This window comes from Aulonocara sp. 'chitande type north' Nkhata Bay, linkage group LG3 (genome assembly GCF_057382095.1).
Source record: "Aulonocara sp. 'chitande type north' Nkhata Bay isolate Kocher_YH1m ecotype deep benthic linkage group LG3, A_spYH_male_GT1.1, whole genome shotgun sequence".
Lineage (NCBI taxonomy): Eukaryota > Metazoa > Chordata > Actinopteri > Cichliformes > Cichlidae > Aulonocara > Aulonocara sp. 'chitande type north' Nkhata Bay.
This window is the reverse complement of record NC_141346.1, coordinates 35,235,152-35,296,099: the sequence shown is the minus strand read 5'-3', so window position 1 is coordinate 35,296,099 and position 60,948 is coordinate 35,235,152. Positions and strand designations below refer to the sequence as shown.

At 41.6% G+C, this 60,948-nt stretch overlaps 2 protein-coding genes across 2 annotated transcripts in view; both read left to right on the top strand.

The window, feature by feature from the left end:
- Positions 1–2,108: 2,108 nt before the first annotated feature.
- LOC147335342 (uncharacterized) lies at positions 2,109–48,416 on the top strand. The gene is made up of 4 exons (XM_086286055.1): positions 2,109–2,122; positions 2,475–2,540; positions 6,793–8,051; positions 48,378–48,416. The coding sequence occupies exons 2-4, from the start codon at positions 2,495–2,497 to the stop codon at positions 48,414–48,416; spliced, it is 1,344 nt and encodes a 447-aa protein (XP_086142181.1). The 5' UTR covers positions 2,109–2,122; positions 2,475–2,494.
- Positions 48,417–59,856: 11,440 nt separating this feature from the next.
- Positions 59,857–60,948, top strand: part of LOC147335341 (zinc finger MYM-type protein 1-like) — a 1,299-nt gene continuing 207 nt past the window's right edge. Inside the window, exon 1 of the mRNA XM_086286054.1 lies at positions 59,857–60,948. This exon is cut by the window's right edge and continues 207 nt beyond it. Within this exon, the coding sequence (XP_086142180.1) occupies positions 59,857–60,948 (1,092 nt within the window).

Sequence of the window (60,948 nt, the reverse complement as noted above, 5' to 3'; positions counted from 1 at the left end):
TAATCAGTTTTAGCTCCTTTGGTGTTGATGAAATTAACAACAGGTGCACCAGAAGTGAAAGCAAATACTTACACTGGTAAGAGATAATTAATAATGGAAGATTAGCAGTCACCTGAACAAAAATGGTTGCAATTAATTTATTTGTTTTATATAAACACAAAGCTATTTCATTACTTAAAAAAACACATGCAACTGCATTTTATTTCCTCCTGAAGGGGAAACCCAAGCAAACCCCACCCTCTACAGATACATATTTAAACAGCAAGATAATGTAAGCGAAAGTCACATGCCACAAGACACACTGTGATTGTCAAGCTCTGATCTTCATTTATTCACTTCAAACAACACATTTGGTAAGTTATTTTAACCCCAAACCTTTTCAGACATCACAGCATTCTGAAAATGAATATTTTAGCTAAAGTATACTTTAAAAATAGAAAAAACAAACAAACAGAATGTGTTACAATTAATTAAATTTTTGAAAGTTATTTTATCTGCAAAGTTATTTTATATTAAAGTTATTTTGTTAAAAAAAAAAAAAACACTTCCAGCTGCATTTTATTTCCTCCTGAAGGGGAAACCAGGGCAATCCCCATCTTCCACAGACAGATATTGAAACAGCAAGAGAAAGTAAGCGAAAGTTACAAACAACAAGACACACTGTGATTGTCACGCTCTGCTCTGCATTCATTCATTTCAAACAACACGTCTGGTATGTTATTTTAACCTAAACCTTTGCAGACATCACAACATTCTGAAAACAAATAGTTTAGATCAGCGGTTTCCAACCCCCGGGCCTCGGACCGGTACCGGTCCGTGAGTCGTTTGGTACCGGGCCGCGAGAGTTGAGGCTCAGGTGTGAAATGTATAGTTTTCAGGGTTTTTATCGGTTTTCAGCTTTATTTTGATATCATTTTTATCGTTAACTCGGTTTTCCTGGGTCTTTTCACGTGTGTTATATAATAAATAAATAAAAATAAATAAATAAAAATAAATAATAAATCTTCTTTTTTTCGGTACCGGTACTAGTTTTATTTTGTTGTATTTATCCGCGACACCTTAAAGGCCGGTCCGTGAAAATAATGTCGGGCATAAACCGATCCGTGGCGCAAAAAAGGTTGGAGACCACTGGTTTAGATAGACTATGCTTTAAAAAAGAACAAAACTTGAATGTGTTGCAATTTATTTTTTTAAGTTTTTTTATAAAAATGCAAAGCAATTTTGTTACTAAAAATACACACTCAGCTGCATTCTATTTCCTCCTGAAGGGGAAACCAGCAATCCGCCCTCTATATACACATATTGTGACAAATGTGACTAAGCTGAAGTCACGAGATACACCGTGATTGTAACGCTTTGCTCTTCACTTCAAACACCATGTCTGGTAAGTACTTTTAACATTAACACTTTGTGGGCATCACAACATCTGCATTTTGAAAACTAATATTTTAGATAAAGTATGCTTTCAAAATACACTTGGATGATGCTTTAAGCCTACTGTGTGTAAGTCGGTAATGGCAAATGTGAAACCTTACACCAAGCCAAGCATGCAGCCTTGTTGGAGAAAATTCAATTGCTTGTGGTATTTGTGAGGCAAGAGTCATTGGGATAATTTATTAACTGGATTACACTACATAAGTTATTTGACTAATATGTGGCCTCTACAGAATAAAAAATGCCAATGACAAATTTAACATTTACATTTCAATGTTAAATCAAATTTAACAAAACACTGTTTTGACCTCAGAGTGTTTGATCATGCTTTGTTCAGCAAACACCCCAAGAAACATAAAGACAGACTTTGACTTTATTGGTTAGTATGTGGATGAGCTCTATGGCTGAATAGAAACCAGCTGGTCTTGAAGCCTTTTTCTTGGTATTTGTATATTAATTAGATGTTGCTATTTGTGTCTTTTAGAACCGATGAATCCAGGTGGTGTCTCTATGCATTTATGGATCAACTTAACAGGCCCTGCCGTTGAGCCTTTGAAAGAAGCATTCTTTGGGCCAAATATTACAGTTTTGCAGGAAAACATGAAAAAAAAGACAGGAGCAAAAGCTGAGACAACAGAAGCAGAAGACAAAACACAGAAAGAGGTTGGAAGAATCAAACCTGAGAAAGGTATTCTAAATAAATAAACAAATACAGCATTTTGGTGACAGTGTATTAATTTGTCTATTGTCCAGTGTATTAAAAAAACATTGCCTATTTCCTTTTGGTGTAGTAAATGGTAAATGGTAAATGGACTAGTTCTTATATAGCGCTTTTCCACTCTTCTGAGCACTCAAAGCGCTTTACACAACTTGTGCATTCACCCATTCACACCCATTCGCACAAGCACAATTTAGCTTGTGCTTGTGCTTTAGTAAAGCAATTTAGCTGAACTGAAATTAGTAGTCTTTTTTGTGTGGCAATATAAAAAAAACAGCCCTAACCAAATACGCTAATCTATTTGTTATTCTTCCTTATTTAGCTCTTCTGGAGTCACCAAAAATGATCTGCATGGCAGGAGCAGCTGGAGGTCAAAAGTACATCAGAGGTAACAGCATACTGACATGTTGACATGAGTTGACATGAGTTTTAGTCAGTAGGATTTTCAGATGACAGGAATCTCTATCCTGATAAAATAAATTGTTGTTCTAAGCCTACTATTAAAAAAAGAAACTGACACTGTCAAATCTAGTAAGTTACTTGAAAAAAGGTAAACTTGATCCAAATGGAAAGTAAATAGAAACAAATGCTTTTAATTTACTTGATTTTGTTGTATACAATGGTCCCTCACAATTGGAATGTGGCAAACTTGCAATATAACAGTAATACAACAGCACCAAAAATATACAGCTGGGTCTCCAATACAAAAACACAATCAGCTGTGTCTTAGAGGCAAATCAAAACTGACTAAACACATAAGTTGCTGGACCAAAATGTTTTTTTGGCTGAATGAGTTCAGTGTCTCAGAGTCCAGTGAAGTCACTATGTCACTGCTGAGACACGACTGAAGATGAATATAGATTTATCCAGTGAGTGCAGACATAAGGTAATGGCTTAAGCGGAAGTTACCTTAGCACACTGATGCAGTCCAAGTAGGTGTGCCTTTGTTCTGTACTCCACCCACTAAAGAGAAACGCCTTAGTTACCAAACTGTGCCTGAAGTTAGTGTTAAGGCACTACTGTATTTATACCTCACTGCAGCAGATTGAGGAAGTTCAGTTCAGTTTTATTTATATAGCACCATGTCACAACAACAGTCACCTCAAGATGCTTTGGTAAGCCATCTGCCACAACCAGTTGGTCGGAGTTAATATTATGTGATTAAATGGAGAGTGGTGTATAAACACATAGTCGTTTTAAACTATGAATGGTCTATCACAAACAGCGTGAAACTAGATAGCTAGAGAAAACTAAAATGAACAACAAGGGTGTAACATCAAGCACCTAGGCATGCAGACTGTGTTTACAAACATTTGTGAAAGAATGGGTCACTCTCAGGACCTCAGTGAATTCCAGTGTGGAACCGTGACAGGATCATGAAATTTCCTCACTACTAAGCAGCCAGTCAGCCAAAAACTGGTAGGCCACTTAAAATCACAGAGTGGGGTCGGATGCTGATTCACATAGTGTGCAGAGGTCACCAATTTTCTGCAGAGTCAATCGCTACAGGCCTCCAAACTTCATGTGGCCTTCAGATTAGCTTAGAAGTAGCACGTAAAGAGGTTCATTGAATGGGTTTCCCTGGCCAAGCAGCTACATTTAAACCTTAGATCACAAACCGTAATGCAAAGCATCAGATTCATGGGTGCACATTTTGGACAATTTAATGCTACTGACTTTGGTTGATAGCAAACAAATACAATTTGAAAATATTTTGGTTAACATTATTTACACATTTGTATTCTGTCACGGACAGCTATGGCAGACCGTGGCATTACATATATATACACATATACACACATATATGTATATATATATATATATATATATATATATATATATATATCATCGGGAATAACATCGGAGATCTCTGTCCAGAAGAGCGCAGTCCTGGGAACAGCTAAGATACTGCGCAGGACCCTCAAGCTCCCAGGCCTCTGGTAGAGGACCCGAGCTTGAAGGATAAACCGCCCGCAGGGGCGTGCTGGGGGTGTTATATATATATATATATATATATATATATATATATATATATATATATATATATACACACACACACACACACATATAAGTATATATATACATATGTATATATGTATACATACATATATATATATATATATATATATATATATATATATATATATATATATATATATATATATATATATATATATATATATATATATATATATATATATATATATATATATATATATATATATATATACAACACCCAGCACGCCCCTGCGGGCGGTTTATCCTTCAAGCTCGGGTCCTCTACCAGAGGCCTGGGAGCTTGAGGGTCCTGCGCAGTATCTTAGCTGTTCCCAGGACTGCGCTCTTCTGGACAGAGATCTCCGATGTTATTCCCGGGATCTGCTGGAGCCACTCGCCTAGCTTGGGAGTCACCGCACCTAGTGCTCCGATTACCACGGGGACCACCGTTACCTTCACCCTCCACATCCTCTCGAGCTCTTCTCTGAGCCCTTGGTATTTCTCCAGCTTCTCGTGTTCCTTCTTCCTGATATTGCTGTCATTGGGAACCGCTACATCGATCACTACGGCCGTCTTCTTCTGTTTGTCTACCACCACTATGTCCGGTTGGTTACCCACCACCATTTTGTCCGTCTGTATCTGGAAGTCCCACAGGATCTTAGCTCGGTCATTCTCCACCACCCTTGGGGGCATCTCCCATTTTGACCTCGGGACTTCTAGGTTATACTCGGCACAGATGTTCCTGTACACTATGCCGGCCACTTGGTTATGGCGTTCCATGTATGCCTTGCCTGCTAGCATCTTGCACCCTGCTGTTATGTGTGTGTGTATATATATATATATATATATATATATATATATATATATATATATATATATATATATATATACACACACACACACACACATATAAGTATATATATACATATGTATATATGTATACATACATATATATATATATATGTATATATGTATACATACATACATATATGTATATATGTATACATACATACATATATGTATATATATATATATATATATATATATATATATATATATATATATATATATATATATATATATATATATATATATATATATTAGGGGTGCAACGATACACAAAATTCACGGTTCGGTTCGATACTTTGGTGTCACGGTTCGATATTTTTTCGATACAAAATAAAATGTTCATGCCTTTTTAATTTGTCATTTATTAAAATTAGAAATATATATTTTAACTCAAAAGTACAGTTTTTAAATTTAACCCTAACCCTTGTGCGTGTTTTTTATTTTGACAGCGAATGCGCACCTGCGGACCACTTATGTGCAGCCCTGGTTATTTAGCTCGTCATATTGCAGCCACAGAAATTCTTTTGTCCATGAAGCCATAAAGCTGCACTTTCTTTTTGCCTTATAGTCTGATTTGTCATAACTTCTCCGTTTTGTGGTAAGCTTTTCTTTGGCTGTCACTTCTTCACCCTGACCTGTCTTATTTGGCTCAGCAGAACTAAAATATATATCCTGCTGCTTTTACACACGCACTCACATAAGCTCAGCGATTCTCTGTGCGATCAACCTCTCACATGTTTAAGCTTGCTGCGGGAGATTTCACTTGTCATGTTTGCATAGTAAGCTAACGATTAATAAGACGATGTCAGAGGAATTGGTGCACAAATTATCATCACTCACAGATCAGTGCTGATGCTCTCTATACACAGTTCGCATGATTGCAAAGTGAAAGCAAAAAACAAGCGCAAATTCAAACGCGATTTCAATATGTCACATATTGACAGTGGCTCATCGATGCCAATGACATAATTACCCAGCTACATTTCCGAAAGAATGCAAAAGCATTGACATATATTTTTCCTTCCTACGATAGCCGGACGGGCAGGGCAGAGATAGATTTTGGTAGCCCGATGGGAAAAATCGCTAGCCCCGGGACGTCGGGCTACACAGCGTCTCCCACTGTCGCCCTTCTCACTGTTGGAACTGGGTCGCTGTGTCACGCTGGCCGGGGTCCCTTTTTTTTCACCTGGCCGTCTAGCATTCCTCTTCCAGTCTGGGGCCTCTCTCCTCCAGTGCTCAGCTAGCCTGCTTTTAAAAGGTCTTTACACCGCTGATAGACCACCTCTGGACACACCCATGCCTCAGCAGGTGATCCCTATCAGCTAATTTGTCCCATGTGCAGCCAGTCCACAATGGATTAAAACCATGCCAAATAAAACACTAAAAACCATGCAATAAAAACAGAATAAAACCATGCAAATAAAACTACCCTCATAAATAAACACTAAAAATCAGAATAAAACCAATACACAAGATAAATACAAATTTCCACTGTGACATTAACAAAGTATTTAAAAGCAAATTTATATATTTAATGATCAAGATTGTAGCTATCTTTACAACGAAAAATGATACAGAAAAAGCACAGGGACATACAGAACATATAAATATATTTTTTATTATGCAAACATAATAATATAAGAATAAACGTTTATATTGGTATATATAAGTTACATACTACCCTTCAGTTATCCTTCAATACTACCTTACTAATGCTTAATACATTCGTCAGACTCAGTACCAGAACAGCATTAAACAAACATTATTCATTTTCTGTCTTTATTTCCTTACAGTGCAAAAATTGTACAGGATTGTCCTGCTGGGAGCCACTAAAGCTGGGAAAAACAGTCTAGCAAACACCATATTTGGAGAAGAACTGTTCAAGGTTGACAATACGGAATGTCAAACTGAGTCCAAATCTCTCCATGGAAGACGGATAACCTTGGTCAACACTCCTGATTTACATGCCCCATGTGGTTCAGAGGAGAAGCGTAAGCTTGAAATATTGAAGTCTGTCAGTGAATGCATTCCAGGGCCTCATGCTTTTCTCATTGTGCTCAAAGTGGAGAAATCCACAGACCAGCAGCAGGCTGTCATTGAGAAAATAAGCCAATATTTCTCAGAGGAAGTTTTTAAATATGCTACAGTTGTCTTTACTCAGGAAGACACTCTCCCAGAAGGAATGAAGACTCAGAAGTTGATGGCTCAGAATAAATGTTTGAGTGATTTGGTCATGAAAATCAAGGGTCGATACTATTTCATTGATAACAAGTATAGCAAATTGGGAAAATCTTTTAGAGACCAGTCCCAGGTGGAGGCACTCCTAAACACAGTGGATCAGATAGTTAAAGAAAATAAAGGAAAGTGTTACACCAGTAAGATGTTACCACAAGAAAATTCCTGCAAAAAGTCTAGCCACAGTGTCTATAATAATGGATTGATCAAATTTAAAGGTCATGCCGCAGAATCAGTGGCAAATGCCTTCTTTGGGCCAGTTGTTGTGGTTTTAACCCCAGGAACAACAAATGAAGCGAAAGAAGGAAGCACTGCAAAAGATAAAGACGAAGGAGAAAATGAAGAAAAAGAAAGAAAAACGGAAGAAATTACAAAAGAGCTAGATGAACACAAACCATCAATGGAAAAGGAAAGGATGAAAGAAGTTGCAAGAAAAGGAGAAGAACAAATAGAAATTACAGAGACAAAAACAAAAACTAAACCAGGGGTAAGCGGTGGATTAGGGAGCATGATGTGTGCTCTATTTGCAATCTTTTTTTGGCTAACAAGAACAGGATTTATGAGTGTAGTGGCATTCAAAATAAGATTAATAACAGCCTTTAAAGCAGCATTAGCCATAGAAGCAATAGGGGCAGGGACATTGATAATGAAAGAAATAAACAAGTGGGTAATGCAAATAATAAGCAAGGTAGTACAACAGGTTTTGCAAAAGTTAAGCAAAGGGGGAGAAAGTGCTGGTGGTGGACTAGTCAAGATGGTGAATGCAAATTTTGGCTACCTTATAGGAACATTATTAGGTGGTGGAGCAATACTCACAGTAGGACTGAAAAGAGCAATGAAAACAGCATTACATGTTGGAAGAGAAGGGCCAGGAGCGTGGGTAATGCAAAAAGTAACCGAAGAAACAGAATGGGTAGGTGGTAGATTGGGAAGCATGGTGGGCGCTCTAATTTGCTTGTTTTTAGAGTTAGTAGGAACAATAGTATGGGCAGGCGCAATACTCGCAATTGAACTGTTAAAAGAACTGAAAACAGCATTAAACATTGGAGCAGCAGAGGCAGAACCAGGAGTAATGGAAAAACTAAGGACAGGAACAGAATGGGCAGGTCGTAAATTAGGGAGACTGGTGGGTGCTCTAATTGGCTTGGTTTTAGCATTAGCAGTAACAATATTAAAGAGTGTAGCAGCATTCATAAAAAGTCTAACAACACAACTCAAAAACACATTAGACATTAGAGTGCCAGAGGAAAAAGCATGGGTAATAAAAAAAGCAATAAAAGTCGCAGAATGTGTAGGTGGTGGTTTCCGGAGAATGGTGGGTGATGCATTTTGCTTCTTCACATGGTTAGGATGTAAGATTTTAGGGGGTGGAGAACCAAACACAGTTGGACTGATAACACCAATGATAAAAGAATTAGTCACAAGAGCAGAAGGGGCAATCAAAAAGGTTAGCAGAGGAACAGAATGGGCAATACAAAAATTAAGGAAAAAGACTGAAATAGTAGGTGGTGGATTAAGGAGCATTGTGCATGCTCCATTTGTGTTGGTTTTAAGATTAGGAGTAAAAATATTAGAGGGTAAAGGAGCAATTACTGTATTACTGATAAAAGCGATAAAAATCATATTAGACATTGGAGTGGCAGATGCAGGAGTATGTGTAATCCTGAAACCATGGAAAGTAGCTAAAAGAACAATGCAAAAATTAGTCAAAGGGTTAGCATGGATAGGTGGTGGTTTAGAAACCATGATGGGTGCTCAATTTTACTTATGTTCATGGTTAGCAGGAATAGTGTTAGGTGCACTCACAGTTGGACTGATAGTGTTATTTACAATGGAATTAGACAATGGAGAAGCAGAAGTAGCGACAGTGGTAATGCAAGAAGTAAGCTATGGAGCAGAAGTAGCAACAGTGGTAATGCAAGAAGTAAGCTATGAAGCAGAAGTAGCAACAGTGGTAATGCAAGAAGTAAGCTATGAAGCAGAAGTAGCAACAGTGGTAATGCAAGAAGGAAGCTATGAAGCAGAAGTAGCAACAGTGGTAATGCAAGAAGTACGCTATGAAGCAGAAGGGGCAGCTACTGGATTAGAAAGAATCATGGTTGCTTTGTTTGGGTTAATGTTAGGGTTAGGAGGAACAATATTAATGGGTAGAGCAATACTCAGAGATAAACAGATAACATCATTAAATGTAGGACTGGAACTGGCAACAGCATGGGTAATAAAAAAAGCAAGAATAGTAGCAGAATGGGTAATTAAAGAAGGAAGCAAAGAAGCAGAATGGCTACTTGGTGGTTTTAGGAGAATGTTGGATAAGCCATTTGGCTTATTCTTCGGGAAAACAAAAATAGTTTTAAGGTGTGGTGGAGGACATATATTAAAATTAATAAGAGCACTGAAAGAAGCATTACACGTTGGAGCACTAGTGCCAGGAAAGAAGGTAAAGAAAGAAAAAAGCAAGGGTAAAGAATTTGTAGATGGTACACGAAGTAGCACAAAAGGTGCTCTATTGGGCTCAGTTTCAGGGTTAACAAGCGCAACATTTAGACGTGTAGTAGCATTCACATTTAGACTGATATCAGCAGTTAAAGCGTCATTAAACTTTGGAGCAACAGGGCCAGCAGCACGGGTAATCCAAAGAGTAAGCCAAGTCACAGAATGGGTACGTAATGGTGTCGAGAGCATGAGGGGTGGTCCATTTGGCTTGTTCCTCGGGTTAATTGGACAAGTATTTGGGATTGGAGCAGCACTTGCAGTAGCCTTAATGACAGCATTTAAAACGACATTATTTACTGATGCCACTGGGGCAGGAGCAGGGGTAATTCAAAAGTTAAAAGACTTACTGGAATGGGTCACTGAAAAAGCAAGCAAAGGAGCACAATTGTTAAGAGCTGGATTTGGAAGCATGGTGAGTGGTTTGTTTGGCTCCATTTTGCAGTTACAAGGAAGAATATTAGGGCTTGGAGCAAGACTCAAAGATGGACTGATAAGAGCAGCGAAGACAGCATACGGCATTGGAATAAGAGGGGCAGCAGCATGGGCAATCCAAAAGGCAAGCAACATAAAACATTTGGTTGCTGCTGGATTAGGGAGTATGGTGGCTAATCCATTTGGCTTCTTTTTGCAGTTAGGAATGACCATTTTACAGGGTGGTGCAACTCTCACAGCTGAACTGATGTTAACACTTCAAAGAAAATTAGAGATTGGAGCCACTCAGGCAGGGCCATGGGTAAAGCAAAAAGCAATAACAGTAGGAGAGTGTGTGTCGCAAAGAGCATGCATTGTAATTCAACACACAGTAGCATTGATAACACAACTGAAAGTAAGGTTAGACATTGCAGCAGCACTGGCAAGAGAATTTGTGATCCAAAAAGTACACAACCTGAAACAATGGGCAGGAGCTAGATTGGTGAGCATGGCGGGTGCTCTATTGGGCTCAGTTTCAGGGTTAACCGGCGCAACATTTAGACGTGTAGTAGCATTCACATTTAGACTGATATCAGCAGTTAAAGCGTCATTAAACTTTGGAGCAACAGGGCCAGGAGCACGGGTAATCCAAAGAGTAAGCCAAGTCACAGAATGGGTACGTAATGGTGTCGAGAGCATGAGGGGTGGTCCATTTGGCTTGTTCCTCGGGTTAATTGGACAAGTATTTGGGATTGGAGCAGCACTTGCAGTAGCCTTAATGACAGCATTTAAAACGACATTATTTACTAATGCCACTGGGGCAGGAGCAGGGGTAATTCAAATGTTAAAAGACTTACTGGAATGGGTCACTGAAAAAGCAAGCAAAGGAGCACAATTGTTAAGAGCTGGATTTGGAAGCATGGTGAGTGGTTTGTTTGGCTCCATTTTGCAGTTACAAGGAAGAATATTAGGGCTTGGAGCAAGACTCAAAGATGGACTGATAAGAGCAGCAAAGACAGCATACGGCATTGGAATAAGAGGGGCAGCAGCATGGGCAATCCAAAAGGCAAGCAACATAAAACATTTGGTTGCTGCTGGATTAGGGAGTATGGTGGCTAATCCATTTGGCTTCTTTTTGCAGTTAGGAATGACCATTTTACAGGGTGGTGCAACTCTCACAGCTGAACTGATGTTAACACTTCAAAGAAAATTAGAGATTGGAGCCACTCAGGCAGGGCCATGGGTAAAGCAAAAAGCAATAACAGTAGGAGAGTGTGTGTCGCAAAGAGCATGCATTGTAATTCAACACACAGTAGCATTGATAACACAACTGAACGTAAGGTTAGACATTGGAGCAGCACTGGCAAGAGAATTTGTGATCCAAAAAGTACACAACCTGAAACAATGGGCAGGAGCTAGATTGGTGAGCATGGCGGGTGTTCTATTGGGCTCAGTTTCAGGGTTAACCGGCGCAACATTTAGACGTGTAGTAGCATTCACATTTAGACTGATATCAGCAGTTAAAGCGTCATTAAACTTTGGAGCAACAGGGCCAGGAGCACGGGTAATCCAAAGAGTAAGCCAAGTCACAGAATGGGTACGTAATGGTGTCGAGAGCATGAGGGGTGGTCCATTTGGCTTGTTCCTCGGGTTAATTGGACAAGTATTTGGGATTGGAGCAGCACTTGCAGTAGCCTTAATAACAGCATTTAAAACGACATTATTTACTGATGCCACTGGGGCAGGAGCAGGGGTAATTCAAAAGTTAAAAGACTTACTGGAATGGGTCACTGAAAAAGCAAGCAAAGGAGCACAATTGTTAAGAGCTGGATTTGGAAGCATGGTGAGTGGTTTGTTTGGCTCCATTTTGCAGTTACAAGGAAGAATATTAGGGCTTGGAGCAAGACTCAAAGATGGACTGATAAGAGCAGCAAAGACAGCATACGGCATTGGAATAAGAGGGGCAGCAGCATGGGCAATCCAAAAGGCAAGCAACATAAAACATTTGGTTGCTGCTGGATTAGGGAGTATGGTGGCTAATCCATTTGGCTTCTTTTTGCAGTTAGGAATGACCATTTTACAGGGTGGTGCAACTCTCACAGCTGAACTGATGTTAACACTTCAAAGAAAATTAGAGATTGGAGCCACTCAGGCAGGGCCATGGGTAAAGCAAAAAGCAATAACAGTAGGAGAGTGTGTGTCGCAAAGAGCATGCATTGTAATTCAACACACAGTAGCATTGATAACACAACTGAAAGTAAGGTTAGACATTGGAGCAGCACTGGCAAGAGAATTTGTGATCCAAAAAGTACACAACCTGAAACAATGGGCAGGAGCTAGATTGGTGAGCATGGCGGGTGTTCTATTGGGCTCAGTTTCAGGGTTAACCGGCGCAACATTTAGACGTGTAGTAGCATTCACATTTAGACTGATATCAGCAGTTAAAGCGTCATTAAACTTTGGAGCAACAGGGCCAGGAGCACGGGTAATCCAAAGAGTAAGCCAAGTCACAGAATGGGTACGTAATGGTGTAGAGAGCATGAGGGGTGGTCCATTTGGCTTGTTCCTCGGGTTAATTGGACAAGTATTTGGGATTGGAGCAGCACTTGCAGTAGCCTTAATAACAGCATTTAAAACGACATTATTTACTGATGCCACTGGGGCAGGAGCAGGGGTAATTCAAAAGTTAAAAGACTTACTGGAATGGGTCACTGAAAAAGCAAGCAAAGGAGCACAGTTGTTAAGAGCTGGATTTGGAAGCATGGTGAGTGGTTTGTTTGGCTCCATTTTGCAGTTACAAGGAAGAATATTAGGGCTTGGAGCAAGACTCAAAGATGGACTGATAAGAGCAGCGAAGACAGCATACGGCATTGGAGTAAGAGGGGCAGCAGCATGGGCAATCCAAAAGGCAAGCAACATAAAACATTTGGTTGCTGCTGGATTAGGGAGTATGGTGGCTAATCCATTTGGCTTCTTTTTGCAGTTAGGAATGACCATTTTACAGGGTGGTGCAACTCTCACAGCTGAACTGATGTTAACACTTCAAAGAAAATTAGAGATTGGAGCCACTCAGGCAGGGCCATGGGTAAAGCAAAAAGCAATAACAGTAGGAGAGTGTGTGTCGCAAAGAGCATGCATTGTAATTCAACACACAGTAGCATTGATAACACAACTGAAAGTAAGGTTAGACATTGGAGCAGCACTGGCAAGAGAATTTGTGATCCAAAAAGTACACAACCTGAAACAATGGGCAGGAGCTAGATTGGTGAGCATGGCGGGTGTTCTATTGGGCTCAGTTTGTGGGTTAACCGGCGCAACATTTAGACGTGTAGTAGCATTCACATTTAGACTGATATCAGCAGTTAAAGCGTCATTAAACTTTGGAGCAACAGGGCCAGGAGCACGGGTAATCCAAAGAGTAAGCCAAGTCACAGAATGGGTACGTAATGGTGTCGAGAGCATGAGGGGTGGTCCATTTGGCTTGTTCCTCGGGTTAATTGGACAAGTATTTGGGAATGGAGCAGCACTTGCAGTAGCCTTAATGACAGCATTTAAAACGACATTATTTACTGATGCCACTGGGGCAGGAGCAGGGGTAATTCAAAAGTTAAAAGACTTACTGGAATGGGTCACTGAAAAAGCAAGCAAAGGAGCACAATTGTTAAGAGCTGGATTTGGAAGCATGGTGAGTGGTTTGTTTGGCTCCATTTTGCAGTTACAAGGAAGAATATTAGGGCTTGGAGCAAGACTCAAAGATGGACTGATAAGAGCAGCGAAGACAGCATACGGCATTGGAATAAGAGGGGCAGCAGCATGGGCAATCCAAAAGGCAAGCAACATAAAACATTTGGTTGCTGCTGGATTAGGGAGTATGGTGGCTAATCCATTTGGCTTCTTTTTGCAGTTAGGAATGACCATTTTACAGGGTGGTGCAACTCTCACAGCTGAACTGATGTTAACACTTCAAAGAAAATTAGAGATTGGAGCCACTCAGGCAGGGCCATGGGTAAAGCAAAAAGCAATAACAGTAGGAGAGTGTGTGTCGCAAAGAGCATGCATTGTAATTCAACACACAGTAGCATTGATAACACAACTGAAAGTAAGGTTAGACATTGGAGCAGCACTGGCAAGAGAATTTGTGATCCAAAAAGTACACAACCTGAAACAATGGGCAGGAGCTAGATTGGTGAGCATGGCGGGTGTTCTATTGGGCTCAGTTTGTGGGTTAACCGGCGCAACATTTAGACGTGTAGTAGCATTCACATTTAGACTGATATCAGCAGTTAAAGCGTCATTAAACTTTGGAGCAACAGGGCCAGGAGCACGGGTAATCCAAAGAGTAAGCCAAGTCACAGAATGGGTACGTAATGGTGTCGAGAGCATGAGGGGTGGTCCATTTGGCTTGTTCCTCGGGTTAATTGGACAAGTATTTGGGAATGGAGCAGCACTTGCAGTAGCCTTAATGACAGCATTTAAAACGACATTATTTACTGATGCCACTGGGGCAGGAGCAGGGGTAATTCAAAAGTTAAAAGACTTACTGGAATGGGTCACTGAAAAAGCAAGCAAAGGAGCACAATTGTTAAGAGCTGGATTTGGAAGCATGGTGAGTGGTTTGTTTGGCTCCATTTTGCAGTTACAAGGAAGAATATTAGGGCTTGGAGCAAGACTCAAAGATGGACTGATAAGAGCAGCGAAGACAGCATACGGCATTGGAATAAGAGGGGCAGCAGCATGGGCAATCCAAAAGGCAAGCAACATAAAACATTTGGTTGCTGCTGGATTAGGGAGTATGGTGGCTAATCCATTTGGCTTCTTTTTGCAGTTAGGAATGACCATTTTACAGGGTGGTGCAACTCTCACAGCTGAACTGATGTTAACACTTCAAAGAAAATTAGAGATTGGAGCCACTCAGGCAGGGCCATGGGTAAAGCAAAAAGCAATAACAGTAGGAGAGTGTGTGTCGCAAAGAGCATGCATTGTAATTCAACACACAGTAGCATTGATAACACAACTGAAAGTAAGGTTAGACATTGGAGCAGCACTGGCAAGAGAATTTGTGATCCAAAAAGTACACAACCTGAAACAATGGGCAGGAGCTAGATTGGTGAGCATGGCGGGTGTTCTATTGGGCTCAGTTTCAGGGTTAACCAGCGCAACATTTAGACGTGTAGTAGCATTCACATTTAGACTGATATCAGCAGTTAAAGCGTCATTAAACTTTGGAGCAACAGGGCCAGGAGCACGGGTAATCCAAAGAGTAAGCCAAGTCACAGAATGGGTACGTAATGGTGTCGAGAGCATGAGGGGTGGTCCATTTGGCTTGTTCCTCGGGTTAATTGGACAAGTATTTGGGATTGGAGCAGCACTTGCAGTAGCCTTAATAACAGCATTTAAAACGACATTATTTACTGATGCCACTGGGGCAGGAGCAGGGGTAATTCAAAAGTTAAAAGACTTACTGGAATGGGTCACTGAAAAAGCAAGCAAAGGAGCACAATTGTTAAGAGCTGGATTTGGAAGCATGGTGAGTGGTTTGTTTGGCTCCATTTTGCAGTTACAAGGAAGAATATTAGGGCTTGGAGCAAGACTCAAAGATGGACTGATAAGAGCAGCGAAGACAGCATACGGCATTGGAATAAGAGGGGCAGCAGCATGGGCAATCCAAAAGGCAAGCAACATAAAACATTTGGTTGCTGCTGGATTAGGGAGTATGGTGGCTAATCCATTTGGCTTCTTTTTGCAGTTAGGAATGACCATTTTACAGGGTGGTGCAACTCTCACAGCTGAACTGATGTTAACACTTCAAAGAAAATTAGAGATTGGAGCCACTCAGGCAGGGCCATGGGTAAAGCAAAAAGCAATAACAGTAGGAGAGTGTGTGTCGCAAAGAGCATGCATTGTAATTCAACACACAGTAGCATTGATAACACAACTGAACGTAAGGTTAGACATTGGAGCAGCACTGGCAAGAGAATTTGTGATCCAAAAAGTACACAACCTGAAACAATGGGCAGGAGCTAGATTGGTGAGCATGGCGGGTGTTCTATTGGGCTCAGTTTCAGGGTTAACCGGCGCAACATTTAGACGTGTAGTAGCATTCATATTTAGACTGATATCAGCAGTTAAAGCGTCATTAAACTTTGGAGCAACAGGGCCAGGAGCACGGGTAATCCAAAGAGTAAGCCAAGTCACAGAATGGGTACGTAATGGTGTCGAGAGCATGAGGGGTGGTCCATTTGGCTTGTTCCTCGGGTTAATTGGACAAGTATTTGGGATTGGAGCAGCACTTGCAGTAGCCTTAATAACAGCATTTAAAACGACATTATTTACTGATGCCACTGGGGCAGGAGCAGGGGTAATTCAAATGTTAAAAGACTTACTGGAATGGGTCACTGAAAAAGCAAGCAAAGGAGCACAATTGTTAAGAGCTGGATTTGGAAGCATGGTGAGTGGTTTGTTTGGCTCCATTTTGCAGTTACAAGGAAGAATATTAGGGCTTGGAGCAAGACTCAAAGATGGACTGATAAGAGCAGCAAAGACAGCATACGGCATTGGAATAAGAGGGGCAGCAGCATGGGCAATCCAAAAGGCAAGCAACATAAAACATTTGGTTGCTGCTGGATTAGGGAGTATGGTGGCTAATCCATTTGGCTTCTTTTTGCAGTTAGGAATGACCATTTTACAGGGTGGTGCAACTCTCACAGCTGAACTGATGTTAACACTTCAAAGAAAATTAGAGATTGGAGCCACTCAGGCAGGGCCATGGGTAAAGCAAAAAGCAATAACAGTAGGAGAGTGTGTGTCGCAAAGAGCATGCATTGTAATTCAACACACAGTAGCATTGATAACACAACTGAAAGTAAGGTTAGACATTGGAGCAGCACTGGCAAGAGAATTTGTGATCCAAAAAGTACACAACCTGAAACAATGGGCAGGAGCTAGATTGGTGAGCATGGCGGGTGTTCTATTGGGCTCAGTTTCAGGGTTAACCGGCGCAACATTTAGACGTGTAGTAGCATTCACATTTAGACTGATATCAGCAGTTAAAGCGTCATTAAACTTTGGAGCAACAGGGCCAGCAGCACGGGTAATCCAAAGAGTAAGCCAAGTCACAGAATGGGTACGTAATGGTGTCGAGAGCATGAGGGGTGGTCCATTTGGCTTGTTCCTCGGGTTAATTGGACAAGTATTTGGGAATGGAGCAGCACTTGCAGTAGCCTTAATGACAGCATTTAAAACGACATTATTTACTGATGCCACTGGGGCAGGAGCAGGGGTAATTCAAAAGTTAAAAGACTTACTGGAATGGGTCACTGAAAAAGCAAGCAAAGGAGCACAATTGTTAAGAGCTGGATTTGGAAGCATGGTGAGTGGTTTGTTTGGCTCCATTTTGCAGTTACAAGGAAGAATATTAGGGCTTGGAGCAAGACTCAAAGATGGACTGATAAGAGCAGCAAAGACAGCATACGGCATTGGAATAAGAGGGGCAGCAGCATGGGCAATCCAAAAGGCAAGCAACATAAAACATTTGGTTGCTGCTGGATTAGGGAGTATGGTGGCTAATCCATTTGGCTTCTTTTTGCAGTTAGGAATGACCATTTTACAGGGTGGTGCAACTCTCACAGCTGAACTGATGTTAACACTTCAAAGAAAATTAGAGATTGGAGCCACTCAGGCAGGGCCATGGGTAAAGCAAAAAGCAATAACAGTAGGAGAGTGTGTGTCGCAAAGAGCATGCATTGTAATTCAACACACAGTAGCATTGATAACACAACTGAAAGTAAGGTTAGACATTGGAGCAGCACTGGCAAGAGAATTTGTGATCCAAAAAGTACACAACCTGAAACAATGGGCAGGAGCTAGATTGGTGAGCATGGCGGGTGTTCTATTGGGCTCAGTTTCAGGGTTAACCAGCGCAACATTTAGACGTGTAGTAGCATTCACATTTAGACTGATATCAGCAGTTAAAGCGTCATTAAACTTTGGAGCAACAGGGCCAGGAGCACGGGTAATCCAAAGAGTAAGCCAAGTCACAGAATGGGTACGTAATGGTGTCGAGAGCATGAGGGGTGGTCCATTTGGCTTGTTCCTCGGGTTAATTGGACAAGTATTTGGGATTGGAGCAGCACTTGCAGTAGCCTTAATAACAGCATTTAAAACGACATTATTTACTGATGCCACTGGGGCAGGAGCAGGGGTAATTCAAATGTTAAAAGACTTACTGGAATGGGTCACTGAAAAAGCAAGCAAAGGAGCACAATTGTTAAGAGCTGGATTTGGAAGCATGGTGAGTGGTTTGTTTGGCTCCATTTTGCAGTTACAAGGAAGAATATTAGGGCTTGGAGCAAGACTCAAAGATGGACTGATAAGAGCAGCAAAGACAGCATACGGCATTGGAATAAGAGGGGCAGCAGCATGGGCAATCCAAAAGGCAAGCAACATAAAACATTTGGTTGCTGCTGGATTAGGGAGTATGGTGGCTAATCCATTTGGCTTCTTTTTGCAGTTAGGAATAACCATTTTACAGGGTGGTGCAACTCTCACAGCTGAACTGATGTTAACACTTCAAAGAAAATTAGAGATTGGAGCCACTCAGGCAGGGCCATGGGTAAAGCAAAAAGCAATAACAGTAGGAGAGTGTGTGTCACAAAGAGCATGCATTGTAATTCAACACACAGTAGCATTGATAACACAACTGAACGTAAGGTTAGACATTGGAGCAGCACTGGCAAGAGAATTTGTGATCCAAAAAGTACACAACCTGAAACAATGGGCAGGAGCTAGATTGGTGAGCATGGCGGGTGTTCTATTGGGCTCAGTTTCAGGGTTAACCGGCGCAACATTTAGACGTGTAGTAGCATTCACATTTAGACTGATATCAGCAGTTAAAGCGTCATTAAACTTTGGAGCAACAGGGCCAGGAGCACGGGTAATCCAAAGAGTAAGCCAAGTCACAGAATGGGTACGTAATGGTGTAGAGAGCATGAGGGGTGGTCCATTTGGCTTGTTCCTCGGGTTAATTGGACAAGTATTTGGGATTGGAGCAGCACTTGCAGTAGCCTTAATAACAGCATTTAAAACGACATTATTTACTGATGCCACTGGGGCAGGAGCAGGGGTAATTCAAAAGTTAAAAGACTTACTGGAATGGGTCACTGAAAAAGCAAGCAAAGGAGCACAGTTGTTAAGAGCTGGATTTGGAAGCATGGTGAGTGGTTTGTTTGGCTCCATTTTGCAGTTACAAGGAAGAATATTAGGGCTTGGAGCAAGACTCAAAGATGGACTGATAAGAGCAGCAAAGACAGCATACGGCATTGGAATAAGAGGGGCAGCAGCATGGGCAATCCAAAAGGCAAGCAACATAAAACATTTGGTTGCTGCTGGATTAGGGAGTATGGTGGCTAATCCATTTGGCTTCTTTTTGCAGTTAGGAATGACCATTTTACAGGGTGGTGCAACTCTCACAGCTGAACTGATGTTAACACTTCAAAGAAAATTAGAGATTGGAGCCACTCAGGCAGGGCCATGGGTAAAGCAAAAAGCAATAACAGTAGGAGAGTGTGTGTCACAAAGAGCATGCATTGTAATTCAACACACAGTAGCATTGATAACACAACTGAACGTAAGGTTAGACATTGGAGCAGCACTGGCAAGAGAATTTGTGATCCAAAAAGTACACAACCTGAAACAATGGGCAGGAGCTAGATTGGTGAGCATGGCGGGTGTTCTATTGGGCTCAGTTTCAGGGTTAACCGGCGCAACATTTAGACGTGTAGTAGCATTCACATTTAGACTGATATCAGCAGTTAAAGCGTCATTAAACTTTAGAGCAACAGGGCCAGGAGCACGGGTAATCCAAAGAGTAAGCCAAGTCACAGAATGGGTACGTAATGGTGTAGAGAGCATGAGGGGTGGTCCATTTGGCTTGTTCCTCGGGTTAATTGGACAAGTATTTGGGATTGGAGCAGCACTTGCAGTAGCCTTAATAACAGCATTTAAAACGACATTATTTACTGATGCCACTGGGGCAGGAGCAGGGGTAATTCAAAAGTTAAAAGACTTACTGGAATGGGTCACTGAAAAAGCAAGCAAAGGAGCACAGTTGTTAAGAGCTGGATTTGGAAGCATGGTGAGTGGTTTGTTTGGCTCCATTTTGCAGTTACAAGGAAGAATATTAGGGCTTGGAGCAAGACTCAAAGATGGACTGATAAGAGCAGCAAAGACAGCATACGGCATTGGAATAAGAGGGGCAGCAGCATGGGCAATCCAAAAGGCAAGCAACATAAAACATTTGGTTGCTGCTGGATTAGGGAGTATGGTGGCTAATCCATTTGGCTTCTTTTTGCAGTTAGGAATGACCATTTTACAGGGTGGTGCAACTCTCACAGCTGAACTGATGTTAACACTTCAAAGAAAATTAGAGATTGGAGCCACTCAGGCAGGGCCATGGGTAAAGCAAAAAGCAATAACAGTAGGAGAGTGTGTGTCGCAAAGAGCATGCATTGTAATTCAACACACAGTAGCATTGATAACACAACTGAAAGTAAGGTTAGACATTGGAGCAGCACTGGCAAGAGAATTTGTGATCCAAAAAGTACACAACCTGAAACAATGGGCAGGAGCTAGATTGGTGAGCATGGCGGGTGTTCTATTGGGCTCAGTTTGTGGGTTAACCGGCGCAACATTTAGACGTGTAGTAGCATTCACATTTAGACTGATATCAGCAGTTAAAGCGTCATTAAACTTTGGAGCAACAGGGCCAGGAGCACGGGTAATCCAAAGAGTAAGCCAAGTCACAGAATGGGTACGTAATGGTGTAGAGAGCATGAGGGGTGGTCCATTTGGCTTGTTCCTCGGGTTAATTGGACAAGTATTTGGGATTGGAGCAGCACTTGCAGTAGCCTTAATAACAGCATTTAAAACGACATTATTTACTGATGCCACTGGGGCAGGAGCAGGGGTAATTCAAAAGTTAAAAGACTTACTGGAATGGGTCACTGAAAAAGCAAGCAAAGGAGCACAATTGTTAAGAGCTGGATTTGGAAGCATGGTGAGTGGTTTGTTTGGCTCCATTTTGCAGTTACAAGGAAGAATATTAGGGCTTGGAGCAAGACTCAAAGATGGACTGATAAGAGCAGCAAAGACAGCATACGGCATTGGAATAAGAGGGGCAGCAGCATGGGCAATCCAAAAGGCAAGCAACATAAAACATTTGGTTGCTGCTGGATTAGGGAGTATGGTGGCTAATCCATTTGGCTTCTTTTTGCAGTTAGGAATGACCATTTTACAGGGTGGTGCAACTCTCACAGCTGAACTGATGTTAACACTTCAAAGAAAATTAGAGATTGGAGCCACTCAGGCAGGGCCATGGGTAAAGCAAAAAGCAATAACAGTAGGAGAGTGTGTGTCGCAAAGAGCATGCATTGTAATTCAACACACAGTAGCATTGATAACACAACTGAAAGTAAGGTTAGACATTGGAGCAGCACTGGCAAGAGAATTTGTGATCCAAAAAGTACACAACCTGAAACAATGGGCAGGAGCTAGATTGGAGAGCATGGCGGGAGCTCTATTGGGCTCAGTTTCAGGGTTAACCGGCGCAACATTTAGACGTGTAGTAGCATTCACATTTAGACTGATATCAGCAGTTAAAGCGTCATTAAACTTTGGAGCAACAGGGCCAGCAGCACGGGTAATCCAAAGAGTAAGCCAAGTCACAGAATGGGTACGTAATGGTGTCGAGAGCATGAGGGGTGGTCCATTTGGCTTGTTCCTCGGGTTAATTGGACAAGTATTTGGGATTGGAGCAGCACTTGCAGTAGCCTTAATAACAGCATTTAAAACGACATTATTTACTGATGCCACTGGGGCAGGAGCAGGGGTAATTCAAATGTTAAAAGACTTACTGGAATGGGTCACTGAAAAAGCAAGCAAAGGAGCACAATTGTTAAGAGCTGGATTTGGAAGCATGGTGAGTGGTTTGTTTGGCTCCATTTTGCAGTTACAAGGAAGAATATTAGGGCTTGGAGCAAGACTCAAAGATGGACTGATAAGAGCAGCGAAGACAGCATACGGCATTGGAATAAGAGGGGCAGCAGCATGGGCAATCCAAAAGGCAAGCAACATAAAACATTTGGTTGCTGCTGGATTAGGGAGTATGGTGGCTAATCCATTTGGCTTCTTTTTGCAGTTAGGAATGACCATTTTACAGGGTGGTGCAACTCTCACAGCTGAACTGATGTTAACACTTCAAAGAAAATTAGAGATTGGAGCCACTCAGGCAGGGCCATGGGTAAAGCAAAAAGCAATAACAGTAGGAGAGTGTGTGTCGCAAAGAGCATGCATTGTAATTCAACACACAGTAGCATTGATAACACAACTGAAAGTAAGGTTAGACATTGGAGCAGCACTGGCAAGAGAATTTGTGATCCAAAAAGTACACAACCTGAAACAATGGGCAGGAGCTAGATTGGAGAGCATGGCGGGAGCTCTATTGGGCTCAGTTTCAGGGTTAACCGGCGCAACATTTAGACGTGTAGTAGCATTCACATTTAGACTGATATCAGCAGTTAAAGCGTCATTAAACTTTGGAGCAACAGGGCCAGGAGCACGGGTAATCCAAAGAGTAAGCCAAGTCACAGAATGGGTACGTAATGGTGTCGAGAGCATGAGGGGTGGTCCATTTGGCTTGTTCCTCGGGTTAATTGGACAAGTATTTGGGATTGGAGCAGCACTTGCAGTAGCCTTAATGACAGCATTTAAAACGACATTATTTACTGATGCCACTGGGGCAGGAGCAGGGGTAATTCAAAAGTTAAAAGACTTACTGGAATGGGTCACTGAAAAAGCAAGCAAAGGAGCACAATTGTTAAGAGCTGGATTTGGAAGCATGGTGAGTGGTTTGTTTGGCTCCATTTTGCAGTTACAAGGAAGAATATTAGGGCTTGGAGCAAGACTCAAAGATGGACTGATAAGAGCAGCGAAGACAGCATACGGCATTGGAATAAGAGGGGCAGCAGCATGGGCAATCCAAAAGGCAAGCAACATAAAACATTTGGTTGCTGCTGGATTAGGGAGTATGGTGGCTAATCCATTTGGCTTCTTTTTGCAGTTAGGAATGACCATTTTACAGGGTGGTGCAACTCTCACAGCTGAACTGATGTTAACACTTCAAAGAAAATTAGAGATTGGAGCCACTCAGGCAGGGCCATGGGTAAAGCAAAAAGCAATAACAGTAGGAGAGTGTGTGTCGCAAAGAGCATGCATTGTAATTCAACACACAGTAGCATTGATAACACAACTGAAAGTAAGGTTAGACATTGGAGCAGCACTGGCAAGAGAATTTGTGATCCAAAAAGTACACAACCTGAAACAATGGGCAGGAGCTAGATTGGTGAGCATGGCGGGTGTTCTATTGGGCTCAGTTTCAGGGTTAACCGGCGCAACATTTAGACGTGTAGTAGCATTCACATTTAGACTGATATCAGCAGTTAAAGCGTCATTAAACTTTGGAGCAACAGGGCCAGCAGCACGGGTAATCCAAAGAGTAAGCCAAGTCACAGAATGGGTACGTAATGGTGTCGAGAGCATGAGGGGTGGTCCATTTGGCTTGTTCCTCGGGTTAATTGGACAAGTATTTGGGATTGGAGCAGCACTTGCAGTAGCCTTAATAACAGCATTTAAAACGACATTATTTACTTATGCCACTGGGGCAGGAGCAGGGGTAATTCAAAAGTTAAAAGACTTACTGGAATGGGTCACTGAAAAAGCAAGCAAAGGAGCACAATTGTTAAGAGCTGGATTTGGAAGCATGGTGAGTGGTTTGTTTGGCTCCATTTTGCAGTTACAAGGAAGAATATTAGGGCTTGGAGCAAGACTCAAAGATGGACTGATAAGAGCAGCAAAGACAGCATACGGCATTGGAATAAGAGGGGCAGCAGCATGGGCAATCCAAAAGGCAAGCAACATAAAACATTTGGTTGCTGCTGGATTAGGGAGTATGGTGGCTAATCCATTTGGCTTCTTTTTGCAGTTAGGAATGACCATTTTACAGGGTGGTGCAACTCTCACAGCTGAACTGATGTTAACACTTCAAAGAAAATTAGAGATTGGAGCCACTCAGGCAGGGCCATGGGTAAAGCAAAAAGCAATAACAGTAGGAGAGTGTGTGTCGCAAAGAGCATGCATTGTAATTCAACACACAGTAGCATTGATAACACAACTGAAAGTAAGGTTAGACATTGGAGCAGCACTGGCAAGAGAATTTGTGATCCAAAAAGTACACAACCTGAAACAATGGGCAGGAGCTAGATTGGAGAGCATGGCGGGAGCTCTATTGGGCTCAGTTTCAGGGTTAACCAGCGCAACATTTAGACGTGTAGTAGCATTCACATTTAGACTGATATCAGCAGTTAAAGCGTCATTAAACTTTGGAGCAACAGGGCCAGCAGCACGGGTAATCCAAAGAGTAAGCCAAGTCACAGAATGGGTACGTAATGGTGTCGAGAGCATGAGGGGTGGTCCATTTGGCTTGTTCCTCGGGTTAATTGGACAAGTATTTGGGATTGGAGCAGCACTTGCAGTAGCCTTAATAACAGCATTTAAAACGACATTATTTACTGATGCCACTGGGGCAGGAGCAGGGGTAATTCAAAAGTTAAAAGACTTACTGGAATGGGTCACTGAAAAAGCAAGCAAAGGAGCACAATTGTTAAGAGCTGGATTTGGAAGCATGGTGAGTGGTTTGTTTGGCTCCATTTTGCAGTTACAAGGAAGAATATTAGGGCTTGGAGCAAGACTCAAAGATGGACTGATAAGAGCAGCAAAGACAGCATACGGCATTGGAATAAGAGGGGCAGCAGCATGGGCAATCCAAAAGGCAAGCAACATAAAACATTTGGTTGCTGCTGGATTAGGGAGTATGGTGGCTAATCCATTTGGCTTCTTTTTGCAGTTAGGAATGACCATTTTACAGGGTGGTGCAACTCTCACAGCTGAACTGATGTTAACACTTCAAAGAAAATTAGAGATTGGAGCCACTCAGGCAGGGCCATGGGTAAAGCAAAAAGCAATAACAGTAGGAGAGTGTGTGTCGCAAAGAGCATGCATTGTAATTCAACACACAGTAGCATTGATAACACAACTGAACGTAAGGTTAGACATTGGAGCAGCACTGGCAAGAGAATTTGTGATCCAAAAAGTACACAACCTGAAACAATGGGCAGGAGCTAGATTGGTGAGCATGGCGGGTGCTCTATTGGGCTCAGTTTCAGGGTTAACCGGCGCAACATTTAGACGTGTAGTAGCATTCACATTTAGACTGATATCAGCAGTTAAAGCGTCATTAAACTTTGGAGCAACAGGGCCAGGAGCACGGGTAATCCAAAGAGTAAGCCAAGTCACAGAATGGGTACGTAATGGTGTAGAGAGCATGAGGGGTGGTCCATTTGGCTTGTTCCTCGGGTTAATTGGACAAGTATTTGGGATTGGAGCAGCACTTGCAGTAGCCTTAATAACAGCATTTAAAACGACATTATTTACTGATGCCACTGGGGCAGGAGCAGGGGTAATTCAAAAGTTAAAAGACTTACTGGAATGGGTCACTGAAAAAGCAAGCAAAGGAGCACAGTTGTTAAGAGCTGGATTTGGAAGCATGGTGAGTGGTTTGTTTGGCTCCATTTTGCAGTTACAAGGAAGAATATTAGGGCTTGGAGCAAGACTCAAAGATGGACTGATAAGAGCAGCAAAGACAGCATACGGCATTGGAATAAGAGGGGCAGCAGCATGGGCAATCCAAAAGGCAAGCAACATAAAACATTTGGTTGCTGCTGGATTAGGGAGTATGGTGGCTAATCCATTTGGCTTCTTTTTGCAGTTAGGAATGACCATTTTACAGGGTGGTGCAACTCTCACAGCTGAACTGATGTTAACACTTCAAAGAAAATTAGAGATTGGAGCCACTCAGGCAGGGCCATGGGTAAAGCAAAAAGCAATAACAGTAGGAGAGTGTGTGTCACAAAGAGCATGCATTGTAATTCAACACACAGTAGCATTGATAACACAACTGAACGTAAGGTTAGACATTGGAGCAGCACTGGCAAGAGAATTTGTGATCCAAAAAGTACACAACCTGAAACAATGGGCAGGAGCTAGATTGGTGAGCATGGCGGGTGTTCTATTGGGCTCAGTTTCAGGGTTAACCGGCGCAACATTTAGACGTGTAGTAGCATTCACATTTAGACTGATATCAGCAGTTAAAGCGTCATTAAACTTTAGAGCAACAGGGCCAGGAGCACGGGTAATCCAAAGAGTAAGCCAAGTCACAGAATGGGTACGTAATGGTGTAGAGAGCATGAGGGGTGGTCCATTTGGCTTGTTCCTCGGGTTAATTGGACAAGTATTTGGGATTGGAGCAGCACTTGCAGTAGCCTTAATAACAGCATTTAAAACGACATTATTTACTGATGCCACTGGGGCAGGAGCAGGGGTAATTCAAAAGTTAAAAGACTTACTGGAATGGGTCACTGAAAAAGCAAGCAAAGGAGCACAGTTGTTAAGAGCTGGATTTGGAAGCATGGTGAGTGGTTTGTTTGGCTCCATTTTGCAGTTACAAGGAAGAATATTAGGGCTTGGAGCAAGACTCAAAGATGGACTGATAAGAGCAGCAAAGACAGCATACGGCATTGGAATAAGAGGGGCAGCAGCATGGGCAATCCAAAAGGCAAGCAACATAAAACATTTGGTTGCTGCTGGATTAGGGAGTATGGTGGCTAATCCATTTGGCTTCTTTTTGCAGTTAGGAATGACCATTTTACAGGGTGGTGCAACTCTCACAGCTGAACTGATGTTAACACTTCAAAGAAAATTAGAGATTGGAGCCACTCAGGCAGGGCCATGGGTAAAGCAAAAAGCAATAACAGTAGGAGAGTGTGTGTCGCAAAGAGCATGCATTGTAATTCAACACACAGTAGCATTGATAACACAACTGAAAGTAAGGTTAGACATTGGAGCAGCACTGGCAAGAGAATTTGTGATCCAAAAAGTACACAACCTGAAACAATGGGCAGGAGCTAGATTGGAGAGCATGGCGGGAGCTCTATTGGGCTCAGTTTCAGGGTTAACCGGCGCAACATTTAGACGTGTAGTAGCATTCACATTTAGACTGATATCAGCAGTTAAAGCGTCATTAAACTTTGGAGCAACAGGGCCAGGAGCACGGGTAATCCAAAGAGTAAGCCAAGTCACAGAATGGGTACGTAATGGTGTCGAGAGCATGAGGGGTGGTCCATTTGGCTTGTTCCTCGGGTTAATTGGACAAGTATTTGGGATTGGAGCAGCACTTGCAGTAGCCTTAATGACAGCATTTAAAACGACATTATTTACTGATGCCACTGGGGCAGGAGCAGGGGTAATTCAAAAGTTAAAAGACTTACTGGAATGGGTCACTGAAAAAGCAAGCAAAGGAGCACAATTGTTAAGAGCTGGATTTGGAAGCATGGTGAGTGGTTTGTTTGGCTCCATTTTGCAGTTACAAGGAAGAATATTAGGGCTTGGAGCAAGACTCAAAGATGGACTGATAAGAGCAGCGAAGACAGCATACGGCATTGGAATAAGAGGGGCAGCAGCATGGGCAATCCAAAAGGCAAGCAACATAAAACATTTGGTTGCTGCTGGATTAGGGAGTATGGTGGCTAATCCATTTGGCTTCTTTTTGCAGTTAGGAATGACCATTTTACAGGGTGGTGCAACTCTCACAGCTGAACTGATGTTAACACTTCAAAGAAAATTAGAGATTGGAGCCACTCAGGCAGGGCCATGGGTAAAGCAAAAAGCAATAACAGTAGGAGAGTGTGTGTCGCAAAGAGCATGCATTGTAATTCAACACACAGTAGCATTGATAACACAACTGAAAGTAAGGTTAGACATTGGAGCAGCACTGGCAAGAGAATTTGTGATCCAAAAAGTACACAACCTGAAACAATGGGCAGGAGCTAGATTGGTGAGCATGGCGGGTGTTCTATTGGGCTCAGTTTCAGGGTTAACCGGCGCAACATTTAGACGTGTAGTAGCATTCACATTTAGACTGATATCAGCAGTTAAAGCGTCATTAAACTTTGGAGCAACAGGGCCAGCAGCACGGGTAATCCAAAGAGTAAGCCAAGTCACAGAATGGGTACGTAATGGTGTCGAGAGCATGAGGGGTGGTCCATTTGGCTTGTTCCTCGGGTTAATTGGACAAGTATTTGGGATTGGAGCAGCACTTGCAGTAGCCTTAATAACAGCATTTAAAACGACATTATTTACTTATGCCACTGGGGCAGGAGCAGGGGTAATTCAAAAGTTAAAAGACTTACTGGAATGGGTCACTGAAAAAGCAAGCAAAGGAGCACAATTGTTAAGAGCTGGATTTGGAAGCATGGTGAGTGGTTTGTTTGGCTCCATTTTGCAGTTACAAGGAAGAATATTAGGGCTTGGAGCAAGACTCAAAGATGGACTGATAAGAGCAGCAAAGACAGCATACGGCATTGGAATAAGAGGGGCAGCAGCATGGGCAATCCAAAAGGCAAGCAACATAAAACATTTGGTTGCTGCTGGATTAGGGAGTATGGTGGCTAATCCATTTGGCTTCTTTTTGCAGTTAGGAATGACCATTTTACAGGGTGGTGCAACTCTCACAGCTGAACTGATGTTAACACTTCAAAGAAAATTAGAGATTGGAGCCACTCAGGCAGGGCCATGGGTAAAGCAAAAAGCAATAACAGTAGGAGAGTGTGTGTCGCAAAGAGCATGCATTGTAATTCAACACACAGTAGCATTGATAACACAACTGAAAGTAAGGTTAGACATTGGAGCAGCACTGGCAAGAGAATTTGTGATCCAAAAAGTACACAACCTGAAACAATGGGCAGGAGCTAGATTGGAGAGCATGGCGGGAGCTCTATTGGGCTCAGTTTCAGGGTTAACCAGCGCAACATTTAGACGTGTAGTAGCATTCACATTTAGACTGATATCAGCAGTTAAAGCGTCATTAAACTTTGGAGCAACAGGGCCAGCAGCACGGGTAATCCAAAGAGTAAGCCAAGTCACAGAATGGGTACGTAATGGTGTCGAGAGCATGAGGGGTGGTCCATTTGGCTTGTTCCTCGGGTTAATTGGACAAGTATTTGGGATTGGAGCAGCACTTGCAGTAGCCTTAATAACAGCATTTAAAACGACATTATTTACTGATGCCACTGGGGCAGGAGCAGGGGTAATTCAAAAGTTAAAAGACTTACTGGAATGGGTCACTGAAAAAGCAAGCAAAGGAGCACAATTGTTAAGAGCTGGATTTGGAAGCATGGTGAGTGGTTTGTTTGGCTCCATTTTGCAGTTACAAGGAAGAATATTAGGGCTTGGAGCAAGACTCAAAGATGGACTGATAAGAGCAGCAAAGACAGCATACGGCATTGGAATAAGAGGGGCAGCAGCATGGGCAATCCAAAAGGCAAGCAACATAAAACATTTGGTTGCTGCTGGATTAGGGAGTATGGTGGCTAATCCATTTGGCTTCTTTTTGCAGTTAGGAATGACCATTTTACAGGGTGGTGCAACTCTCACAGCTGAACTGATGTTAACACTTCAAAGAAAATTAGAGATTGGAGCCACTCAGGCAGGGCCATGGGTAAAGCAAAAAGCAATAACAGTAGGAGAGTGTGTGTCGCAAAGAGCATGCATTGTAATTCAACACACAGTAGCATTGATAACACAACTGAACGTAAGGTTAGACATTGGAGCAGCACTGGCAAGAGAATTTGTGATCCAAAAAGTACACAACCTGAAACAATGGGCAGGAGCTAGATTGGTGAGCATGGCGGGTGCTCTATTGGGCTCAGTTTCAGGGTTAACCGGCGCAACATTTAGACGTGTAGTAGCATTCACATTTAGACTGATATCAGCAGTTAAAGCGTCATTAAACTTTGGAGCAACAGGGCCAGGAGCACGGGTAATCCAAAGAGTAAGCCAAGTCACAGAATGGGTACGTAATGGTGTAGAGAGCATGAGGGGTGGTCCATTTGGCTTGTTCCTCGGGTTAATTGGACAAGTATTTGGGATTGGAGCAGCACTTGCAGTAGCCTTAATAACAGCATTTAAAACGACATTATTTACTGATGCCACTGGGGCAGGAGCAGGGGTAATTCAAAAGTTAAAAGACTTACTGGAATGGGTCACTGAAAAAGCAAGCAAAGGAGCACAGTTGTTAAGAGCTGGATTTGGAAGCATGGTGAGTGGTTTGTTTGGCTCCATTTTGCAGTTACAAGGAAGAATATTAGGGCTTGGAGCAAGACTCAAAGATGGACTGATAAGAGCAGCAAAGACAGCATACGGCATTGGAATAAGAGGGGCAGCAGCATGGGCAATCCAAAAGGCAAGCAACATAAAACATTTGGTTGCTGCTGGATTAGGGAGTATGGTGGCTAATCCATTTGGCTTCTTTTTGCAGTTAGGAATGACCATTTTACAGGGTGGTGCAACTCTCACAGCTGAACTGATGTTAACACTTCAAAGAAAATTAGAGATTGGAGCCACTCAGGCAGGGCCATGGGTAAAGCAAAAAGCAATAACAGTAGGAGAGTGTGTGTCACAAAGAGCATGCATTGTAATTCAACACACAGTAGCATTGATAACACAACTGAACGTAAGGTTAGACATTGGAGCAGCACTGGCAAGAGAATTTGTGATCCAAAAAGTACACAACCTGAAACAATGGGCAGGAGCTAGATTGGTGAGCATGGCGGGTGTTCTATTGGGCTCAGTTTCAGGGTTAACCGGCGCAACATTTAGACGTGTAGTAGCATTCACATTTAGACTGATATCAGCAGTTAAAGCGTCATTAAACTTTAGAGCAACAGGGCCAGGAGCACGGGTAATCCAAAGAGTAAGCCAAGTCACAGAATGGGTACGTAATGGTGTAGAGAGCATGAGGGGTGGTCCATTTGGCTTGTTCCTCGGGTTAATTGGACAAGTATTTGGGATTGGAGCAGCACTTGCAGTAGCCTTAATAACAGCATTTAAAACGACATTATTTACTGATGCCACTGGGGCAGGAGCAGGGGTAATTCAAAAGTTAAAAGACTTACTGGAATGGGTCACTGAAAAAGCAAGCAAAGGAGCACAGTTGTTAAGAGCTGGATTTGGAAGCATGGTGAGTGGTTTGTTTGGCTCCATTTTGCAGTTACAAGGAAGAATATTAGGGCTTGGAGCAAGACTCAAAGATGGACTGATAAGAGCAGCAAAGACAGCATACGGCATTGGAATAAGAGGGGCAGCAGCATGGGCAATCCAAAAGGCAAGCAACATAAAACATTTGGTTGCTGCTGGATTAGGGAGTATGGTGGCTAATCCATTTGGCTTCTTTTTGCAGTTAGGAATGACCATTTTACAGGGTGGTGCAACTCTCACAGCTGAACTGATGTTAACACTTCAAAGAAAATTAGAGATTGGAGCCACTCAGGCAGGGCCATGGGTAAAGCAAAAAGCAATAACAGTAGGAGAGTGTGTGTCGCAAAGAGCATGCATTGTAATTCAACACACAGTAGCATTGATAACACAACTGAAAGTAAGGTTAGACATTGGAGCAGCACTGGCAAGAGAATTTGTGATCCAAAAAGTACACAACCTGAAACAATGGGCAGGAGCTAGATTGGTGAGCATGGCGGGTGTTCTATTGGGCTCAGTTTGTGGGTTAACCGGCGCAACATTTAGACGTGTAGTAGCATTCACATTTAGACTGATATCAGCAGTTAAAGCGTCATTAAACTTTGGAGCAACAGGGCCAGGAGCACGGGTAATCCAAAGAGTAAGCCAAGTCACAGAATGGGTACGTAATGGTGTAGAGAGCATGAGGGGTGGTCCATTTGGCTTGTTCCTCGGGTTAATTGGACAAGTATTTGGGATTGGAGCAGCACTTGCAGTAGCCTTAATAACAGCATTTAAAACGACATTATTTACTGATGCCACTGGGGCAGGAGCAGGGGTAATTCAAAAGTTAAAAGACTTACTGGAATGGGTCACTGAAAAAGCAAGCAAAGGAGCACAATTGTTAAGAGCTGGATTTGGAAGCATGGTGAGTGGTTTGTTTGGCTCCATTTTGCAGTTACAAGGAAGAATATTAGGGCTTGGAGCAAGACTCAAAGATGGACTGATAAGAGCAGCAAAGACAGCATACGGCATTGGAATAAGAGGGGCAGCAGCATGGGCAATCCAAAAGGCAAGCAACATAAAACATTTGGTTGCTGCTGGATTAGGGAGTATGGTGGCTAATCCATTTGGCTTCTTTTTGCAGTTAGGAATGACCATTTTACAGGGTGGTGCAACTCTCACAGCTGAACTGATGTTAACACTTCAAAGAAAATTAGAGATTGGAGCCACTCAGGCAGGGCCATGGGTAAAGCAAAAAGCAATAACAGTAGGAGAGTGTGTGTCGCAAAGAGCATGCATTGTAATTCAACACACAGTAGCATTGATAACACAACTGAAAGTAAGGTTAGACATTGGAGCAGCACTGGCAAGAGAATTTGTGATCCAAAAAGTACACAACCTGAAACAATGGGCAGGAGCTAGATTGGAGAGCATGGCGGGAGCTCTATTGGGCTCAGTTTCAGGGTTAACCGGCGCAACATTTAGACGTGTAGTAGCATTCACATTTAGACTGATATCAGCAGTTAAAGCGTCATTAAACTTTGGAGCAACAGGGCCAGCAGCACGGGTAATCCAAAGAGTAAGCCAAGTCACAGAATGGGTACGTAATGGTGTCGAGAGCATGAGGGGTGGTCCATTTGGCTTGTTCCTCGGGTTAATTGGACAAGTATTTGGGATTGGAGCAGCACTTGCAGTAGCCTTAATAACAGCATTTAAAACGACATTATTTACTGATGCCACTGGGGCAGGAGCAGGGGTAATTCAAATGTTAAAAGACTTACTGGAATGGGTCACTGAAAAAGCAAGCAAAGGAGCACAATTGTTAAGAGCTGGATTTGGAAGCATGGTGAGTGGTTTGTTTGGCTCCATTTTGCAGTTACAAGGAAGAATATTAGGGCTTGGAGCAAGACTCAAAGATGGACTGATAAGAGCAGCGAAGACAGCATACGGCATTGGAATAAGAGGGGCAGCAGCATGGGCAATCCAAAAGGCAAGCAACATAAAACATTTGGTTGCTGCTGGATTAGGGAGTATGGTGGCTAATCCATTTGGCTTCTTTTTGCAGTTAGGAATGACCATTTTACAGGGTGGTGCAACTCTCACAGCTGAACTGATGTTAACACTTCAAAGAAAATTAGAGATTGGAGCCACTCAGGCAGGGCCATGGGTAAAGCAAAAAGCAATAACAGTAGGAGAGTGTGTGTCGCAAAGAGCATGCATTGTAATTCAACACACAGTAGCATTGATAACACAACTGAAAGTAAGGTTAGACATTGGAGCAGCACTGGCAAGAGAATTTGTGATCCAAAAAGTACACAACCTGAAACAATGGGCAGGAGCTAGATTGGAGAGCATGGCGGGAGCTCTATTGGGCTCAGTTTCAGGGTTAACCGGCGCAACATTTAGACGTGTAGTAGCATTCACATTTAGACTGATATCAGCAGTTAAAGCGTCATTAAACTTTGGAGCAACAGGGCCAGGAGCACGGGTAATCCAAAGAGTAAGCCAAGTCACAGAATGGGTACGTAATGGTGTCGAGAGCATGAGGGGTGGTCCATTTGGCTTGTTCCTCGGGTTAATTGGACAAGTATTTGGGATTGGAGCAGCACTTGCAGTAGCCTTAATGACAGCATTTAAAACGACATTATTTACTGATGCCACTGGGGCAGGAGCAGGGGTAATTCAAAAGTTAAAAGACTTACTGGAATGGGTCACTGAAAAAGCAAGCAAAGGAGCACAATTGTTAAGAGCTGGATTTGGAAGCATGGTGAGTGGTTTGTTTGGCTCCATTTTGCAGTTACAAGGAAGAATATTAGGGCTTGGAGCAAGACTCAAAGATGGACTGATAAGAGCAGCGAAGACAGCATACGGCATTGGAATAAGAGGGGCAGCAGCATGGGCAATCCAAAAGGCAAGCAACATAAAACATTTGGTTGCTGCTGGATTAGGGAGTATGGTGGCTAATCCATTTGGCTTCTTTTTGCAGTTAGGAATGACCATTTTACAGGGTGGTGCAACTCTCACAGCTGAACTGATGTTAACACTTCAAAGAAAATTAGAGATTGGAGCCACTCAGGCAGGGCCATGGGTAAAGCAAAAAGCAATAACAGTAGGAGAGTGTGTGTCGCAAAGAGCATGCATTGTAATTCAACACACAGTAGCATTGATAACACAACTGAAAGTAAGGTTAGACATTGGAGCAGCACTGGCAAGAGAATTTGTGATCCAAAAAGTACACAACCTGAAACAATGGGCAGGAGCTAGATTGGTGAGCATGGCGGGTGTTCTATTGGGCTCAGTTTCAGGGTTAACCGGCGCAACATTTAGACGTGTAGTAGCATTCACATTTAGACTGATATCAGCAGTTAAAGCGTCATTAAACTTTGGAGCAACAGGGCCAGCAGCACGGGTAATCCAAAGAGTAAGCCAAGTCACAGAATGGGTACGTAATGGTGTCGAGAGCATGAGGGGTGGTCCATTTGGCTTGTTCCTCGGGTTAATTGGACAAGTATTTGGGATTGGAGCAGCACTTGCAGTAGCCTTAATAACAGCATTTAAAACGACATTATTTACTTATGCCACTGGGGCAGGAGCAGGGGTAATTCAAAAGTTAAAAGACTTACTGGAATGGGTCACTGAAAAAGCAAGCAAAGGAGCACAATTGTTAAGAGCTGGATTTGGAAGCATGGTGAGTGGTTTGTTTGGCTCCATTTTGCAGTTACAAGGAAGAATATTAGGGCTTGGAGCAAGACTCAAAGATGGACTGATAAGAGCAGCAAAGACAGCATACGGCATTGGAATAAGAGGGGCAGCAGCATGGGCAATCCAAAAGGCAAGCAACATAAAACATTTGGTTGCTGCTGGATTAGGGAGTATGGTGGCTAATCCATTTGGCTTCTTTTTGCAGTTAGGAATGACCATTTTACAGGGTGGTGCAACTCTCACAGCTGAACTGATGTTAACACTTCAAAGAAAATTAGAGATTGGAGCCACTCAGGCAGGGCCATGGGTAAAGCAAAAAGCAATAACAGTAGGAGAGTGTGTGTCGCAAAGAGCATGCATTGTAATTCAACACACAGTAGCATTGATAACACAACTGAAAGTAAGGTTAGACATTGGAGCAGCACTGGCAAGAGAATTTGTGATCCAAAAAGTACACAACCTGAAACAATGGGCAGGAGCTAGATTGGTGAGCATGGCGGGTGTTCTATTGGGCTCAGTTTCAGGGTTAACCGGCGCAACATTTAGACGTGTAGTAGCATTCACATTTAGACTGATATCAGCAGTTAAAGCGTCATTAAACTTTGGAGCAACAGGGCCAGGAGCACGGGTAATCCAAAGAGTAAGCCAAGTCACAGAATGGGTACGTAATGGTGTCGAGAGCATGAGGGGTGGTCCATTTGGCTTGTTCCTCGGGTTAATTGGACAAGTATTTGGGATTGGAGCAGCACTTGCAGTAGCCTTAATAACAGCATTTAAAACGACATTATTTACTGATGCCACTGGGGCAGGAGCAGGGGTAATTCAAATGTTAAAAGACTTACTGGAATGGGTCACTGAAAAAGCAAGCAAAGGAGCACAATTGTTAAGAGCTGGATTTGGAAGCATGGTGAGTGGTTTGTTTGGCTCCATTTTGCAGTTACAAGGAAGAATATTAGGGCTTGGAGCAAGACTCAAAGATGGACTGATAAGAGCAGCAAAGACAGCATACGGCATTGGAATAAGAGGGGCAGCAGCATGGGCAATCCAAAAGGCAAGCAACATAAAACATTTGGTTGCTGCTGGATTAGGGAGTATGGTGGCTAATCCATTTGGCTTCTTTTTGCAGTTAGGAATGACCATTTTACAGGGTGGTGCAACTCTCACAGCTGAACTGATGTTAACACTTCAAAGAAAATTAGAGATTGGAGCCACTCAGGCAGGGCCATGGGTAAAGCAAAAAGCAATAACAGTAGGAGAGTGTGTGTCGCAAAGAGCATGCATTGTAATTCAACACACAGTAGCATTGATAACACAACTGAAAGTAAGGTTAGACATTGGAGCAGCACTGGCAAGAGAATTTGTGATCCAAAAAGTACACAACCTGAAACAATGGGCAGGAGCTAGATTGGAGAGCATGGCGGGAGCTCTATTGGGCTCAGTTTCAGGGTTAACCGGCGCAACATTTAGACGTGTAGTAGCATTCACATTTAGACTGATATCAGCAGTTAAAGCGTCATTAAACTTTGGAGCAACAGGGCCAGGAGCACGGGTAATCCAAAGAGTAAGCCAAGTCACAGAATGGGTACGTAATGGTGTCGAGAGCATGAGGGGTGGTCCATTTGGCTTGTTCCTCGGGTTAATTGGACAAGTATTTGGGATTGGAGCAGCACTTGCAGTAGCCTTAATAACAGCATTTAAAACGACATTATTTACTTATGCCACTGGGGCAGGAGCAGGGGTAATTCAAAAGTTAAAAGACTTACTGGAATGGGTCACTGAAAAAGCAAGCAAAGGAGCACAATTGTTAAGAGCTGGATTTGGAAGCATGGTGAGTGGTTTGTTTGGCTCCATTTTGCAGTTACAAGGAAGAATATTAGGGCTTGGAGCAAGACTCAAAGATGGACTGATAAGAGCAGCAAAGACAGCATACGGCATTGGAATAAGAGGGGCAGCAGCATGGGCAATCCAAAAGGCAAGCAACATAAAACATTTGGTTGCTGCTGGATTAGGGAGTATGGTGGCTAATCCATTTGGCTTCTTTTTGCAGTTAGGAATGACCATTTTACAGGGTGGTGCAACTCTCACAGCTGAACTGATGTTAACACTTCAAAGAAAATTAGAGATTGGAGCCACTCAGGCAGGGCCATGGGTAAAGCAAAAAGCAATAACAGTAGGAGAGTGTGTGTCGCAAAGAGCATGCATTGTAATTCAACACACAGTAGCATTGATAACACAACTGAAAGTAAGGTTAGACATTGGAGCAGCACTGGCAAGAGAATTTGTGATCCAAAAAGTACACAACCTGAAACAATGGGCAGGAGCTAGATTGGTGAGCATGGCGGGTGTTCTATTGGGCTCAGTTTCAGGGTTAACCAGCGCAACATTTAGACGTGTAGTAGCATTCACATTTAGACTGATATCAGCAGTTAAAGCGTCATTAAACTTTGGAGCAACAGGGCCAGGAGCACGGGTAATCCAAAGAGTAAGCCAAGTCACAGAATGGGTACGTAATGGTGTCGAGAGCATGAGGGGTGGTCCATTTGGCTTGTTCCTCGGGTTAATTGGACAAGTATTTGGGATTGGAGCAGCACTTGCAGTAGCCTTAATAACAGCATTTAAAACGACATTATTTACTGATGCCACTGGGGCAGGAGCAGGGGTAATTCAAATGTTAAAAGACTTACTGGAATGGGTCACTGAAAAAGCAAGCAAAGGAGCACAATTGTTAAGAGCTGGATTTGGAAGCATGGTGAGTGGTTTGTTTGGCTCCATTTTGCAGTTACAAGGAAGAATATTAGGGCTTGGAGCAAGACTCAAAGATGGACTGATAAGAGCAGCAAAGACAGCATACGGCATTGGAATAAGAGGGGCAGCAGCATGGGCAATCCAAAAGGCAAGCAACATAAAACATTTGGTTGCTGCTGGATTAGGGAGTATGGTGGCTAATCCATTTGGCTTCTTTTTGCAGTTAGGAATGACCATTTTACAGGGTGGTGCAACTCTCACAGCTGAACTGATGTTAACACTTCAAAGAAAATTAGAGATTGGAGCCACTCAGGCAGGGCCATGGGTAAAGCAAAAAGCAATAACAGTAGGAGAGTGTGTGTCACAAAGAGCATGCATTGTAATTCAACACACAGTAGCATTGATAACACAACTGAACGTAAGGTTAGACATTGGAGCAGCACTGGCAAGAGAATTTGTGATCCAAAAAGTACACAACCTGAAACAATGGGCAGGAGCTAGATTGGTGAGCATGGCGGGTGCTCTATTGGGCTCAGTTTCAGGGTTAACCGGCGCAACATTTAGACGTGTAGTAGCATTCACATTTAGACTGATATCAGCAGTTAAAGCGTCATTAAACTTTGGAGCAACAGGGCCAGCAGCACGGGTAATCCAAAGAGTAAGCCAAGTCACAGAATGGGTACGTAATGGTGTCGAGAGCATGAGGGGTGGTCCATTTGGCTTGTTCCTCGGGTTAATTGGACAAGTATTTGGGATTGGAGCAGCACTTGCAGTAGCCTTAATAACAGCATTTAAAACGACATTATTTACTGATGCCACTGGGGCAGGAGCAGGGGTAATTCAAATGTTAAAAGACTTACTGGAATGGGTCACTGAAAAAGCAAGCAAAGGAGCACAATTGTTAAGAGCTGGATTTGGAAGCATGGTGAGTGGTTTGTTTGGCTCCATTTTGCAGTTACAAGGAAGAATATTAGGGCTTGGAGCAAGACTCAAAGATGGACTGATAAGAGCAGCGAAGACAGCATACGGCATTGGAATAAGAGGGGCAGCAGCATGGGCAATCCAAAAGGCAAGCAACATAAAACATTTGGTTGCTGCTGGATTAGGGAGTATGGTGGCTAATCCATTTGGCTTCTTTTTGCAGTTAGGAATGACCATTTTACAGGGTGGTGCAACTCTCACAGCTGAACTGATGTTAACACTTCAAAGAAAATTAGAGATTGGAGCCACTCAGGCAGGGCCATGGGTAAAGCAAAAAGCAATAACAGTAGGAGAGTGTGTGTCGCAAAGAGCATGCATTGTAATTCAACACACAGTAGCATTGATAACACAACTGAAAGTAAGGTTAGACATTGGAGCAGCACTGGCAAGAGAATTTGTGATCCAAAAAGTACACAACCTGAAACAATGGGCAGGAGCTAGATTGGTGAGCATGGCGGGTGTTCTATTGGGCTCAGTTTCAGGGTTAACCGGCGCAACATTTAGACGTGTAGTAGCATTCACATTTAGACTGATATCAGCAGTTAAAGCGTCATTAAACTTTGGAGCAACAGGGCCAGGAGCACGGGTAATCCAAAGAGTAAGCCAAGTCACAGAATGGGTACGTAATGGTGTCGAGAGCATGAGGGGTGGTCCATTTGGCTTGTTCCTCGGGTTAATTGGACAAGTATTTGGGATTGGAGCAGCACTTGCAGTAGCCTTAATAACAGCATTTAAAACGACATTATTTACTGATGCCACTGGGGCAGGAGCAGGGGTAATTCAAATGTTAAAAGACTTACTGGAATGGGTCACTGAAAAAGCAAGCAAAGGAGCACAATTGTTAAGAGCTGGATTTGGAAGCATGGTGAGTGGTTTGTTTGGCTCCATTTTGCAGTTACAAGGAAGAATATTAGGGCTTGGAGCAAGACTCAAAGATGGACTGATAAGAGCAGCAAAGACAGCATACGGCATTGGAATAAGAGGGGCAGCAGCATGGGCAATCCAAAAGGCAAGCAACATAAAACATTTGGTTGCTGCTGGATTAGGGAGTATGGTGGCTAATCCATTTGGCTTCTTTTTGCAGTTAGGAATGACCATTTTACAGGGTGGTGCAACTCTCACAGCTGAACTGATGTTAACACTTCAAAGAAAATTAGAGATTGGAGCCACTCAGGCAGGGCCATGGGTAAAGCAAAAAGCAATAACAGTAGGAGAGTGTGTGTCGCAAAGAGCATGCATTGTAATTCAACACACAGTAGCATTGATAACACAACTGAAAGTAAGGTTAGACATTGGAGCAGCACTGGCAAGAGAATTTGTGATCCAAAAAGTACACAACCTGAAACAATGGGCAGGAGCTAGATTGGAGAGCATGGCGGGAGCTCTATTGGGCTCAGTTTCAGGGTTAACCAGCGCAACATTTAGACGTGTAGTAGCATTCACATTTAGACTGATATCAGCAGTTAAAGCGTCATTAAACTTTGGAGCAACAGGGCCAGCAGCACGGGTAATCCAAAGAGTAAGCCAAGTCACAGAATGGGTACGTAATGGTGTCGAGAGCATGAGGGGTGGTCCATTTGGCTTGTTCCTCGGGTTAATTGGACAAGTATTTGGGATTGGAGCAGCACTTGCAGTAGCCTTAATAACAGCATTTAAAACGACATTATTTACTGATGCCACTGGGGCAGGAGCAGGGGTAATTCAAAAGTTAAAAGACTTACTGGAATGGGTCACTGAAAAAGCAAGCAAAGGAGCACAATTGTTAAGAGCTGGATTTGGAAGCATGGTGAGTGGTTTGTTTGGCTCCATTTTGCAGTTACAAGGAAGAATATTAGGGCTTGGAGCAAGACTCAAAGATGGACTGATAAGAGCAGCAAAGACAGCATACGGCATTGGAATAAGAGGGGCAGCAGCATGGGCAATCCAAAAGGCAAGCAACATAAAACATTTGGTTGCTGCTGGATTAGGGAGTATGGTGGCTAATCCATTTGGCTTCTTTTTGCAGTTAGGAATGACCATTTTACAGGGTGGTGCAACTCTCACAGCTGAACTGATGTTAACACTTCAAAGAAAATTAGAGATTGGAGCCACTCAGGCAGGGCCATGGGTAAAGCAAAAAGCAATAACAGTAGGAGAGTGTGTGTCGCAAAGAGCATGCATTGTAATTCAACACACAGTAGCATTGATAACACAACTGAACGTAAGGTTAGACATTGGAGCAGCACTGGCAAGAGAATTTGTGATCCAAAAAGTACACAACCTGAAACAATGGGCAGGAGCTAGATTGGTGAGCATGGCGGGTGCTCTATTGGGCTCAGTTTCAGGGTTAACCGGCGCAACATTTAGACGTGTAGTAGCATTCACATTTAGACTGATATCAGCAGTTAAAGCGTCATTAAACTTTGGAGCAACAGGGCCAGGAGCACGGGTAATCCAAAGAGTAAGCCAAGTCACAGAATGGGTACGTAATGGTGTAGAGAGCATGAGGGGTGGTCCATTTGGCTTGTTCCTCGGGTTAATTGGACAAGTATTTGGGATTGGAGCAGCACTTGCAGTAGCCTTAATAACAGCATTTAAAACGACATTATTTACTGATGCCACTGGGGCAGGAGCAGGGGTAATTCAAAAGTTAAAAGACTTACTGGAATGGGTCACTGAAAAAGCAAGCAAAGGAGCACAGTTGTTAAGAGCTGGATTTGGAAGCATGGTGAGTGGTTTGTTTGGCTCCATTTTGCAGTTACAAGGAAGAATATTAGGGCTTGGAGCAAGACTCAAAGATGGACTGATAAGAGCAGCAAAGACAGCATACGGCATTGGAGTAAGAGGGGCAGCAGCATGGGCAATCCAAAAGGCAAGCAACATAAAACATTTGGTTGCTGCTGGATTAGGGAGTATGGTGGCTAATCCATTTGGCTTCTTTTTGCAGTTAGGAATGACCATTTTACAGGGTGGTGCAACTCTCACAGCTGAACTGATGTTAACACTTCAAAGAAAATTAGAGATTGGAGCCACTCAGGCAGGGCCATGGGTAAAGCAAAAAGCAATAACAGTAGGAGAGTGTGTGTCGCAAAGAGCATGCATTGTAATTCAACACACAGTAGCATTGATAACACAACTGAAAGTAAGGTTAGACATTGGAGCAGCACTGGCAAGAGAATTTGTGATCCAAAAAGTACACAACCTGAAACAATGGGCAGGAGCTAGATTGGAGAGCATGGCGGGAGCTCTATTGGGCTCAGTTTCAGGGTTAACCGGCGCAACATTTAGACGTGTAGTAGCATTCACATTTAGACTGATATCAGCAGTTAAAGCGTCATTAAACTTTGGAGCAACAGGGCCAGCAGCACGGGTAATCCAAAGAGTAAGCCAAGTCACAGAATGGGTACGTAATGGTGTAGAGAGCATGAGGGGTGGTCCATTTGGCTTGTTCCTCGGGTTAATTGGACAAGTATTTGGGATTGGAGCAGCACTTTCAGTAGCCTTAATAACAGCATTTAAAACGACATTATTTACTGATGCCACTGGGGTAGGAGCAGGGGTAATTCAAATGTTAAAAGACTTACTGGAATGGGTCACTGAAAAAGCAAGCAAAGGAGCACAATTGTTAAGAGCTGGACTTGGAAGCATGGTGAGTGGTTTGTTTGGCTCCATTTTGCAGTTACAAGGAAGAATATTAGGGCTTGGAGCAAGACTCAAAGATGGACTGATAAGAGCAGCGAAGACAGCATACGGCATTGGAATAAGAGGGGCAGCAGCATGGGCAATCCAAAAGGCAAGCAACATAAAACATTTGGTTGCTGCTGGATTAGGGAGTATGGTGGCTAATCCATTTGGCTTCTTTTTGCAGTTAGGAATGACCATTTTACAGGGTGGTGCAACTCTCACAGCTGAACTGATGTTAACACTTCAAAGAAAATTAGAGATTGGAGCCACTCAGGCAGGGCCATGGGTAAAGCAAAAAGCAATAACAGTAGGAGAGTGTGTGTCGCAAAGAGCATGCATTGTAATTCAACACACAGTAGCATTGATAACACAACTGAAAGTAAGGTTAGACATTGGAGCAGCACTGGCAAGAGAATTTGTGATCCAAAAAGTACACAACCTGAAACAATGGGCAGGAGCTAGATTGGTGAGCATGGCGGGTGTTCTATTGGGCTCAGTTTCAGGGTTAACCGGCGCAACATTTAGACGTGTAGTAGCATTCATATTTAGACTGACAAGAAGATTTCACAGTCCCTTAATTTTTGGAGCAACAGGGCCAGGAGCACGGGTAATAAAGAAGTCAAGGAAAGTAAGAGAATTGTTGCTGAATGTTTTAAAGAGTATCATGAGTGCCCTTTTAGGCTTGGTTTCCACCTCTATAGTAACTATGTTATGGGATCGACTAGCATTATCAATAAAACAGATAAGAACACTTAAAAACATTTTAGGTAGTACTCATATGCGTAATTCAGCAAATAAGCCAATTTGTAGAATGCGTAGTCATAGAAGGCGTGGACGGCACTCTCTTTGGCTTGTTGTAAGAGTTCGTGGGAACAACATCAAAGTGTGGAGTAATAGTAGCAGTAGAACTGATAGTATCACTAATAACAGTCGTAGTCATTGGAGTATAACAAAAAAGAATCTTGATATTCCAAAAAGTAAGATAAGTACCACACTAGGTCCATGGCGAACTACGCAGAATGGTGGGGTCTCCACTTGTGTTTCTTTCAGGGTCAGAAGGAGGCTTAGGGGTTTGAGCAGCATTTATTGCAGGAACGCTAACACTAATCAATTGCCTTATTCATCATAGTAGCAGTGGCTGAGCATCTTTAAAGCACATAACAACCACATTACAATGGATAAGGCAACAACAAAAAACCAAATAAGCAGAATGGGCAGCTTCAGGTTCGGAGGTTGCATAGCAGCATGGGCATTTAAAAAAATTATCAATAATATTTAACTGGGTAATTACAATTGAACCAAAGTATCATAATGTTTATCCAGAAATAAGCAAAGTAACAGAAAGAATAGGTGGTGGATTATGCAGCATGGTGGGTGCTTTTCTGTGATTCCTTTTAGGGTTCAGAGGAACAATATTATCAGGTAGGGCAGCATTTCAGTTAGTTCTTAAAAAAACATTAGGCAGGAACATGGTTAATTCAAACAGTGAGCAAAGTCTGCAAACTGGTAACACAAAATATATGCAAAGTAATTTAGTGGGGACCGAAAGTATGTCAACTTTTGCAAGACCTGTGTCACAGTCATCAAATAATACTTTTGACTTACTGACTTTACGCATTTCTTCTATCAAGGCTTTTGCTCAAAGTGCCAATTACCGTGACTCTTTTCTTATTACAGTTAGGGATTTGTGTTATTATTAATTTTATTATTAATTTTTTTATTATTATTATCTTGTAATGAAATTCTGACACTAGTTAGTGTGTGTGTGTGTGTGTGTGTGTGTGTGTGTGTGTGTGTGTGTGGAGGGGGGGTCCTGTTCCCAGTTTACCAGTGGTATTATAAATGATTTAATAATACAGAACATGCAATATAGCAATAATAGATCTTAAAGGTTTTTATGATTTGAATGCTTCTCTTCTTACTTTCTCTCCTCCTTGTCTTGAAAAACTAACATTTTTGACTCATAAAAACATTCTTGTAGGATTGTTTGCATTTTAATTGTTTTAACGCAGTTAAGTGCAGTTCACTGTATATGTGTCCTATGTTCCCTTAACATTCACAAATGTAATAGTGCATTCAATTTGGGATCTTCATCCGTTTTGTACTTACATTACTATTCTTTTATCTATTTTCTACTTTATGTATTTACATTTTTCAATATAATGAAGTAATTTGGAATTTGTGGACACCTTATAATGTAAGCTATTTTGCAATATAATGTTTGATTTTTTACTTAAGCTGAAACATTCTATGATGCATTACTCAAGAATAAAAGAATGAAACATATTTCTTTTTTTCAAATTGTTTTTCTTTCTTTTAGTAACACCTTAGCCTTATATTCACTTACTTGTCATATATGGGTAAATAGAGCAAATACATCTTTTAAACATTGGTATTGGATACTGCAAATGCAGTTTCGGAAACAAGGGTGCAGTAATAGTGGTAAATTATTTTTAGAGCCCCAACAGGTACAATTATATTAACAAATATTAAAAAGTATATATTTACATTTGTTAGACTGTTAGATTTTAAACTGAACTCTAAAATGCAATGTCTAACTTAAAGCAACTGTTGTTGTGATTTGGTACTATAGAAATAAACTTGAATTGAACTGGGGGGAAAAAAGCATCACAGGACAGTCTGAGTTTGGGCAAATAGAAAAAGAAATTTGCCAAAATGTTTATTTCAGATTTGAAAGCTTTATTGTATTTGCACAAAGCCCTGTCTGGAATCCCTTTGATTTTGTGGGGTGACCTGAAGACTAAGGTTTATCCCAAAAGAACATCAAATGTGGAGGAGTTTGATTCATCATAGAAGAATCGGCTGGGTTTATTCAGGAGACGTGTTTGAGAGTTGTTGAATAAAAAGGATACCTGATTGTGTCACGATCTGAGAGGCAGATCGTCAGGAGATGTAGGATGTGGATCCAAACGGAAACGCTGATGACAGCTCTGACGAAAGTTTATTAATAAAGGAAAACAAAATACAAACCAAAGCAGAGCATGGCAGGGAATTACACTAACAAAACCTAAACTGGGAACAGCTACAAAATAATAATATAAGGTACAAAAATCCTGTGACTAGAAACCTGAAAACCTGAGAAGTTGAAGCTGAAAACATGGAGAGACACACGGCAGAAATACAGGGGATGACATGCAGATGAACCAGCAAATAACAGAGGCAAACGCAAGGCTTAAATACACAGAGGGAGAGCACAGCTAGGAGTAACTGGGCATGACAAGACAAGGACGTAAAACAGAATACACTAACATGAGACAAGACCATTCAAAGTAAAACAGGAAACATACATTGACAGAACTCAGACCGGATACTGACACATAACTGTGGGAACATAGAACCAAAACCTAAGAACTAACAAAGACATTAAGAAAGTTTATTTTTTACCTCTTGGTAAAAAATAAACTTTATAGGCTCAAATCATTCTGGCCTACACCATATTTGGAAATCAGTCAGAGACCCATGTTTTCAATTATAAAACAACAGAATGTCAAATATCAAGCCGTTCTTTTCTCATTGTTCTTAAATAAGTCATTCCACTGCTTACTTATGTTGAAAAGAGAATAAATGCAGGACCAACTAGCAGGTGTTGGAGCTACTGAAGACATGGAAGGGATATGTGAGACACAGTTAAGTCTATAATATATTGGCCAAAGACACATTTTTTGCCCTTTAACCTCTATATATCACACAGTTGATTCCAAATCAAATAAGAAAAATGCGAGTTTTAATTTAAGGGTTTTAAAATAAACCCTTTCTGCACTCACCGTTGTAACTGAAAGATATGCTCTCTTCTGAAGCATACTGGAGCAGCCAGTTCCATGCGGAGGAAGTACTCAAAACAAGAAAGAAGGAACACTTAAAAAAACCCAAGCAAACAAACAACACAGAGAAGAATTACACAGGAACAGGTCATCAGGAAATTAGTTACAGACATAAGTCAGTTATCAGATTATAGAGTTTGAGATACTTGCAGCTGAAAGTCTGCACTTCAATAGGTTATTGATCGACTTGATTGACTGGCCATATCTCCATCAACTACAACTTTTGCCTCCTGTATTCAAACACAGCTCTAAATACATACAAATAAACCAAGTCTAAACAGTAAATAGTTTTAATAACACTTACAAATTGTAAATCACTCAAAAAAGTAAAGGAAAAACACGAGCTAGCACACGGAAATAATACATTCTAAACAATTTAAAGTATTGATATCCACAATTTTTTAATGCGGCCTCCAATTATATGTTGGTTTTCAATCACTGAAAATGAAACGCCTAAAATTTAAAAGTTTAAATAATTACAACCTTGGAAGTGGAAGATTACCAGCAATGTTCCAGTAACTAGAAAGGAAAAAAGTAAAGCTTCAATCTGAACAAAAAAACAGACTGGGTTATAATTATTTAATTTAATTTAATGTATTCTGTGTAAAAGACGAAACAAAATGCATGGAACAATTTGTTTCCAAATAATGGGAAACCCCCAGCTATCCCCACCTCCAATATGAACATATTTCCAATAGCAAGTGAAAGTAACCTGGGAATGTCTACTGGGTTTAAATGCAACAAGACACACAATGTTTGTCAAGCTCCGCTTCTTGCTCATTCACTGCAAAAATGCTCGGTAAGTTAACCCTAGAACCCAACAGAAATATTTACACCTGCATTTTGAAAATGTATATTTTAAATAACTGAAAAAGACAATTGGATGAAGTTTTAAGATTATTATCTATAAATCTGTAAGTTGCAGCAACCCAAGCTGGATGCTTGTCTTGAGAAAGGACAAATTATTATTTTATTAATTATCCTGTACCATGCTATCATATATTTTACCAAGCAATTCTTCTCACACAGTCAGGGATATGTTTCTCTCAGTGCAAGCTTCACTCATACATTCAAACAGGAACTCGGTTTTTTTTGTTTGTTTGTTTGTTTTGTTTTGTCTCCACTCATTCAACTAATTTGCATATTAAGTCATATCTCAACAACAACAGAAATGCATATTCAAAACATTACCAAAAAAATAATAATAATTATTTTTCTTCTTACAGTAATAACTTCTTTTGCTCAATCAGCACACGACCACTTCCAATTTACAACTTTGAATTAAATTTATTATCTGATCATCGTTTGGTAACACCCCTATATTTTCCTTTTCACAAAAGCCCCCAGTTGTCGTGCAGATTCTCGAGTTATTCCTCAGCAATGGATAACCTCAGCATCTGATAGCAAATGTCTATTAAAACTACACCATTTAGCATTTATGTAATATATTAACATTCATGAGTGTAAGCTGGTCTTCATTGCATGTATGGGTTTGTATTCAGATTAATTTATGCATATTTGTGCTGAGCTGTGGATTCAAACTGTCTCGCTCCTCATTCTCTCCAAAAATAATTTCACGTATTTCTACTTGTGTATGTATATTTTCTATTCATTTATGTAATTTAGTCTATTTATTTCTTAATTTCTTTATTTATTTTATTTACCTTTCTATTGCGATGCTCTGGACATTTCTAAACCTCCACAAGTTCAGCCTCAATTTTAAACCCAATTTTCATATGCTCTCACCTTAACACGTCCAGCCTTCACCTCTCCCCTGTCCTCATCTACTCTTCTCACAGTTGCCTGTGTGTGCTCCCGAATCTCCTGCAAGCACAGGCCCAAATCAGCTGTTTCTTCTTCTCTGTTCATTCTCTTCTTATTTTCAGTCTCTTATTTTGCTGTTTGACTTTGCATGGCAAATCTGAAACTCAGACAGTCCCATCAAGTCCATCCACACAATGATGTCACTGGTACACTTCCCAGCTGGTGATCAGAGCGCATGTTTCCCACCATGGTATTTATACATGCTCCTGGAACCTTCAGAGTTTTAGGTCAGTCCTGCTGTCTTTTGCCTGCTGTTAATTCTTGAAGTCCACAGTGTTGCTCTGCCTGTCTTCTGTCTTCAGGAAGAGATTGACCGTCCTCACAGCTTCTTCTCAGGATAAAGACAGGATGAAAGGTGAAGCTGTGAAATTTTCAGCCAAAACATGGCCTGTTTGTCGTCCCAATTAAGTTAATCTAACATTTTGCCACTGTACTCATCCAGGAGGTTGAGCCAAGTCCATGGGCACCTGTATTAATGCACTAAGACATTTATTTAATCTCATTTCCTTTCATTTCTCTAATTCTTATACCTAGATTTTAAGGCGTCTTTCTCAATCTCACGTTGCACACACACCAGGCAATTTCCATCAAACTGCCTGCAAACATTTCACTTCCTGTCACAGACACACACACTCACCGAGTGCTTCTTACACACACACACACGCACACACACACACACACACACGCGCACACACACACACACACACACACACACACACACACACACACACACACACACACTATATATATATACTGTACCCTCTGTAATTTTACTTACTTTTAACATAAAAACATGCACCCTCGGACACGCACACAAACTGAACAGGTTCGCACAGGTAGATACTAAGGTTTTTAAACTTGCAAGCATTACCAAAAAAGAAATCCTTCACATCGAAGTCCTCAGCATGATTAGCAGAATTCCTTTGGCACACATCCTCAGCACAATTAACAGTTTTTCAACACACGTCACAATTCTCTTAGCTCAGCTCTGCAGCACAATTCACACAATACTTTGAGCACCAATTTAGCACAATTCACTCAGGTGTTTAGTAGCTCTTCTCACACACATCACACCATTCTCTGTCACACTTTCAAAACAATATCTACTTCTGACTGTACACCCCAAAGAGAATTTTACACTTCACTATATATTCGCACATTTATACATATAACAAAAGACACCAAATGTGAAGACATACTTTTACACAAACATCTGCTGGTACCAGACTTTTCGACTTTTCCTACACAATTTTGACAACTTTAAAAGCGTCCAATGCCAAGGTCTAACCTTTTTCTGACCAATTAACCCGTATCAGTTCCAAACTGTGACTGGCCCGATTTCTACACAACCTATTTTATTGTTAGAAGCGTCCAACGCCCAAGCCTAGCTTTGCTGGCCAAAAAAGTGCATATACCGTCCTAGACGGCAAAGTGATTCTTCGATCACTGGTTATTAAGAAGGGTCCCAAGTCCTTCCAGTCACCACCTGGGATAAATCTTCTCATGTGTCCGTGAGAAGGAGGAAGTTCCCACCTGTGAACTTGTGCACTTCTTAGAAGTCTAACTTCTGTTCTAAAGTAATTTAAATTCATTTAAAAAACAATCAAAACTCTGACAGAAGGTTTTAATCGATGTAGGTCCAACCTTATAACCAATAGGGACTTAAATCCCTCAAAGAAATAACCAATTACCTATTCTACGGTCTTTTCTTAACACACACATTAACTTCTTTTTTCTCTTTCACCATTAAATACCATATTACCTTTAACTCACTACTGTCATTCTCAAAGTTTCATTATTGTTACCCCAAAGCTTTACTTTTATTCTCAGAAATTAACCAAAATCAACACAAACATTCACCAGTAATCTACTGAACAGACTTTAGTTTTACCACTACTGAGCCAATTTAATAGTGAAGATCATTAACTCGGCGAACAGATAATTTAGAATTCATGCAATTTGCACACTTTGCTTTAACAGGCTGTGTATTGTATTTGTATTTGTATTGTCGAGCCAGCTCTCCATTCGCTTCATTTTACGATTTCACCTTAAGCCGAATTTGTCCTCTCAGCCGTAAAAGAATCCTGGGTTTTCGGCACTAAATAATAAATCTGGTTCTTGTCATTCTTTTACTGAATAAAGAGAACACGACTCAGTTATTTAAAATATTTATAATTATTTATTCAATCATCTTCCGGAAGATAGAGACATGCACAGCCCAAAGCCAGTTGCAAATCTCTAGCATTAGAAGCCAAAAATGTGTATCATATAGGTGTTATTTTGGTCCTTTACACGTCACACATAGTTTCGATCAAAACAACTTTTTCTGGGCTGACCTGATGTGTGTGTGTGTGTGTTACATAGTTCTGCTTTTTCTCCCTGTACTGGTTTCCTGTATTTTATTAACATGCCTGTGTAGCTCTGCACTAAACTTCCTGTTCTTCAGTCTGACTGAGCACTTGGTTTATGAGTCAAAGCTGGCCTTGCTTTACACTTTACACTTATTTATAATCCAAACCACTGGGTTTTTTATATATTTGTACTGTTTTACAGAAACAAACAAGTAGCACCCGGTGATTCAGAACCCACTAAAACTATGACGTTTTTATTACAACATGCTGATGTCTGACCTTTGAACTATTACCTTAAAGCATGAAATCTTTGGCCTCTATGAGCTGTAAAAGCTTCAGATTTTAAGATATATTCATGCAGTGTGAGATTTTGCGAAGAGTTATGGTGTCATTGTGATGTCACAGGGTGTTGTTTTGAAACAAAGTATGTTGCACAGCTCTCTCTCTATGTCCTTTCATATGCGTAATTATTTATTTAATAAAAACTAAGTGAAAATGCAGAAAACTATATCCTTACTGCTTCCATATGAATTACAGTTAGGATTTTTTTTCTTTTCTTAATGTTGCTTTGTATTCCCACTATAGTACATTTTAAATGATGTGAAATTGAAGTGCGTAGTTCCGACTTTAATTCAAGGACTTTTGGATAAACTGTTTAGTAATTAAAGTGATATTTCTATACAAAAGGTCGTGTCACATACAATACAACTACGGCACTGCTGAGCACTGAAAGACAATCATTTCTTGGTCGAACAAAGTGTAGGACAGCACAATCACACCAACCAGGGAGCACTCACACATGGCATGGTTTGATACATTTGAACTGTACACAAAATATGTGTATGGTATTAGTAAGGTATGGTATTAGCAGGACACACACAGTAAAGACCATGAGAGGCCACAAAAATGATGTGCAGTGCATTTTGGGCCTAATAGTCGGGGCAGTACACACATCTTTTTTCTTTCTATGTGAAAGGGTAGAAACAGTAACCTATTTTAAGATACTCAAAATTAAATACACAAACTAAAATAATTTTAATACAATGATTTACCATCACAGCCACCTTCAGTTTACTTAATGATGGCAGCTTCAGTTCCTCCTTTGTTATTTGTTGTTGGGTTTTTTGTATTAAAAAAGTGAAAGCATCCTCTTTCTGAGCATTCGGCACAAACCAGTTCTGGGTAGAGGAAGTACTCAGAACAAGGAAGGAGGAAGAAAAAGAAAGAATGAAAAAGATGCTTAAGGTTTTAGAGTTTGTTGATCTGTGGAATTCAAGAATGTGTCAGCACAATGTCAATGACGAAAGCCATCAGTTTCAGAAACTCTTATTATTCACAAGTGCAAAACTAAATATAAAAAAGATAAATAAAACAAAGCTCTAAATCTTAGACTCCACAGGAGTCATTTACCATTTATGAGTTTAATTACAAAAAAGGTATGGCTTGTTTGTTCTCTAAAAAGAACATGGAAGCTAAAAAAAAAACCCACAAGACCTCTGGAATAATGTTCTTTGGACATAAAAAAAGAATGAGGTGGAGGTGTTAGGTGTGCAATGTTTGACAAAATCCAAACCCAGCAGAACAACTTAAACACCTCACAGCACGACACAGTGTTGGATTGGTGAAGAGTTGGGCTTATTTTTGCAAGCACGAGAAATTTTAACTTAGCAGTTATTGAGTTGACTGTAAACTCCTCTGTATGTCAAAGCACTCGAGAGTAAAGTTTGTGATACCATCTGTCCAACAGTTAAAATTTGATAGAAACAGAGTCATGCAACAGGAAGATGAAGCACAAATGAATAGCTGGAAAAGAAAAAAAAATCAAGGTTCTGTCATAGTCAAAGTCGAGGCCTCAGCTGGACTTAAATGATCTATCAGGACTTCAACCCTGTGCATAAACCATTCATGACAAAATCTGTAATTTCAATTAGTAGATTACATGTACATTTTCCAAATAATTTTATTACATAAGTGAATGTAAAACATTACTGTAAACAACCACAGCAGACCTAACGACATTTTACTGCTTTCAGCATACTTTTATTTACACTTTGCTCACGGTTGGTATACACACACACACAGCTGCAGCTCTCCCGCTGCCAGCTCAACATACCAACAACAACACCCACCACAGGCAAGAACAGCTTTTTATGCCGGCGAGGCATGATAGCAGATGCCAAGCAGGTGCGTCCATCTCACTTGAAGTTTGCGTTTTAGTAGGTAAAGGTGAATGCTTGGACATGAATTGAGCTGTGGTTTGGGGAAGGCCTCGCAGGGGACTGGCGACAGCTCCTGGCCCTGACAGATCCCCATGCACTAAATAGAAGTGAAGACATTAAAGAATTGAAAACAAGGAGGGAGGGAGGGTGGGGCATGAAATGAGAACAGCTTGCAGAACTGGTGGAACCTATATAGATGACAACCGGAAGGAGCGTCTTTAGAGGCGTGGTCCCGCTCCTGAAATTCCGATAGATAATCTCCAATTATTTTCTGTCTTCACTTCCTTTCAGTGGAAAAAATGTACAGGATTGTCCTGCTGGGAGACAGTGAAGCTGGGAAAAGGAGCCTAGCAAACACCATGTTTGGAGAAGATGCATTTATAGTTAACACTGAATGCCAAACAGAGTCCAAATCTCTCCATGGAAGAAGGATTACCCTGATTAACACTCAATTCAATTCAATTCAATTCAGTTTTATTTATATGGCACCAAATCACAACAACAGTCACTTCAAGGTGCTTTATATTGTACAGTAGACCCTACAATAATAGATACAGAGAAAAACCCAACAATCATATGACCCCTACGAGCAAGCACTTTGGCAACAGTGGGAAGGAAAACCTCCCTTTTAACTGGAAGAAACCTTTGGCCCAGGTAGATCAGAGGACGAGCTGAAGGCTGAAATAATGAGGTGGATCACTAAGTGCACACCAGGGTCTCATGCTTTTCTCACTGTGCTCAAAGTGGAGAACAGCAGCAGCAGGCTGTCACTGAGAAAATAAACCAGTATTTCTCAGAGAAAGTGTTTAAATATGCAGCTCGGACACAAAGCATTTCAATACATGTTGTACCCTGTATAATTGTGTATGTGACAAATAAAGGTTGTTTGTTTTTTGTTTTTTTGTTGTTACAGTTGTCTTAATTCAAGATTCCCCAGACTCAGAGGAAATGAAGATCAAAGAGTTTATAGATCAGAATAAATATCTTATGAGGAAGTGCAAAAGCCGATACCAAATCTTTAATAAATACACTCGACAAGGTGACAACATCAGTAGCCAGTCCCAGGTTGCACAGCTAACACAATCCGGTTGTTAAGTCTGATGTCAGTAGCTGTGTCTGGGCCTAAACTCCGCTGCAGGTCCATATATCAAACGATCACTATGGCATTAGTGAGAGTTGAAAAACTGTCTAAAGTCTTTCATCTTTAATAAAATGATCAGCGTTCTGCTCTACCAGGTGTAACAATTGAGTTTAACATCCAGGCATCCATGAAAACGGTACCTACCACGGGTCACATGTATATTGTAAAAAGTGATCAGGTGTTACGAAAGCTGAGATTTCTGATGCTCTTTTTGTAAAAGGAACTTGCCAATAAACTTTAAGAAGGTCAAGCTTACTCACATAAGCAGCAGATCTGACGCTGTCAATACAGTCCTCAATACGGGGCAGTGGGAAAGAATCAGGTACTGTTACTGCATTTAACTTGCGGAAATCTGTGCAAAAGGGAGGTGTTCCATCTGATTTTGGCGTAACCAGGCACAGAGAGCTCCATGGACTATAGCTTGGGATAGCCAATCCATGCTTCAGAAGGTAGTCTGCTTCTTTGTTTATCATTTCCCTTTTTGCCATATTCACACGGTAAGCATGCTGCTTAATAGGCACTGCATTCCCAACATCAATGTTGTGCTCTATTACAGTAGTACGTGAAGGCTAGTCCCCAAAGAGTTTTAAATGAATGTTGACAAGGCTTTCAATATCTAACTGTTGCTCATGGGTCAAGTGAGAAAGATATGTAGACAACTGGGACAGTACCTCAGAATTAAGCATTCTGGCATTCTGGTAGCTGGCATCACAAAGTTTGAGCCCATCTTCATCTAAACTCGACCTCAGTCCTGAGGAAGAGTTCAACAAGAGAGTGTTAGGATGCCTGGGTCGTTGACCCAGGGTTTTTGAGTTTATTATATTATTTATCATTTCTAGTCTTTGGTTTCTTTGTTAGAGTTCTGTCTTATGGTTTATGTCTCTGTGTAATCCTTAGTTGCTGTCTCCCCTGTCTGCTATATCCCCGTGTCCAGTCAGTGTCTGTGTCTGCCCTGGTCCCACGTCTATGTTCCCTCTGTTGTATTGCCTGCCCGTGAGTCTGTGTCTGTAAGTTCAGTCTGTGTTATGTTTCCTGTTTTACTTTGAAAGTCCGTGTCTCATGTAAATGCGTCTGGTATTGCTTCCTTTGTCTCGTTAGGCCTGATTTGCCCCAGCTGTGTCTTCCTCCTGTTGCCCATTCCCTGATTGCTCCTCTATGTATTTAAGCCCTGTGTTTCAGTTTGTTGGTGTTGTGTAGTGATGGGCAGATGAAGCTTCATGAAGCATTTCATCCAATTGGTTCACCCCAGCGCAAAGCTTCATTTGCTCTAGTAGGACATCTACTGGATGTAAAAATATTAGTTGGCATGAATTTGAAGAGTGTGGCCTTTTGCACACAGCCTGTAAATGTCAACAACAAAAGGAGTGTGTAAAGCATATATATTGTAGTGATGGCAGTATACTGTGTATATTTTTACTGGCAGTATGGAAAATGATTATTTGGAAATGCTTAAAATGGAAATGATCATTTACTGTGAGGTGAGGTGTGGCTGGGGTGTGGACAGTAGTTGTGCTTTTGTAACGTTGAGGTATGGACAGCTACACACTGAGGCTTTGAGCCTCAGTCCTGCCTGTTCACATTTTATTCTGTAAAAACTAAATTTTCACTACTTGTATGACCTTTTTAGTGGGGAGAACATAGCTAGGATTTAATGATTTAACAAATCTTTTAAATCCTTTGTCCTCCACAATGCTAAATGGCTGGGAGTCCTCAATCACCATGCTAACCAGGTCTTCATCTATTGGAGATTGTTTTCCTGAGGAAAGACAACAACAACAAAGCACAAATATAAATATCACACACGTCACTTATTGCATTATATAATATTATATAATTTAGTAACATTACAGCATGCTATATTATCATGGCATTTGATGGCTCACCTGGTCTTGCTCCACAATCAGTGTTCCCCCTATTCTCATGCAAAGCTCTGTAGTGCCTAAGCATGGATGAGGTGTTGTTGTTATATCCCAGCTCCCTGGCACATAGCAAACACTTCACCTTGTACAAAAGTACAGACAGCTTAACATAAGTTTTATTGTACCATCAGTATTATGAAAATACATCTTCTGCAGAAATTTACATACCTTGTTGGGAGGAATAAGATCAAAATGTTCCCACACAGGGGAGGACATCCTCCTCTTCTTAGCTGGCTCCATTCTCTCCTGACTTTCTCTCCTCACTCTCATAAACCTCCAAACTGTCTCCAAACTCTCACTAACAACTCTCCATCAAACACCCACATTTTGAATGAAGTCTGAGGGGTTTATATCGCTGTCATATCTTGCGGCAAAGTTCGAACCACTTCATGAACCAGTCACGTGGTACAGCCGGGAAGCGAGGCTTCGGACGTCATCATTTTCAGCTCGTCCCATAAATGAAGCAAGCCTCGATACGTGCATCACGGAAACGCCCCCTCCATTACTCGACACAAGCTTCGAAGCCTCGATACAGAACGTCAGATCACTAGTGTCGTGATCTACTCTTATCTACTCTCACTTACAGTATGCTGTGTGTTTTGGTTTTCCTGCCTGCGTTAATGTTTGTTACTTTGAGTTCAGCATTAAAGCTATTTTTTGAGTTCACGTCTGTCTCCGGAGTCTGCACTTTGGGTCCTTTTCCTGCCTGCACACAGCTGTCACATGACAGAGAGTTTCTGGAGATGAGATTTGCTCTGATGGAGATGGCACAGACTTATCTGCGGGACCACAGAGAGGATCAGCTCTAGAATGATAAGATTTGAGCATATTGAGATGGCGCAAGCGTGTTTTACGCTTCCTGTCTGGTGTTTTAATCACATAGTCAGTGTCATTTACTTTCTTATCCACCTGGTATGGTCCACAGAAACGGGCAGATAGTGCAGAGCTAGCAGTTGGTAGAAAAACCAAAACCTTGTCACCTGGATTGAAAGATCGAGGAACAGCTTTCTTATCATACCAACTCTTCATCTTCCCCTGAGCAGAGGAGAGGGTTTCTGCAGCTGCCAACCTGGACTTAGGGAGGCGCTCTCTGAATTGTGAAACATAATCCAGAACATTAGTTTTCATCACATGGTCTGTTGACAAGAACTGTTCTTTCAACAACTTCAAAGGTCCCCGAACAGAATCACCAAACACTAGTTCATTTGGGCTAAACCCAAGGGATTCTTGCTTAGCTTCGCGTATGGCAAACACCATCAGGGGTACTCCCTCATCCCACTCTTTTCCAGTATCCAAGCAGTATTTCTGCAACGTTGCCTTGAGTGTCTGATGCCAGTGATCTAATGCTCCTTGAGACTCAAGATGGTATGCACTTGACACAACATGCTTAATCCCAAGAGTCTGCATGACGTGCTTGAAAAGTTTAGACAGAAAGTTAGTTCCTTGGTCTGTCTGGACTACTTTCGGTGCACCAAAAGTAGTGAAAAACTTTGTCAAAACTTTAATCACCAAAGGTGCAGTTATTCTTCTGAGTGGGACAGCTTCTGGAAAACGAGTCGAAGTGCACATTGCAGTCAGTAAAAACTGATTACCATTCTTTGTCTTGGGCAATGGACCAACACAGTCCACAATGACACGTTCAAAAGGTTCACCAAGTACTGGTATAGGATGAAGAGGAGCTATAGGAACTGTCTGGTTTGGCTATCCTGCAATCTGATATACAACCAGGGGCGGAGCGTGGGTTGTTTTGTCAGAAGCCCGGGGTCTTTTGGAGTGTAAATTTTTCATAGTTAGATGCCTGGCTGACAACTGTATAAAACAAAAAGTACACACAATATTCGAAGCACATAGTGCACACGGTGCGTGAATCCCCCCTGATATTGGTATGATCCGAGCTCAGGCACTAAGCGACTGAGCGAGAGGGCGGGGCAGCTGCTGCCTGTGAGTGTGCTGTTGGAGAAACGGAGCCAGCCATACTAAGGAGAGCTTAAGTTTGACCAGGTACCAAAGCAAATCATTCGTACCGTACAAATAATGTAAATATGACGGTGCATCACGAAAGATTGATATCAAACTGATCACTTGACCAATATTACGTTACTCGCTCTTCAAGTGAATCAACAAATGGCGAAATGAAAAGCCGAACAACAACAATGCTATTTTTTTAGAGAGTCTTAGCTTACGTGTGTTTATTTCATATTTTCAGTTCTTACCCTCCCCGACTAAATCGGTTTCAGTTATGTACTGAAATATAAGAATGGACATTAGAGGCTTCTTTCAAAGAAAAAACTCAGGTAAATGTTATTTTATATATTATGCTTTGTATGTTGTTCAGTATATTTCTATGCAAAACAAGAGGGATTTCAGTACACAGCAGGATATTCACATTTGTAACCAGATATTTACATACACTTTAGGGAGAAAACATAAAACATTTTTACTGTACAACATCAATTTAGAGTAAACTTTTGTTTTAGATAAATATTGAAATATATTTTGAATTAGTTAAATGTCAGAATAAAGCGAGAGAAATCTGTCTATTTATTATCACTTTCATCAAATTTAGGAGTACATGTACACTAAGTTTATTGTTAATTAATAAGAAACTCCAGACGATTCCATTCTGAGCTGAAGAAGCTTCTGATAGGTTCGTAGAGTCCATGTGAGTAAATTGGTGGCACACCTGTGGATGCATATAAGGCAAAACACTGTTTCTTTGACATGGGAAAAATCAAGAGATGTCAACCGAAACACCAGGAAAAGAACTGTGGAGCTCCATAAGTGTGGCTCAATTTTGAATACAATTTGGTGCCATTTACAATTAAGAAATACAGACAATTTCTCTCTTTACTCTTAAATTTAACAAATATAAATTAAACATTTAGTCTAATTTGAGGTTTTACCTTAAATAAGTGTTTGTGTTTTTATCTGAAGAGCATGTAAATATCTGGTTTCAACTGTATATTTGATGATGTTGGTGTTTGGTTTGATTGTCAGCACAAAGAGGGAGAGAGAGGGTGAAAGAGGGAGATGGAGAGGAGAATGAGGACAGAAGAGAAATGGAACAAGAACCAGGTGAGACAGACATGTTAGTCAAATGGTTGTTTGCCAAAACATCAGAACACGTATCTAGTACCTAGTATATCTTTTTAGGTTTGTTATTTTTCAAATTCTATATTTATTAAGTTATGCAAACTTATTTGCACAACAAGGCTAATTAGTTATATAAACTTTTCTGAATCTAAATAGAGTACTTTGGTAGAATTAAAAATAATATGGCACAAACTTGATGCAGCAGGTGAATCGTTAAGGATAACTGAAGGAGGTTTACTGGAAGGAGCAGCAAGAGATGATTTAGGAACTCTAGAAAGTGGTCCAAGACAAAATGTCCTCCCACAATATCCGCTGAGCCAGTTTGGAGGCCAGCAGAGGGCGTTCAATAAGAGTTGGTGTGAGCAGTTTACATGGCTGGAGTATTCTGTTGTGAGGAACTTGGCTTTCTGTTTTTCATGTCACATTTTTGGGAAGCAGAATACTTTAAAAAAAGATGGCCTCAGTCATTCAGGGTTCTGCAATTGGAAGAGGGCTTTAAATGCCTTTAGGGAGAACGAAAAGAGTTCCAGCCATTCGTCTTCTATGATCTGCTGGCACAGCTTTAAGACCACAAAAAACCAAGGTGACATTGTTGAGCAACTTAGATCAGCAAGCGCAGCAGAGATTTCAGAGAGACGACAATATCTCCCCAGGATCTTAGCTGTAACAAGTTTCCTTGGAAAACAAGGGCAGCACGGTGGTTAGCACTGTTGCCACACAGCAAGAAGGTCCTGAGTTCAATTCCACCATCAGGCCGGGGTCTTTCTGTGTGGAGTTTGCATGTTCTCCCCGTGTTTGCGTGGGTTCTCTCCGGGTACTCCGGCTTCCTCCCACCGTCCAAAGACATGCAGCTTGTGGGGATAGGTTAATTGGATAATCCAAATTGCCACTAGGTGTGAATGTGCAAGTGAATGTGAGTGTGAATGGTTGTCTGTCCCTATGTGTTAGCCCTGCAACAGACTGGCGACCTGTCCAGGGTGTACCCAGCCTTTCGCCCTATGACAGCTGGGATAGGCTCCAGCGCCCCCCGCGACCCTGAAAAGGATAAGCGGAAGCGAATGGATGGATGGATGGAACAAGGAATACCATTCCGTGGCCACGATGAGCAGGAATCCACCAGTCATAATCAAGGGAACTTCCTTGAGTGCATGAAGCTGCTGAAAACATTTGATCCATTTTTGAAAAATTACAGTCCTGTGCACTGCTATGCACATGAGCTCAACCTTGTCCTTTGCCATACATGCAAGGCTATTCCAGCTGCTTCTGACTTCTTTGGACTTTTGGAAAATGTCTACACATTTTTTAACACCTCCCTGGTAAACCACACAAAGTTTAAGGAACTGCAAAAGGACCTTGGACTGTTTGCATGTGAGCTTGTTCAGCTCTCTAACACAAGATGGGCCGGCCAAGTAAATTCCATCAAAGCCCTTCTCAACAACATTTCTGCAGTTTTAGCAACTCTTGAGGCCACAAACACTCCTATTGCTAAAGGGATCTTGTCCAAGCTGTCAAAACCCAAGACTGTGTACATGTTAATCATGTTCTCACAGCTGCTTGGCATCACTGAAGGCCTGCACCGCTACCTGCAGGGAGAAAGGCTAGACATGGGCAAAGCTGTGGAGTACAAGATGTCGGTAGCTGATACACTAAGTAAACTGCGCACAGAGGCTGCTGCTGAGGAAATATTTGAGAAGGCCATGGACATTTGTGGAAGCTACAACATCCAGATTCATCAGGGGGCACGACACAAACAGAAAAGACTTGAAGGATTTGTACTTGAGTCCAGGTGTGGTGCAACACCAAATCTCACAAGCTCTGCAGAGTTTAGGTACGAGATATTCTTTCCTTGTTTGGACCGAATGTTGCAGGAGCTAGCAGACAGATTTTCTGGGGCAGGACAGAAAATAATGGAGAGCATTCAGGCATGCAATCCATCCTCCCCAACATTCCTTTCCGAAGATGCCTTAAAACCCATTGCGGCACACTACCATGTGACGATAAAGCCTGAAGAACTTGTTGTGGCAAAAAACCTCATGAAAAGAAAACTGGAAAAAGAGGACATTTGCGACATCACAACTGCCTTCCACTTGCTTGACGAGGACATGTTCGCAACTCTGAAGGTCATCTTTAGAATTGCACTAACCATTCCT

Coding starts and splice junctions, on each gene's coding strand:
- LOC147335342 (XM_086286055.1), top strand. CDS start 2,495: ATGATCTGCATGGCAGGAGCAGCTGGAGGTCAAAAGTACATCAGAG. Junction 2,541..6,792: donor AGGTCAAAAGTACATCAGAG/GTAACAGCATAC, acceptor ATTTCCTTACAG/TGCAAAAATTGTACAGGATT. Junction 8,052..48,377: donor GTGGTGGAGCAATACTCACA/GTAGGACTGAAA, acceptor TTCTGTCTTCAG/GAAGAGATTGACCGTCCTCA.